Source organism: Pyrgilauda ruficollis, unplaced genomic scaffold, assembly GCF_017590135.1.
Source record: "Pyrgilauda ruficollis isolate IOZ18807 unplaced genomic scaffold, ASM1759013v1 scaffold51, whole genome shotgun sequence".
NCBI lineage: Eukaryota > Metazoa > Chordata > Aves > Passeriformes > Passeridae > Pyrgilauda > Pyrgilauda ruficollis.
The window spans coordinates 3,912,290-3,984,378 of NW_024526711.1; the positions used below are offsets into that span (position 1 = coordinate 3,912,290).

The 72,089-nt window shown below is 41.9% G+C and overlaps 2 protein-coding genes across 5 annotated transcripts in view; both read right to left on the reverse strand.

Moving 5' to 3' along the window:
* Positions 1 to 28,832: 28,832 nt before the first annotated feature.
* On the reverse strand, positions 28,833 to 59,660 carry LOC121360504 (gamma-aminobutyric acid receptor subunit rho-2). The gene is made up of 9 exons (XM_041480371.1): positions 59,533 to 59,660; positions 51,275 to 51,381; positions 43,334 to 43,401; positions 39,468 to 39,691; positions 35,824 to 35,906; positions 34,466 to 34,606; positions 34,078 to 34,230; positions 33,254 to 33,450; positions 28,833 to 29,141 (listed from the first exon to the last, which is right to left on the reverse strand). The coding sequence occupies exons 1-9, from the start codon at positions 59,643 to 59,645 to the stop codon at positions 28,833 to 28,835; spliced, it is 1,395 nt and encodes a 464-aa protein (XP_041336305.1). The 5' UTR covers positions 59,646 to 59,660.
* Positions 59,661 to 61,709: 2,049 nt separating this feature from the next.
* UBE2J1 (ubiquitin conjugating enzyme E2 J1) overlaps positions 61,710 to 72,089 on the reverse strand; it is a 24,295-nt gene continuing 13,915 nt past the window's right edge. For all 4 annotated transcript variants that reach the window (XM_041480374.1, XM_041480375.1, XM_041480376.1 and 1 more), the window contains exons 6-8: positions 72,084 to 72,089; positions 68,234 to 68,365; positions 61,710 to 62,850 (exon numbers count right to left, since the gene is read on the reverse strand). The exon at positions 72,084 to 72,089 is cut by the window's right edge and continues 124 nt beyond it. In XM_041480374.1, the coding sequence (XP_041336308.1) occupies positions 62,578 to 62,850; positions 68,234 to 68,365; positions 72,084 to 72,089 (411 nt within the window). In that variant the 3' untranslated portion in view covers positions 61,710 to 62,577. The remainder of the gene's footprint in view (positions 62,851 to 68,233; positions 68,366 to 72,083) is intronic.

The window sequence follows — 72,089 nt, forward strand, 5'->3', positions numbered from 1 at the left end:
GGTGCTGAAAACTGCAGATCCAGTGATGAGTTTTAATTTGAAAGCAGAGTTCAGTGCAAGTGAGTCTCCTTGGCAGAAACTGACACACCATCCAAAGAAACAAGCTAAAAGCCTATGTATTCCTCCATCAGCTGCACCATGACAATCAGGAGCAAAGCTGGACACGTCTGTCAGGGACAGCAGGAAGCTGGTAACCCACCCCACGTGGCAGGTCTTTACAGCAGGTGTCTTGCCGTGTGCCAACACCAGTGGCTGGCGCTGAGCCCTGCTACTAGGGCAAGAGGATGATCTTGTTGTTCTGTAGAGATTCTGGAGTTTAGGGAGGTCATGGGTGCATATCAAGCCATCCTGAGCATCCTGTGATGGTGTGGAGACAGTCTTTTCCACATCACATAGATTTTCTCATCAATCTTCACTGAGGTCTGTGTCTTTCTTCAGAAAGAAAAGGCTACAGTGAAGGGATGGATTTCCATCCTGGTCCTTACCACAAGCCTTATGGAGCAAGAGATAAGAGTGTTCAGAGAGGAGTAAAGAGGTCAATTATTCTAACTTCTCCTCCTGCATACAGGCTGTTCAGAGCTGGATGTTGAAGGGAGGGGGAAACAGAATCAAATCCAAAATGTTCAGAAGCAATGTTCTCTGCAAGTTTTTCTGATGTGATTTACCATCCTCTGTTGCTCCAGAGATTGTTACCATCCTCTGGATCCTTTTGAATCCAGGATCTAACTCTGTGATGGAAAAAGGCATGGACTTTGATTGAAGTGCCAAGGAGCCATGCCTACTTCAAAACTCTTTTATATAACCAACATCTTAACATATAAGAGACCACCCCATGAGAGCAAAGAGGTTTGGCTGAACCTCTGAGATGAGGTGTTCTGCCATACACAGATGCCTGGTAGTGTTGGACAGGCATGATCTTCCACTGGGAGATCCTGACAGCAGTCCCAGAAGGTCAGGGGGATTACCTCTGCATACAGCAACTGCTGGAGGGCTGTACAAATACTGTCCCTATTCCTGATGTCAATCCTGAAAAAGCAGTGAAGGGACAGAGGAAAGCAAACAAATGGCTGGATCAAAGCTTGGGAAACATTCCACACTGAGAAATGCAAGAAGACTTATCTCCTGAATGTATGCAAGCAGAGATGAATGGAAGCTTGGTCCTTCTGCAAATACCTCGATGCAGAGGAGACCAGATAGCACAGAACAGGACCAAATACATGGAAGCCAGAGTTAAAAAATACTTGCAATCCTGTTCTGAATTAGACATTGAAGGTTAGGGGTTTGTTACAGAAGGGTCTGTTGTTTGTGCTTAGCAGGAAATCCTAAGGTCCTATGGTCATCCTATGGATGGCCATAATCACCTTTTTTTACCTTACATGGGTGTCTCACAGGCTGTGCCATCACAGGACAAAGTGGGTACTGTGCTGGGCACCACGCTGCTGATGGAAAACCAACCCTACAGCCACAGGCCAGCTTTGTTCCTCTCTCCCCATCAGCTCTTCTCAGCATCATTGTGCCCTACTGAGGAAAAAATAGGCGAGAAATGCCCTCCCAGGCCAGTGTGGGCATGCTGGGAGGGCAGTGGAGCCAATTCTCCAGAGCCACACCACCTCAGGGCTTTCTGATGGGCCTACCCTGGAACAACTACACCTCATATGCAAAGTATAGGCGAAGAGGCAGCTCCCACATTTAGTGAATAAGTATTTATTTTCCATTTTCAGATATTTTTAACACTTTTCTGCTTTGATTTGTTATATTGTCACTTCATTGCACTGACACTCTTAAACATTTAGTGCAAATAGAGCTTTCCTTAAAGATGACAAGCAAGAAAATGGCTGTGTGTGCACATTCCTCTCATCTGGATGCTTCCCAGCTCACACGGTGGTACCTTGCTTTTCACCCCCTTCATCTGCTGCAGCCAACACATCACCTCTGCTGTCATTGTCATGAAGCCCCACCAAAAAAGTGATTTTGTGCCTGTCTTGTACCCACACTGCCTCTGGTAATACATCCCCTGGGGGCTGGTCGTGAAGAGAGCACTGCATCCATTTTGCCAGTTATACCTCCATGGAGGTGGTGTCACTGCTAAAGCCACGTCCTGCATATAAAATGGTTCATGGATGCCCAAGTACCAACCAGGACACTGCAGTCACTCTGTACTACAAGGGACTGTAGGAAAATAAGCACTTTCCATCCCTTCCACCTTTCAGCTGATTTTTTCTGAAGGCTAATAAGAGTGGTTTCAATTCCTCAGGACTGTGACATTCCTGCATTTCCATCCCTATACACTTTACAGTACTGATGATGATACGGAGTCTTTACAGAACAGCGCTATAGTAAAGCAGAGAACAACACAGGTTCAGTCTGTCACAAGCAACAGTACACAGCATTTAAACAAAATTAAATGGGTCACCTATATTCTTACATTAAAAAAAAAAAAATTGTTCCAGGTGTAACTTGTTTTGTGCCTGAGCATAAAAATCTTCACACAAAGTTCCAAATATTTCCCAAATAGAATATAAATAATCAGAACTCAGTTGTAGCAAAAACCCTTCCTCAATTTAAATCCTCCTAAAATGGCTGTCTACAAGATAGTGAGAGCAAAATATCACATAGTCTTTTTGTAAGAGAGAGATAGAGAGACAAAGAATAGACAATGTTTTAAATAATTTCAGCATATTAATACTATATACTGAATGCACTTTCTGTTTCTTCTGATAACTGACCATTGCCTTGCTGAGAGACTATTTTTTTTCCTTTTAAAAGGTCTATAAAACAAATTACATGGGAACAAAAAACCAAATTCTGAATGTTTTCATCTGAGATCTCAAGTCCATCTAATCTTTAGTGAATGCAACAATTCTCATGGACCTAAATTTCATTTTCACTTTTGTGTAAATATTCTATCACATTTTAACTCCCATAAATAGATATGCCTCTTTTTTGTACCCTTTCAAACTTTGAGACACTTCAGAAACCTATTTGTTTAAGGAAGCAGTGATTTTGACTGTAGAAAAATGCACTAAAACTTACTCATTGGCAAAATAAACGACAGAATATATTTTTGCCTGAGAGATCACAGTCCGCAAATGCAAGCTCAAATTATCTGTTAGTCATTTTATCATCACCCAAAACATTAAATTTATCCAAACTGTGGTTACTTGAATATAAAAATATGAGACTCACCTGCCTTTTTTGTATACCTCATGTATTTCTTTTCCTTGTCGGTGGGTTCTGCATTCAGTGGATAAAATCCATCCCCACAGCAGGAGGAAGATGCTAAAATGCATTTTATGGACAGTCAACATGTTACCTGAAGGTCCTGTATCCAGAAATAGTCCATACAAGAAAAAGAAAATCTAAATGTAGATCCTGTTTCTCTTTTTAAGACATTATCGGTCTGATCGTTATTGGAAGGATGTTTACTCATACAAAAAATCATCCTGCAGTATTTAATCTGGACAGTGGGGAAAGCAATTTCCACTAAACCTATAAATCCTTCTACGTCAGATGGCAGGGATTTTCTAGCGCTGTTGAATTCACGTATTCTCAGACAACAATTATTTTTAGTCCAAACAGGCTATTTTATTAATTGGTTTAAATTGAACCCTGTTCAAATACCTGTGGCACATATATATATTTCTACCTTGTTAAGTGAAGTAGTGCATTTGTTCAGGTAGATATCATTGGTGATTCTTTAATCACAAAACTTATCTGTGTAGCAGTAATGTTTGTTACAAACATTGTAATAAATTAAAAGTATTAATAAACATATATCAATTTACAGGAAAAAAAATTTATTTGGCTGTACAAGCAGCATTTGATCCTGTGTTTTCTTCTACATTGCTTTAGTATCCAGTGGTACTGTGGCCAGAGTGGTTGGTGCTTTCACAACTTGTGCTCTGCTGAGCACCATGTCTGGAAAGTATCCAGTGCTCAGAGGAACAGGGAAGGACAGAATGGGGGAGATGGCTGTGCCCTCTGCACAGGGTTGTTGGAGCTATCCTGCCGAAATTGAGCAGCAAACACTCACCAAGCTGCAGGAGAACTTGGGGGCCTGGTGTGTCAGATCTCGTGGCTGGCAAGATCCTCACCTGTGGTAAAGAGAATAAAATGGTGTGGGCAGAAATAGGTCTGGTCAGCCAGCCCCACTGCACATCACCTTGCAGCTCACACCCTCTCTCACAACCCTGAGCTCCGTGTTCACCCTCCTTCTCCTCTGTGTCTCCCCCCAAGGCCTCACAGCTCTGGTTCCTGCTTGTGCCTTCTCATGGAGACCTCACCTGCGTCCTGCTGACACCACCAGCCTTGTTCCGCCCCTTTTCTGACAAGGCTCTTCTTCCTCTGCCTGTTACCCATGGATTTCTATTTCAGAGCAGTCTGACAGGTCACCCATCTCTTTCTACAAACCCTGGGGAGCAGATCTCTACCTGGCCTAAGATGCTGTGGCTTCACTGACTTTGGTGAGCATTTACACTGCCCTGGGATCCATGAGAGGCACTAACAGTTCATTCAATCAACAAAGATTCAACTTCATGATTTGTGGGGATAAAACATTTTCTACACAGATTCACTCAGGCTTCAAGAGATGGGCAATCAGTCACCAGCAGTTTGTTGTGATGATTGATCAATGCTACTGTTCAACAAGTTGTACTCATTTAACTTTGAAAATCACCTGCATTCCATTTACACTGATTCACGTATTCTTCTCAAGGAGAATAAAAAGCATTTTAATAACTGTTATTTTCACCAGTGGGGGTGTTAGATATACTCTTCTCAGTCTCAATAACCCATGTAAATGTATTTTTGCTTTATATGTATTTAAAACATACTAGTCCCTGTCTTATGCACCAGAGGAGCAATGGGGATTGACAAGCAATGGATAGCTATGAATTCACTTAGCTGGAGGTGCCTTGGTACACATGAGAGGAGGGAAACAATTATTCTCTCACTAACAGATGGAATTTGCCAAAGGAATATATCAAGAAGGCAAAAAACATGTTCAGTTTCCCTTTTTTTGGATTGTTGTTCATAGAAAAGTTCAAATATGAGCAATTCCTAGAAAAATCCCAGAACAAATCATCAGACAACTTCTAAATTTCTTAAAGAAAATGTCTAGATGAAGAATAGATGTGGGCTCATGAAGAATAAAAATGTGGAAGAAACTTCTTTCCCTGACAGGCCAACAGGCTTCACAGCAGGAGGAGAAGCAGCAGATTTAGATAAGCTTTCAACACCATCTCACACAGACGAGAAGCATGGTCTTGCTGAAATGCCTGCAGGAGTGATGCAAAACATTTGCAAGCTTTAGCTCAGTTTACCTTGCTGTACCTCAAGAGCAGCCATCCATGACTTGCCCCTGGCCTGCAAGGTGTAACAAATATGTTTTGCAAATGACATGCAAGGAAGCTGCAAACCACCTGGGGGGTAACCCAAAAAAGGGAGGCCTGGGAAGGGTAGGAGTGGCACAGTGTATGCCTCCAGGTGCGTAAAGTCACTTCAAACAGAAAAATACTCTGCTCCAAATGGCCACGAGATACAGAACAAAAAGGTAACTGAGAGATTAGTACCTCAAAAATGAGGTAAAAATGAAGTTAGATACTAGATTTGATACTAGGAATATTTTCTAACAATAGGGACAGGGAAGCATTACAGCAGATTACATGGAAAGAGTTTGCAATTGCAAATAATTAGAAATAATTAAGACAGCTATACTGGGTCTTGTCTTAGGACCAAAGGTTAGACTACATTACTTCCCAAGGTCACCTCCAGCACTATTTCTTTCTGGTTTTCCCAGAGGAAAAATGATGTAAAGTTTCCATATCAGAATTAGAAAAAATGTAAAAATTCAAACATCCAGGAACAAGAAGAGAGATGACCAGGTGCCTTGTATGTGAAATATAAAACAGAAAAATTGAACAAAAGAACTTTCAAAAAGTTTGTCCTCCAATTTTGCTTAATATTGATCTTGAGCAGATGGACAATTGATTTTGCCTGCTTTCTCCATGAGAATTTCTAGAGATTAAAGATGTAGCACTATTTTCATTCAGTAGGTAAAACCCTCTGGATACCAAATATGAAAAGACTGAATAATTTGCAGTGAACAGTATTTTTAACAAGTTCATCTGTTTCTACATTTTGTGGGCTAGCTGTGAGCTGATTGCAGTCTCTTCAAATGACTTTATTATTTATCTTATCAGCTGTTAGATTTGGTGGGAATATCCCAGAGATATGCGTCAAAAGTATTTGCATTTTGATTTATTATTTAGTTTTATTTGATTTGGTAGTCCCTTGGCATTTTTTTTCTTGTTGACCCATCAAATGAGTGTTCAAAAATACAAAATCTAACACGCACTCTGCTTTCCAGATACTCAACTAGTAATAGAATAAGTACTAACTTTCCACCTGCATTTGATGCTTACAAGATCTCAGAGCAAATTTTGAAATGGAAAAGCAACAATAATGTTGACTTTCCTAACTTTAGTACCAGCTCTATGGATAAGAGACAGCCATTTGAATGTGAAATGATTGGGTCAAAACCCTCAAAGCCAGACAGCAGCTGATCCAAGAACAGACCAAGAAGCGGGGATGGACTGTAGCCATGAAGTCAACTGAGCAATGTTGAGTTTTGCAGTAGGAAAGGCCAGTTATTTCCTTTTTATAGCAGAAGCCATCTTTGCTGGAATGCTTTTGTGCTTGAAGCCAGACACCAGGCTTAGAGCAGGAGCTGAATGCAACTGATAATCCACAACAAAAATATAAAAGCATCTCAGAGAGATGAAACAAATTATTCTGAAAAGGAAAGGTGAAAGAAATCAGAGTTCTTGAGTAAGTAGCAATGAATAAGGTTTGAAGTTGGAGGGCAGTCCCCAGCAGCTGCCCTCACTTAGAGCAGCTTGATCTCCCCTCAGGATTGCCACCCCCAGCTCCTGCTCAGCTCAGTCCTGCTCAGCTCCTGCCAGCTGGTGATGCTTTCCTGGCTTGAGGATTTTATCACTTTGATCACTATGTTCCTCAGAGGAGTTCAACAGGGTCTTGGGTTTCTGCTTAGTTACTGAGGCAGTAAATGCAGATTTCCCAGACTGTTCAGGACTTTAATCCTGAATTTCCTGGATGTTCATTAACAAAGTGTGATAAGAAATGTCACAAAAATAAACTTTTCATTCAATTTGGTGCAACCAAATTATTATAATTTGTTAATGATACACTTTTTCCATTTGATTCCAGAAGAGTAAACTATTTATCCAGTTCTATTTATAACCTATCCATCTCCAAAATGAGAACAGAAGAAGTCAGAAGAATAAATTGAGACACATTGTTTTGCCTTTGAGTCAACAATATACAATATGAACTTGTCAGGAGCAGAAATCCAGTCTGGAGAACAGTCACACAAGCCACCAGACACCACAGGAACCCAGGAATATTTTCAGAGCATTCAGGGCAAGGCACAATGCAATGAAAGTGTCTGGCACAACAATAACTCCAGTCAAATCTCGACCCAGCCTTCTCTTATCTAACTAGCTATCCAACACTTCAAAAAGTGCAGGAACACACAGCACACTCTGTGTAAATATTCTTGGAGCTATAGTTAAGCTATAGCAGACACACATAAAAGAGAATTTAGATGTTCTAACCTCTTCCCAGCAGGCATCTGCCTTTAAGAGCTATTGATGGACAACTGTGGCACTGTATCTCTGTTGTGATTTAAGTTTGTGGGAGCTGGAGGAGCACAAGAGTTTCTGTGTAACAGATCGAGTTCTGCTTGGCTTCTGGAAAGTTATTTCCCCTCTGCATCTCTGTTTCTTTCAGAAATGGTACTCTGTGATCCAGGACACAATGGTCAGAGAACAGTTTTTTACTTCTTTAGTGTCTTCTATCATGAGTGTTGTAAGACACTTTAAAAATCTGGATTAATATGAAGTTAGTGGGGTTTCTTCATCCATTACTTGTGTCCTGTTTAAAAAGAATACTTCCATTCTTTGTAATATTTACAGGAGATCCATGTCACTTTGTGTAAGGTGAAATATGTCAGCTGGATCCCTCACATTTGTTGGGTTACAGGACCATATCCAAGGAGGATGTTGGTACAGATGAGGAATAGGGTTTGATCAACCTAGGGATAAGTGGCATTTCCACTGAGTTTCACTATGGTGGTGTCAGCAGAGCTGGTGGCTATTCCTAGCATTCCTAGCTCTCATAGCTCTGCTCTTTGTATGACTCGAAATCAAACTCCCCAGGAAGTAGAGAGGATGAGAGAAGTGTGAAGATATGCATTTACACTGGAATGGTTAAAACTAAAGAAATCCTCACAGAAAGGGAAAGAGGCAAGTGTTTCCTCTGGAGGCACAAGAGGCAAATACATCCTTTTCAGGCTGTAGCTAGATGTGCTGTGATAGTGGAGAGCAGAGGTCAGGAGCTACTGGTCAGAGTAGGGCAGAGAAAATGTCCAAACAGGAAGATTTTAGTTTTCAGTGTTAAAGGTCATTATATGATTTGGCATAAGTGTGGACCAGGATGGGAATCACGTCACTTTATGCTGGCCAAGGTTTTCACCGCAAATAGCCTTTGCACTTTGTTATCACTTTTTTTTTTCATGCCCCTGCTCCTCTCTGGTGTCTCTTGCAGCCCTTGCTTATAACTTCACATCAGAGCAGATTCACATGCTTTCTGTGGCAAATCCTGGAACTTCTCCAAGCAGCAATGAGGACATCAGGGGACCTTCAAGAAATCATGAACACTAATGAATAATTAGATTTCTGTGCAACTTGAATGGCAAGGAGGTGCAAGTGCCAGTGAACCCATGACCCCAAGCCTTCTTATCGCAGAATAAAAATCAGATAGAGACAAGGCAGCGTACATGGGCCTCTAAGCCGCTATAAATCCCTAAATGGATTGTGCACTGCATGAAAGAAAAGGGAAATAGGCCAAGCCTGCACTGAGCAGAAACCTGAATGGCTACAGCAAACAATATGCCTGAGTGAATTGCACTGCTTGGGGGCTAATGCACCGAGCTGCTGTTCCTCACTGCTGAAACGAATAGCAATGCCACAACACCCCAGCGAGGCACATCTTTAGTACCTTTCTCCTTTCATTCATTAGAGCTCTTCCCTCAGGGATGTCTTTCTCCACCAAATGTGTCTTTGCTCCCTATCGAAGCAAGGGCGACCCCGACATTGGTGAGGGAGAGAGAAGGATGCATCTGACTCCAGCTTATCAGAAGGCTAATTAATTACTTTATTCTACTATACTATATACACTGCATCTAAAGTGAACCTGTCTTGCACTCACTCTGCTCACAACTGCACAGCACTGCATTCATCTCCTGATTCTCCTGTGACTGTCCTGTGACAGTCCAACACACACACTCTCTTGGCCCTAATAGGCCAAGGAAACAAAACACCTCACCTCACAACAGTCTCCATACTGCATTCTACTTTGGCACAACACAGGCACAGCAAGTGATAAGAATTGTGTTTTCCCTTTCTCTGATGTTCAGAGAGAACGTGAAAGCCAGAAACATTCCCGGAAAGAATTGTGCCTTGCTCTTCTCTATGAAGAGAATGTGGTAACAGCTCCCCGTGTGATGTGTCTCTGTGCCCATGTACACATATTTGAGTCTGCAAGTTGCCCTGCACTCTGAGAGATTATGCACGTTGCGTGCTGAGCTGTGTCCTTTTGTTTCTGCCCCTCCTGCAATTCCCCGGAGCTGCCTTAGCTGGATTAGGCGGCTTTGTGTGTTCTTGGCCATGGGGAACCTGACCTTTTGCATGGAGGTTCTGCTACTAAAACTGAAGAAAAAATACCAAAAGAAGAATATAAGATAAATGAGAGATAAAAGCACGCTTTTAGAAGTATACTTTGCTGTTAGCAGTTTAACAGGGTTGAATTAAAATATTGAAACTACATACATGCCTAGTGCAGCCTGGTGTAAAGGATTTTTGCCTGCTACTAGCAGATATACTAGGGGAGGCAGACTTGGGATACTACGGATGCCAAGGGTTCCCCTGATGCTCCCCAGTGTGTCCTAATCCCCACAGTACACAACTAGCAGGGATGGCTCCCTTAAGGGACTGCTGTTGGAAGATCCAGAACTAAAAGATTTGAAAGCATAGATCAAAGACTGGATCAAAGTTATACCCTGGACATTGCAGACTAATTTCATTCCAGCTACTAGATTCTGGTCCTTAGTCCCTCTATCCAGCCCATGCCATTCTGCTTTTTCTGCAACAAGTACAATTCTTATAATACAATGCTAGCTTAAAAAGGGTTTCCCATCTTCCTCTACTGTTCTCACAGTTCACTTGCAGCATCCCATGGGGAATTTCATCATCAACATGCTAAGGACCTCTGCCTATCAACGAAAAAATTGTTCCACATGTCAAAAAACAGCAACAAAATGGAAGAAAAAAAGAAAGGTGATGAGTCTGAAATTCTTACACACAAACACTGACATTTCAGCAGGGCCATCTCAAGGCAAAAGCTGACACGGGTATGAGTAACATCTACAGAACTGTCAATAGCAATTCAGCAAAGGCAGCAGTGCTTAATAAGAGAGTTGTCCTGCCAATATTCAGAGGGGATTAAAGGAACAACTGGACTAATTACAGCCCTCAGCCTGACAAAATATTGGAAAGGCTGATATGGCACTCAATAAATGAAGAGTTAGTAATTTGATTAATGTCAATTAGCATGGCTTTAAAAGAAAAATAGATCTTTCCAAGTTAATCCTTTTTTGATTAATTTAAAATGTGTTTGCCAGAGGAAATGGAGCTGTGTGATATGCTTCTGTGAGGCGTTTAATGTTGCACCACATGGCATTTTTATTAAGGAACTGTTACAATGCAGTACCAAGATAAAATAAGGAAAATATTAAAATATTTTAAAACTGGATAAACTCCCCCATATTGCATATGACTGCAAATGGCAAGTCTTCACCAGGTAATGCAATTATCTCCCCAAAGATGCTGGTTCTTTATCCTGTGTGGTTCTTGACAAAAAGCAGGAATTAAATGCAGACTGCTTCCTGAATAAGCGTGCAATGGCATGAAGCAGACCAAAAACTGAAGGACCACTGACAAGGAGTAAATGGAATATCATAGGGAAAGGCCCAGGAACTAGTGGCATTTGAACACAGCTTACTACAAAACTGTCCTCTTTGTAGATACTAGACTGTATTGAACAGTCAAGAATGTGGCTCATAATTTTAGGATAAGGAGGGCACCAAAAAAAATCTGGGCACCAATGGAGAGTTAAAAAAAGGATATTAAATAAATAGCATGGACAAAAATTGCTAGCTTTAGCACTTAAAAAGATGAATATTTTAAGAGTATGAAGCATGAAGGTTATATTTCCTCTTTATGTGTTGATGCAAACTGGGCAAGTTTTGAAAATGAGTTCTCCTCTATCCATCAAGCTAAAGATTTATTAAAATAGCTTTATTAATTTTGTTACAAGATCCAGTGCCTGGAAGACCAGCAAACAAAAATTTGAAATAGATTTTTTCTTTTTACAATAGTAATGAAGTTTGTTTCACTCTGCATGTATTTATTGACTGAAGATAAAATGATTTTCTGAAGGCTTTGGACTAGTTCTCAGGCAGGGATCAATTTGGAGAAGTCCAATACTAGGGCCATAACAAAGAGATGATTACATCATCAGATATTCAGTGAGCCAAGCTGAGAACCATCCACTATTGGCACCAGAAAAGTGATAAATTTGAACAGTGCTTTTAAACTCAAATATGTTTGCATGTGGCAACCTTTGCTGAATTTGGCAGTGAAGTAACTTCGGAGGACAGGATGTTGTAACACTGAAGTTTTACAAAATTGGCCAAAAAGACTTTCCTAAACAAATAATAGGCTATAACAGTTTGCATTTTTTTAAAATAAAGACAAAAAAGTCAATCAATCTGCCTCGACAGACGTAATCTGAGGCACACATTGATTGTCTTTTAGCTCCTTCTTGGAGTCACCCCCTTTCATGGGTGTCCATCTGGTGGACCTATCTGCCAGTGCCAAATGGTGTCTGGCCATTGCACACAGGACTGACATAGTTCATTTGTGGCTGCAGAGGCAATGATGTGATCAGTGGCAGCAGGTCTCACCTTTCTAGTCTTGCTTCATTCTGATGGAGCCTTGTATATGGAATGCCCATGGGCAACCCATCACAATGGCTTCCTACATATTTCCCCTCACTGGAGCCACTGCAACCTTTTAGTTTTGGCACAAAGAAATCCAGTAGCTTTTGTTTTCCTCTGTGAATATGCTGCAGAATCTCCAGCTCTGTCAATTCGGCGATATTTCAGTTTTGCACTAACACTGGATCGTGACTGCAGATTGGGTCTACCCTAACAGCAACATTCCTTGAATTTCTGTGTGGAAAAAACATTAGCTGGCATTTGGATATACTGAAGCACTGTGAATTATACATGGTCATTTGGAAAACTACTGGTTGGGTCCTTTTCTTCTGCTACTGATCATCACTGTAACAATGATGCCTCAAAGCAGCAGTAAAAACCAAACTGAGCTCCACTGAAACACACCAGGAAGAGAACAACAAACAGGAGCCATAAATCTGTCACATGAAATTCTGGCTTCAGTGGCAATCTCTAAAAGCTGCTAGGTGGTTATCACAAACAAACCTGCCTGACACAGCTTCACCAGCATGGCTGGTGCTGTTCACTGCCTCTGGATCTCAGACTCCTGCAGCCCTTCCAGGTCTTCACATCTGTGATGAAACAGAAATGCCTCCACAGACATTTCTCATGGTGTCTCCCTTTAGCCCATTACTCACAAGCATAACTCCACTAATGCTTAGTTGCTCTGTCCTCCATATTTACAGAGATGAACTGGAGTTATTTTAGATCATTTTCCCAACCAGTGAATTCCTGTCAAAATTTTTAGTATGGAATACAGCTACTATTTGCACATTTAAAAAATTTTATTGTAATTGAAACAATTGACTTTTTTATTGTCTCACAGGATCTCAATGTAGCAAAATATTGATTTGTTCAATTTGTCTTACTGGTGTTGTCAGTGTCTTTATAGAAATAGTGGGCTGAAATGCTTTGTGTTTCTCCACCAGATTAGCTTCTGCCTCTTGTCTGCAGATACCATATGGTGTTATATGGGAAGAGACAAGACTATAATTAGTAGACCATTAGTCTGATTGCAATATTTAACTGAAATAAAATGCTATTAAGAGGTCTTGTTCTGCAGACATTGACTGGAATTGTACAGGAATCCACAGAAGATTGCGTAGCATAGAAATCACTGCCACTGGCAAATAACCAAGCTTAGTATGTAAAGATTCTTTAGTGTCAGAACATCCTGCTTATCCCTCTGCAGAATGAGGGAGTTCATGACTTTTAATCCTGTCATTTCTCAGGCTGCATGGTCAGTAGCAACTATTATTTGTCAAGTCTTAGTGGCATAATAGATTTATGTTTCGAATAGAGTTTTTGTTAATTTTGGTCTTCATATAATTTAAAATCTTTGACTGGAATAATTTTGAGGCTCCTTTTGCAGCACAAATTATCATTGATCTCTTGAGATGTAATTGAAAGTTTTGATAGGTTCTTTTCACATGAGTCCTAAAGCAATTTTAGTTCATTGGATGTGAAAACATCAGCCTTGGTTTCTGGTTTCTTGCTATAGCAAGAAATTGTCTGGGATTCAGATTTATTATTAACACAACCACTGTCTGGAGATGATGTATTTATCCCATGCCATGGGTTTAATTTTTCCTTTTGGTTTGCAAGAATATTTGAATTTAGTGTTTATTGTTCAATATGAACAGAGCCTTAAGAGGAAGTCCTGATGTTAATGTTTCTTTTCCAATGACCATACACTAGTGAACAGGCCTATTTTCCTGTACAAGCTGCTAAAAAGTTTTGGTGGTACTTCAACCTGAGAGATCCAACTAGACCAGCCTTCTCAGGATCCTGTACAGTTGAATTTTTCACACCTCCAAGGGTGAAGTTTCCACAGCCTCCCTAAACAGCTTCCTCCTTGTATCTTGCTGCAGCTTGTCACTATTGCCACTTGCCTTCCGCCGAGCACCACTGAGAACAGAAAGCACCTCACAGCACACCTCACAGAAAGCAGATCAGCCCCCAGCCTGTACCCATGCACAGGGTTATCCTTCTCTATGTGCAGGACCCTGCATTTACCTTGGATGAATTTCAGAAGGTTCCCCTCTGCTCATCCCTCTAAACAGTTCTGAAGGGCTGCACAGCTCTTTGGGGTTTCGGCCACTCCTCTAGCTTTGTGTCATCAGTGAGCTTGGTGAGGGGGCCTCTGCACCTCCACTCAAGTCATTGATGAACAAGCTAACTCAGCAGGGTCAGAGATGCCTTGACCTGCTGTGAAGCAGAAGTTGCATGGGAAAAACAGAGTGCCAGATATTGAAAATGAAGGTGTGCAATGTTGGGCTTGTAACATGTTGGGTGAACTGTGCTACAGAAAAAAACCAGCTTTTTTATTTTTTAACCTTTTCTACATCATTTCACCATGGTTTCTTCTTTCCCCCTTCCAAACCAGGTCAGTGACAATTGTATGAATCCATGCATGTACTACTAAAGCCATCATGTGGAGGCCATTGAAAAGAGTCACTGAACTATATGAGCAAGCACAAGGCAGATCACCGGGGGGACTGAGGCACAAAAGGTCTATCAGAAAGGTCTCAGCAGCTCACTGAGGTGGAATAGATGGAAGAGGCAGTCTTTACCTTACATGGTTTTATTTCCAGATAAAATAGAGAAAACTGGATGTACACTCTGTTGCATGCACGCTAGCAGACGGCAGAGTTTAAAAAGTATTAGATAGACCATAGAAGAGGAAAGCCTTGTCAAAAACACAAACATAATTAATACAGCTTTTGCTATGATCATTTTGGTTTCTCACATCATTGATTTCTGCACATATTTCTTCTTCCACACATTTATCCTCTTTAGCCTCTCACAGCCAGCACATTCCCTAGTTCAACCTCTTGCTCACATTCCATGGCACATCCAAGCCAGAGTAAGCAGAAGTGAACAACTTGCAGCAGCAGCAGGACGGCACGGCCCTGAGCAGCTGCCTGTCCCCAGGACTTGTGTCCACATCAGAGCTGCCCCACTTCTGCCACCAGTGCCATTTGCTTGTGTCCCCCCTGGGGACTGACCTCGGGGATCAGGCAGGATGGGAGTGGGCCTTACGGCCAGCACTGCACAGACAGATCAAATCCTGGAATGGCAGCCAGGGAAACAGAATCATCTGCAATTTTTCTTTCTATTGGAGTCCAGAGACATGAAGGTTAAGGAAAAGAAAGGAGGAAATTTTGCTGCCATTCATTCTATTTTTTCATGTGCTTTTCCATCTGGAATACCAGCTTGGTATTTTTTCTTTGCCAGAGCCTCAAACACTGCAATAGGCAGCTGCATTAGGAAGCTACACCAACCGAGACTAGGTCTCTGCCTCTTGGAGCATAACGTGGGCAGTGGGGCTGGCAGGGACATGGGAAGCAGTGGGGACAGAGTGACAGTCAAGTAGGCAGTGGCTGAGGCTGTGGTGCTGAGTGCTGGAGCACAAAACCAGGCAGCAGCAGTGCAGGCAGCAGCAGCGCAGGCAGGCAGCATCGGTGCAGGCAGGCAGCATCGGTGCAGGCAGGCAGCAGCAGTGCAGGCAGGCAGCATCGGTGCAGGCAGGCTTCCACCTGCTGGCCACAAGCAGTTCCACAGCCGCTTGTCCGAGCTGCCCGGTCCCACCCCAGCAGATGGGGACCCCGCAGGAGTGACCACACTGTGATGCCCCGGGGCCAGGGTGGGTCACAGGGAAGGTCTTTGTCCTGCAGTTTGGTTTTTGCAGTTTGGGAGTTTACCCCAGCATGAAAGAGACTATAAACGGATGTTGTGTGTGTGTCTGGAAGGAAATACATCTTGCTGATAGCCTCTGGGGCGAGGCAGAGGATTGCAAAAGGATGCTTACTGCCCAGGGTGGGGGAAGTGTGAAATAAGATTCAGACTGCTATAGTCCGCACTACCACTTTGGGTGGTAAAACTCACCCAAAGATGCAAAAAAACCCCAAAATAAAATATATCAATCCCCTCTTCCTCACTCCCTCTTCAAAAGGCATCACTCTCTAGCTATGGAAAGCTGCCTAGCATTAATGGCTTTGGTTTAAATGGCAGTTTTTCTTTCCTTCATTGAACTCTCAGGCACCAGAAAATGGGCTCTGATTTCTTAGGCTAAATCCTTCCTACTCTGTCTTTGGCAACTGTGAATTTGTTGTCAGAGGTTTGATACTAATAGCATTTGAGTGGTTTATGTTTGAAGGAAAATAATGTCATTATTTCAGAGAGAAATCCAGAGCTAATAGAAGGGGAGATAGTGGCTTAAGATGCTCCGGGCAAGGACCCAAAAAGCAGACTATTAGCATGGGTAGTAGCAAGTTTATGGCTTTGCAACACAGCATGCTGATGTCAACCCAGAAACAGTCCAGGAAAATCAGGAATCTTCTCCAGAAATTCAGTCTGTGGTATGTAGGAGAACAATGGATGACGTTTGTGCTGAACACATAAAGCATAACAGGTATGGAAGCACAACATGCCCTTTCCATGACTGTTATCAGTGGTCAGTGCTGGGTGTCCTCTGCTACCACCCAGAGTTGAGCTCTGAGAATGCTGTTTCGCCAACATAAAAAAAAAAAAAAAAAAAAGCAGCAAGCAGCATGTTTCAAGACAGAAAATGCTGGTGAACTTTTCTTTAAGACTTCTTTCTTTAAAATTACAAAACTCAAGATTATGTTGAGATTTCTAAAATAGGTTGTCTGGGGTTTTTTTGTCTTTTTCTAATGCTGGAGGTTGTTATTAATTTGTACATGCTTTTTGCATATGGTTTCTGTAGCTCCTTATGAGAGCTTATCTCTCCATTTGACATTAAAGACATTGTCCAGTGTGCCAGAGCCAAAAAAGCTATTAACTATCTTCAGACTGGCATCCCTTTAACAGTAACTTCTTTCATAGCCCAGACAAAGTATTAGAAAACATTCAGCATTTTTGAGAGATGATTAAGATGATCTAATGGGGCTGTTTCATCTCTGATGTCAATAATTTGATGTTTTCATCTCATTGCTCACTTTGTATTGGTGTCACCAATTTTCTCTTGGCTATAAATGTGGCCTGTAATTTCCATCATAGCATATGCAGAGTTGTCCATGAGTAAAACATAGTTGGATTTTGCTTTGTGCTGAGAAACACAAAGATGCTCTTGGACATTACTGGTAAAAAACAGCATGTGAAAAAGGCTCAGAGAGGGGCTGTTGACCACTTTATCTGCTCACATTAGTACCCAAGGCAGCCTGCTGGGAAGCCTCCTTGGCACACCCAGGTACTGTCAGCTGACAGACCTTTGGTTGTTAGGGACTTCTGGCCATGTATTCCCTGGGCAGCAGCCCCATGGCATTTCTTTCCCCCTCTGATCTGCACAGTGTGTAGTTTAAGCTGCAGAGCAGTCTGGGGGTGCTGCTGGCTGGGCTGTTGCACTGGAAGTATAGTTGGTGGTGCCCCTGTCCTCCCATCCTCAGCAGCGGGGGAGATGGCCTCAGGGGCAACATCATGCTCCCAGACATGAGAACAGGACTCTTCCAGGTCCCCTTAGCACCAGTGTACATAAATGACAAAATCTCCAAGGAGCTGTTTAAATAGAAACCTGCAGAGTTCAGCCTCACTCACACGTACCTCGCTCCAGCCACGCTGCTCAGCTGCACATTCAATCACCTGCTGAGCCTCTTTTGAAGTGCCTGCCTGTGATGGTATCTCTGCCACCAGCCTTTCTCCCTGTTTGAAGTCCTTTGCCTGCACAGAGCTTACTTTGTTCTCTCACTTCTTACAGATTTAATCTGCTTTCCGCAGCTTGGCATCACTGCAGGAACGCAAGGTGAAACGGAAAAGAGATGAAAGAAAACCCCAGGATCTGAGAGATCCCATTTTACCTGCTGAGCATCCCTGCTGCTCAGGAGATATGGGTCTCCTTTGCCTTCTTCTGTTCATGTGTCACAAGCTGTGGAGCTTCTCCTGCTTTATGCACATTTATTTTGTGTAAATCAGTGTTCCATAAAAGATAAGATGCTCAAGTAAAATGGAATAATTCTTGCTTTAAGATATTATTGTAAAATACCTCAGAACATCAGTAAATTAGTAGGAAGATTCTTATCAGATAATGAATAAAACTAGATGTAGTAAAAAAAAAGACCTCTCAAATACAAATTACCTTCCTGCATGTGAAGCAGTATTATTGTATCCATGTCCTTAGGTCACAGGGTAGACGATAGTGATTTTGCTTTTTAACTGGTAATTATTGACACTATTTCTTAGTATTCCAGGGCATTTAGCTTTTCAGTGAGTTTAGCTTTTGGTCCCATGACTTTGGCAGAATATCTCAGACCCTCTGCTGGGGTGGGTGCAAGCATCTCTGCAAGTTCCCTCTGCAAGGGTGACACTGGTACAGCTTGGAGAGAAGGTGACACCTGAGGAGTAGCCCAGGAGCCAGCACTTAAGGCGTCATCTCAGGGAATGTCTTAAGGGAGGGAGAGGAAAATCTGTGAGTCAGTGGAGTGCCTTGCTTCGTTGCAAGTGGAAATAAAGGTCCTGGGAGCCTCCCGAAGGCTGCAAGGGTGACATCTCTGTGTGCGCATCCACCCCAGCATGGGCTGCCTGGATCAGAGTGGCTGCACTGTCCCCTGCCAAAACCCCTGCTGCCTGCGCTGCCTTTGACCTCCTGCTTTTCACAGCCCATCTCACAGCCCGGTTCAGCTGCACCTTCCCAGGGAGACTCCTTTGACACAAACCCATCGGACAGCCCCAAACCCCCGTGGCTGAGGTCAGGGGGTCGGCACCATCCCTCCAGCTGCGAGAACCTTGGTGTGCCCCCACACATCTTCTGCATTCCCAGGGCACAAGGCTCACACAGTGCCCTTCTCCTGCCTCACACCACCTCTCCTGCCACATCTGCATCACCAGGCCATGGTGTAACATATTGTACTCTTTAGGAAACAAGCTCAGCGCTCCTGGAATTAGAATCTGAGTGACGTTGGCTGAATCATAACCTTTAAAAAATAGCAGGGTTTGGTTTTTTTTGTCTATTTTTCCCACAGAGGAACAAAGCCGGATTTAAAGGTCTGCTGTGGGTGGATGATTGCAACCCTTGATCCCCAGCCAGAAGCATTACATTACATAAAGAGTTTTTTTCTTCATTAAGAATTAATCTGTGCTAACCAACTGTCAGCTGCTGGTAACGACCCTTTATTAACATGCTGCCCTTTCTGGACTAGGGGCATTTAACTGACTTATTACATTAGATGTAATATGAAAATGCACTTATCCATATCCCAGGCATTCACGTGGCCCAGCTTTCCTCCTGTCTGCCCACGCGTGCGCTGGTGCAGGGGAGTGAGGGCAGCCGGGCAGGGCAGGGCAGGGCCTCAGCCGTCCTCCTGCCTCCCTGCTGCCTGGCTGCAGGGTGTAACCTCAGCTCACCAGCAGTCCAGCTGATAAAAGAGGTCTGTCTGTAAAAAGTCCTGCTTTGGATTTTACTTGGGGGCACTATTTTCCTCCATGGCAGGAACCACAGTTTGCAGAAATGCTGTAGGCATGGAAAAGCCCTTCTCTGCATTTATGGAATGCATGAGTTCATTGATGGTCAGGCCATTGGTTTATTCTGCCTGGTGGGAGTTTTTAAGATGTGCAAAATAATTTCCTTCTGGGCTGCCAGGTAATCTTAACAGGTGTTATGGAAATGCCAGGACTGTTGTTCATTAAAGAGTTACCACCTCTCTGCAGTATACTTAAACATTTAATGAAATAGATGAAAAACATATACACAAAAAAAAAAAAAAAAAGCCAAAAAACAAAAACCAAAAAAACAAAACCCAAAAAACAAGCAAACCAAAAAAACCCAACCAAGAAAAAAGCAAAATTCCAATCTCAAATCATGCTACTCTTCTGCAGAAGGAAATGGTGGATGCAAGCAGGGCTTGTATAGCTTGATGTCAATAGGACAAGGGGAAACAGTTTTAAATGGAGAGATGGTGGGTTTAGATCAGACATTAGGAAGAAATTCTTTACTGTGATGCTGGTGAGTCACTGGAGCAGGCTGCCCAGAGAAATTGTGGATGCCCCAGCCCTGTAGATGTTCAAGGCCAGGCTGGAGGGAACTTGAGTGACCTGGTCTACTGGAAGGTCCCTGCCCATGGCAGAGGAGTTGGAACAAGATGGTCTTTAAGATCCCTTCCAACCCAAACCATTCTGTGATTGAAGTAAGGCTGTTGTGAGATTTTTCTGTAAACAAACTGAGGAACTCTGAGGATGATCTCAAAGACAAAGAGGAGGCCACTTAGTCTTGGGAAGTGAAGACCAGGGGAAACATGAGATGTACCTGCACAAATTTAAGTACATAAACTGTAAGTAAGCTTCATACCCACAGGAATTAACATATCCAGCAAGGGAGATTCAGCTGGGTTACCAGTGAACACTTCCTAGTTTTAAGGCTGGTTAACCACTGGTAGAAGCTCCCTGGGGAGGCTGTGGCACTGCAGGTTTTTAAGAGCAGTCTGCACAAGCACCTGCCAGAAATGGTTTAAATGTGGCCAATGATGCCTTCAGGCACAGGAGCCTTGGCTGCCTGGTTCCCCCCAGCCCTTTTTGGACTGACTGTAGTGGCAGCACTTGGCAAGGCAGCCTTGTCCTGGTGGTGGGGACATGCCCCAAGACTATCATTCCTTGGCCAAAAAGGTGTTGGTGCTGGAGCTGTGTTGAGCCTCTGTGCTGTGCCTGAGACCTGGCACACACTGAGCCCTAGTGCCAAGGGTGTGTGCTCTACCCAATCACTCAGGGAACCCAGCTCAGCAGCCTCAGCCTCCTTGTTCTTCCTGATCACTGACAAACATTTTTCAGCCTCTTTCTCTCTTCAGCTTGTTTCTGGGTGACTCCTAATCTCCTGTCACAGCCTTATGGGGAGCAGAAACAAGGATCAGGGTAGACACCAGGAGACAGCTGTAGGAGTGTCTGTTTAACAGCAAGTGCACATGAAGCCTTTGACTCCATGAGCTGCTCTACAGACAGCAGAAGGTGGAGGCTGGGCTGGGAGATCGGTGAGGTGCTTGAGGGGTTGAACCTCCCAGGTTCAGGGAGGCAACTGGGAAGTGACACCAGGGCAGTTTAACACCACAGTGCTGAGTCTAGACAGCCTGGAGGCTCACGAGATAGTAACACTGAGGCATTCTGCTCCACACAGGCTGAGCCAGGGCCCAGACACGTGCCTTGGACTGGCCACAAAGCTTTGGGACAGCCTCCGTCCTGGAAATGGATGTGCCTGGAAGCAACTGTGAGTGTTTTATAGTTTAGGTGGCAGCTTAGCAGCGTGGGATAGAGTGATTGAGGAATGAAACTCTGGGTGTAAGGTTCATCCTGGGTGGCTGCTCCAGTCCTGGGTGCACTGGTTGTCCGCCTGTGGGCTGCCTCCTGCACCTACACCCACCATCCAGCCAGGCCATGACTCCTCTCACCATTGTGTGTTGCGCATCCACACAGCCTTGATTGAGACCTGAAGTGAAAGTAAGACTAGGACTTCTTTCTGAGGCTGCTTCCTCCTCTGTGAAATCAAAAAAAAATTTTTTTTTGTTATTTTTTCAAGGCTGTTTTACTTCTTCCCGATTAAATCGCTTCAACTAATTGGATTAACAAAGTAAGGAAACCTTACAGAGTTTGTATTTGTGAATCAGCCTCAATAGTTCCTTCCCTTGGCAGAGCACCAGCAAAAAGATTTTGCACTGGTGCTGTTACTCACTTATTTTCGTGACTTTTGTCACCAGCTGAGAAGTGGGAAGAATACTGACATTCTGTAATATTTACGTCAGCTGCCAGAGAACTGAGGAGAAAAAAGCATAAATGTTACAGCTGTGACTAAAGAAAAGCTGAAGAACTGAGGAGCAGCTAATGGCTTGGCAAAATACTGCCTTTAACACAGTCACAAAAATACTTACTTTCATTTGGCGGGGAGGACTTTTTTCCTCTTCTTGCATCTTTCCCTACTTTTGCTTCTTTTTAAAAGGAAGCCATGTTCTGCTAAGCACTGTATAGCTGCATCTGCAGGAGGGTGGCTAAGAGAAGGGGAGAGCCCTTCCATGGGAGACTGAGCATGGGGAAGGGGAAGCTGATGGGCAGCATTGTTCCTGGGCAGCATCACTGCTGGTACCATCACCACCAGACAGGCATTCCTGGACAGGTTAATGAGGTGCAGAACCACACACACAGAGCTCCTGCACCAGCCTTACTCTGTGTGAGCAGTGGTGAAGGCTCATGGCAGCTCAGCAAATGCCATTTCCATTTAGCTCAAAATTGAATTGCATCTTTGTCATTTAGGGCACACAGTGCCCAAGAGCCTGGGACAGATCATTTGACCTCAAGTAATCAGCAGAGCCTCCCATTTCATTTGATTTCTATTCATACACCAGCCCTTCTCCAAAACAAAGGAACCCTTCGAAGCAAGATCTCCTCCTCCTCTTCCTCTCCTAGGTCACCACTGGGATGAAAGGAAGGTCTGATGTGGCAGGAATCTGACAGGAAGGTCCTGCAAACAGACAGCACCTTTTCAGACTGAGCACCAACTTCCCTCATGGATGGAACACACAGAGAGAGCTCCCACCTCAGCCTCAGAGTAAGAGAAACTCTTTCAGTGTGCCACCCTGGGAGCACCTCAGAGACTTTCGGGGCAAGGGGACAGTGACCCCATAAAGAAATTGCACAGCACTTGGACCAAGCCCTGAGGAAACACCCTTTGTCACCTTCCCCAGGGTGGCAGTTTGTATCCATGGTGCCGTCATGGATGGGGGCTGTGGTTAGGGTGATGACTGCCTAGGTGGTTAGTGCCTCCATGTCTGGCCAAGCAGGAGTTTCCTTTTCTTTCCTCTTCAGAGAGTCTTACAAAGTCCCCCCCAGCACCACACCAGAGCATCCAGCAATATGTGTTAAATGTCAAGGCCTCTATCTGGTGCAAATGATAGGATCTTTCTCCTGGGCAGCTCCTTGGAGAGAATCTTGTGTCCCTGCCCAACAGGTGAAGAACTCTGCCTTTCCTGTTTTGTGGAATGACAGCTCTCCTGAAGCTCTAGATGCAAAATGAGCAGTATTTTTACTTGGAGGCTGCTGCAATTACAGTCCGTGGAGAGCACTGAAGGTCTCCTCCCATCTGTAGCAATAAAAATGTTGTCATTATGCACCTTAATAAGAAAGGTTTAAAATTTCATGGGTGAAATTAATTTGGACCCTATTAAAAATCCAGATAAAATGGGAAGAGCCAGGAGGCTAGAGAGTTTTACAGCTCTAATGTTCTGTCCCATTTCCCAAAATATATTTGTTCAAGTAATTCAAACTGTCGTTACAATTAACTTGTCCTTTCATTTCCTGCTCTGAATTCCCTCTAAGCTAAACACACAATTTTCTTCTATAAATCTGCATGACAAGTAGAGCAGTAAAATCTTTCCTTCTCTTTTTCCACATAATTTATATGCATTTTGCATGGGTTGAGTTGCCAGGCATTTCTCCTAAGCTAATTTCTATGGTCGCAAGTGCACAAATACATACTCAGGGACCCCTAAAATACTTGTGAAAGTAGTCAAATTTGGACAACTGGCCAAAAAGAGTCTTCAGAATTTTCTCAAAGAGAGGAAATATTAAAAATCTGGTGTCAAATTATCTGTTAAGGGCTTAGCTTCTAGCTGTGGGTGTGTGGGCAGTGCAGGACTGTCCTTATCTTTGGCTGCCTTGCAAAAGGAAGGCTGGGGCACACATTCCATGCCATGCCATCCCCATCTCTTCAGTGCTGCAGGATAAGCTGAGAGGTGGGCTCCTGTGTGAAACCCTGGCCAAGGAGCAGCTGATGACACACATGGCCAGAACTGAGCCCAAACCTCTGGCCAAAATGGCCACACCACCTGCACCACACCACCTCTCATGACTGCCTTACTGCTGCTGGGGTCCCACCCCTTCTGGCAGAGGATTGTTGCCACATTTCTCTTCACAGAGAAAAGCAATTTTCAAGGATTCCCAAGGATTCTTCCCAAGGATTTCTGAGATTCACATTCTCTGAACCCCAGAGAAAGGGAAAACACAATGCTTATCTCTTGCTGTGCCTGTGTTGTGCCAAAGTAGAATGCAATATGGAGATTGTTTATCCAGAGTGAGGATGTTTTGTTTCCTTGGCCTGTCAGTGCCAAGAGTGTGTGTTGGACTGTCACGAGACAGTCATGAGAGTCACGAGATGAGTGCAGTCTGTGCAGCTCTGTGCATGGTGAGTGCGTGGCAGATTCAGTTTAGATGCAATGTATATAGTATAATAAAGTAATTAATTAGCCTTCTGATAAGCTGGAGTCAGATGCATCATTCTCTCCCTTCGTCTGGGGCACCCTTGCTTCGATAGAGGATAACTTTTTGTGCCCAAATCAAGGAGTGCCACATGGTGATGTGTGAATCCCAGGCACTGAGTACCTTGGGAAAGTTGGTTCCCCTCACCCTTGCCTCCACAGCAGGCCCTGCTCACCCTGGCCATCGCTCCTGCCCTTCCACAAGAGCTGGATGCCAAGAGCGGCACCTTTTCCGTGCTTGTGCGCAATTTCACTTCTCTCTCATCTGAAATGATAATTCCTCTGACCAGGAAAGTAATGACCCTGATACATTATTTCAAATGTCATTTGTGCAAAGAAATTAATCAGCTTAACGTGAGACTGGATTACATTTTAATTTTAATAGTGCTAAATTCTTGCTGCTTTTTAAATAAATTTTCCTGCTCTTTTACATTTCAGTTAGGCTGTACCTTGCTGTAATCTCTCCACTGTGGAAATCTGACAGACAAAACCCATTATTCAGTGGTTCAGGCATCAGCCTCAGCCATGCACATTTATTTTAGTTCCATAAGTCTGCATTAGGGATAATAGCTGAGATCTGGCAACTGGGACCTTGGAGCAGTTTTATCTTCCATTGGGCAGTGTGGAGACAATGTTTTCAAAGGCACAAAGCAGGAATTAAATGACAAGTTCTCATTTGTAGTCAGATGGAGATTGAGATACCTACCTGCCACTTGCTCTTTTGAAAATGCGCCATTAACTGTAAAGCAATTATTAAACTTTCTTCAGTTGTGGGTTGCAGTTTTCACAAAAGGTCTCCATAGCTTATAACTGTGATTAACAGCTCCATTTCTCAAAGAGCTTTGCATACTTCAAAGTACTCACATGCTTCCACTACAGTTCTTCCACCTTTTGAAATGTTTTTTTACTTGAAATCAATTACAAATGAGGTGTTTATTCAAATCCTTTGCCCCTGGGTATCAGCTTATAGGTAACAGATTTCCAAACAGAATTAAAATCACATTTTAAAGTTCACACCATGAAATTGACTCTTTTCCACCCTTTCCATCTGTTATTTTATTACCAGGTCTGATTACAGCAATCAGCATAGTGGGTAGTACCCACTGAGCAAGTTTAGCATCAGCATTGCTTGTATCCTTCTCAACAGCTCCTTTTTTCAGAAAAATAATGTAAGAGAACCCATATTTTTGCCAATACCTCATTTCTTGGCCCTTGACTGACAATAAGAGCCTTTATTCCATTCAACACAGTAAGTTTTCTGGGCATAATAAATGGTAATTTACATACAATATGTTACAATTTCGCATATGGACACTATTTAACATAGGTATACATCCCAGTGTCTTCCTTTGTTATACATTATGCTTGCACACACATTATACATCTGTGCACATATCTATATAGTTACTTTTTCTCAAAGACATGATTTGGTTAGAAGTAAAATTACAATGGAGCCAGACCTAGAATGAGCAGAGCTGACATTTTCTCTCTTTGCAATTGGACCAAGTTGTCCAGAGAAGGCATTTTCATCAGTGACCTCAATTTGCCCAAATCTCCTGTGCACTTCCGAAAATCCTCTCCTTCAGTAGGTTCATTGTCCATCTGCTCAGTGCTTCAGAGAATTGGGTTGTATCCATCAAACAGCATTCAGAGCCCAGCTCCAGGCACTCTCTCTCAAAACACTGGTTTTGGGATCTGGCAACTGGAAGTTAGACAATGCTCATGGAGTCCCTTGTAATCCAGGGGAAATCAAAGGTGAAAAACATTGTCAATACCACGCTTCAAATATCTGTTCTAACTTCATGCCTAGCCACTGCCCTCTGAACAGACAGAAAAATACAATTCATAATGCTGACTGAAGGAGAAGACTTGGCTTTATTTGCATCTGTACTTTTAATTTGCTGTTTCAATTAATAATGAACTTAAGTAATGCCTAAGATAGAGGAGGCATTTTTTTTCGATTTAGTGGAAAAATACCCTCTTGAGGGTTTCATAAGCTGACAAAAGCAGACATCAATTTCCATCAGTTATGTACACATGCAAATAAAATAACAGTAAGGTATCCTCTCCAAAATATGCCTATTAGATATTAAAACTATTGGGAATGCTAGTACAAAGATGATAGGACCTGAAGGACATCTTTGCCATCACCTAACTTCTAAGGGAACAGGAGGTGTAGTAAAAAGAAATGGCAAAGCAAAGCACTAAGGCTACCTGGGTTTTGCATGCCAGGAGACATTATTCATCAACAGTGCTCACTTTTGGGCTGTTTGCCTGCACTTATCCCTGATTTAATATCATTGCAATGCAGGGGAGCTGTAACAGCATCATAAGGCAGGAGAGATACCTGCTTCCTTCCAGCTGGCCTGGTTCAGAGGATGCATGTGAAGAACTCACGGGTAACTAATACAAAATTGGATTGCCACTGGGTGACCTGCTCAGAAATCACAGGCATGCCCCACACACGTGCTACCCAAGCCTGCTGAGCCCCTCGGCACCTTGTGAGGTAGGTGAATCCTCGTGCTCCTCACTTTCTAGATGGAGGAGCTGAGGCACTGCGAGGCTAAATGGCACGTGCCGTGGGTAATGCCGAAAGCCTGGCAAAACAGGGGGGCACAGGAACCAAGTTTCTCACTCCCTGAACTCTCATGGTGGCTTCATGGTGTAGCTGTGCTGCCTTTCCCCAGCAAAGGTCCCTTTGCTGCAGCTGTCCTGCTGCCAGCTGGGACATTGGCTCCTGTTTTACACTCAAAACAACTAATGCTGAAGAATGCACTGTTATGCCCAGGCTTTAACATCTCAGTGGTCTATTTCTTTAATATTTTTGTGTCTTTCTTGTAGTGATCTCCACCTGTCAATGTGAGAAGTATCCAGGTTTCATCTCCATGAGCAATGAGTGGTAAATGCACTCTCTGGTGGCTCAGGAGACAAGTGGCAGACTACGCAATCCTGCCCCTCAGACACCATCATTCCTCTTCTTGCCAGCAATTTCAGGGCTGTGGTTTCTTACTTTTATGACCAGACAGAACTCCATTCACGTCAGTTATTAACATGGCTGATTAAAGGGGAACATAGTTGTTCATTTAACTTCTCTCATCAATTTTATTTACACTAAATCGGTGCCGTCATCAGTTTGACTTAGGCATTTATATTTATGGGGCACAAGGCAAAACAAGGGTATTGTTGACAGCCAAGAGTTGACATTTCTCTGCTACTTTCTACATCCCCTGAAATTTAGGATGTAAGAATTCCTGCTATGTAAGCAGAAAATTTAATGTGCTGACAAATAATTATGATTACATCAGTATTTTTTGTTTGCTTTTTCTTTATTCTAACCTCAGTCCTGGCTCTTCACACTTCAAGATCTGCCCCCACTGCTCAGCTTCGTAAACCAGTGTTTCGATGTACATAATCTCCACAACAGCCAAAAATTCATGGTATTTTCTTAAAATAAGGAGCACACAAACCTGAGCATCACTGTCTTGTTGCTATCGTGTTTCTACATTTGGGTTTTGCTGTCAGTGTTGTTAGCAGAGGAAAGGGAGATATCATAGGATAGGAAAAGAACTGCCAAGCACATAAGCATGTTACAATGCTGTGCAGCAGCCTCAAAGGACTTACATCGACCTTAGACCCACAGTATTATCCTTGGCCATTTAATCTCTGACATGCCTCTGTTTCTGCAGAGAGGTTCTGGCAGACATGTATCCCTTGTGATCCCAAATTCCTGAACAGAAGGGCATTGTGTTGACTGGGAGAGGCACATTGGGATATACAGTTTGTCTGTGGGCTGCACTTTGTAATCTAGAAAAAACCCCTGCTGACTCAAAGATACCACCTGTGCTCTGTAACCAGCCCAGCTGATCCTGGCCAGCCAGCTGTCCTAATGGTACTGATGGAGGTCCTGTCCAGACAGAAAGCAGAATCTGTACCCTTAAAGGAGGAGTTCTTCACAAAACAATGGAAAAAGCTTATGTTTATATACCAAAGAAAAAACAAAACCATTTTCTCAAAAGTAAAGGAAGAAGTACTGTCCAGACCTCCCTGCACAAGTTGCATTTATTTAATTCCTTACGGCTCACATGAGCGTTGTCTTTGGTTGTCCATTGCACAGCAGGCACCACCAGTGTGGCCAGCCCCAAAGGAGCATCCAGCACCTTCTGGCTGTATGGTGGACACGTATTTTCAAGTATGAGAAATGGCATGTGTCACAAAGCACACGGGAGCAGGAGTGTGGGCTGGAAACCAACCAGCACAGCAAGTTCCTCCATGAGGCCTGCACATGGAATTGCCTCCTGGGGGATGTGTCCTCACATTTACACTTCAAAGAAGCAATACAATAATCAGGTTTCTAGCTTTGCGTCCAGATTAGACAAAAAAAGTACCAACAAAAGAGTGTTTTGTAGATATCTTCTGATTCAGAAGCGCCAGCATGCTTAGCTAAAGACAGACCAATATATCAAATTAAAAAATATATAGGTGCCTGGGAATATTAACCTTGAATATTTATCAATTGCATGAGTGTTCTGGATGATGTGCAAGCCCACGTGGCCCTTCAGGCCTCTCTTCCTTGATGAATTAGATTCATTGCTCATAGCTAAATGCACAACCATCTTTTCTGGTTTTTCCTCTTCTGGTACCATCTGGTTTCTTGTATACCCTGCCAGGCTGTTGGCATCAGATTCGCTGTAGTTTCCATCCAGCATCATAGTTTTTGAGTGAGGTATTCCACACGAACATGAAAACTAGAGACATAAACAAGAAATATAGCTGAATATTGGAAACACATGTAAGCAACCAAAATTATGCCTTTCTCTTAACAGACAGCTTGTAAACAGTTGAGTTCAAAATTTTGATTGAGATATTTTAAGTTTCTCTTTGAGCAAAAATTTCTTTTTTTTTTTTTTTTTTTTATGTTTTCAAAAGGAAGAAACAGGGTTTATCTCCACTGCTTGGACAAACAGCTTCAGAAAATATTAGAAAAAATGTTTTAGCAGACATATAGTCTAAGCAAAATGTTTTCTTAGGCAGCTGTTGTTCAGCCTTGCTGTCTTAAGGTTCCTTATTATTCATTCTTTGTGTTTATAAATATTCATGGACAAGATGCAGTTTAATCTGTGGAAATGGCTTATCCAGTACGTGTTACAGGAAGAAAAGGGCCAAGTTCTGGTTTTACAGATACACAGGCTTTTTTCATAAATCTGATTTTAAACCAAGCAGAGGGCCAGCTAAAAGCATGATGTCAAATCCCAGCTCTGTTGGAGCTAATAGCAAAACTTGTATTGACTTCAGCAGCACCAGCATGCATCCCAGAAGTCTAAAAAAATCCAATGCATACAGATAGAATTTTGAATAGGAAATGCAGTTTTTGACCATTCAAAACCTTCAGTTTTCCTGTCTCAGCAATATGGACTACGTATTTGCAATGAAAATGCAATGAAAATGGACTCCAAAACATCCTTTCTGTTAGGAATTCTTGTCTCTGATTTCCCACAGACCAATTTCCTTACCCAATAATACTCCACCAACTTTGATGTGTGGGTTTTCCGAGAGCTTGTTTTCAAGGATATGTTCAGCTAAAACAAATGTATATATCTGAATACATATACATGTAAAAATTTATATAAAATCAATATGTAATATTCAGGATGCCATTGGAAAACCTTGCAGTCAAGGTTTTCCTTCAAATTATTTAAACAACAGATCACATTGCTTATTGAAAACCTTAAAACCAACTTAAGGATTGTTTTCTGTGTTCTTGGCATAACCAAAAGATTTGGTATCAGCAGGTTATGTTCAGAAAAACATGACAAGTTGTAGCCTTCTTTCTTTACTTTTTTTGATCACTCCATGAGTACAACTGAATATCAATTGGGTTTTAAGACATGTTTTATTCTAAGCAGGCATACTTTGAAAAACCCACAGCCCAAAACTAACAAAACCAAACCAAAACAGAAAAAAAAAACAGAGTGCAGCTCCCCAAAAAGGACTACTGTGATTTAACTGCAGCTGACAAATAAGCATCATGCAGTTGCTCGCTCAATCCGCCTTCACCACTGAACTCCGGAGGGTTGTGGAGAACAATCAAATGTAAAACTTGTAGATTGAGATAAGAATAGCTCAATAACTGAAATGTGTTCTATGGTGTGGAATATCCCTTTGGCACCTTTGTGTCACCTGTCCTGGTCATGTTCCCTCCCAACCTTTGTAGTTTACCTCCTCACTGGCAGAGCATGAGACACAAAAACATCCTTGACTCAGGATAAACACAATTTAGCAACAACATCAATGTGTTACAACATTATTCTCACACTGAATTCAAAACACAGCACTGTACCAGCTACTGAAAAGAAACTAACTCTATGGCAGCCCAAACCAGAGTAATACCAAACAACAAAAAAAACCACAGGGGAGAATTACACATCAGGCTCTTTATCATGAACTGACAGGTCCAGGAGATGGTGGCTGCATGTGAGGGACAGCAGTTACAATAATAAGCTCATTGCTGCAGGACTCAGCTCAGAAAGCAATTCTGCAGATTTACTGTCAGCCCCCAGGTCCAATTAGAGTTCCCATAGCTTCATGAACGTGTGATGACAGCCACCTCTACAGACAAGAGAGCCTGACGTGCTAGAAACCCACCTCCACAGAGCCTAAAATTACACTCGTCCTCACATGGGCACGTAAATGCAGTGGTGCACTACGTCATTTCACCCTGCAGGACTTTTATCCTGTGTCTACAATAATAATTCAAAGACTGCCAAAGAGCCTCCTTGGACATGGGAAAGCAGCTGACAGTACTATTAAAGCGTCAGAAAGGTCTCTGGCCTCTGTCAGCCCAGCAAGCACTGAAAAGTTCCCAGGTATGGGTAGGGAGCAAGCATGGGGCCACAGACCTTTTGCCACAGGCATTTCCCAGCAGCTCCTGTGATCTTCAGGGAGAGAAGATTTAGTTTTAGATGCTGCATGTCTTTGTCCCTGGCACATTTAATTTCTTAATGTAGGCATAACATAGAGCTCTCTTCTGGGCAGCCTTACATGTTCATACTACAGCTTTTGGGGTCATTCACAGGGGAGCAGCACTGGCTGACAAGATCTACATTTACTGTGAGAAATGTCTCAAATAATGCTTCTTCCTCAAATAATACTATTTATCATTTCTGTTCCTGTTTCCCCTACTGAAGAATAATATTGTCACACGTTGAAGAGTGGGCACAATATTTTCTCCTGTGCAGTAAAAAGGCATTTGCTGAATATAGAATTCAGTGTACAAGACTCAATAGAGGTCAGATTTATGATATAAATAATAAGTTACACCATCACTAGATGTGGCAAAACATTCCAGAAAACTTAGCAGAAAATTAAAAACCCTCTTAAGTTCATTTCATCCCTCCAGTATAGTTAAAAATAAAGGAGGAGAGTTTTCATCTTAAAAAAACCCCACAGGTTTGTTCTAGGCAAGTCAAACTTGACAAGGATGTTTCTTGTTGCTTTCCATGACCTGCCAAGATGCCATATTCTTTGGACATGGGATGCCTGAGCAGGGCTGGCTAAAATGCCACAGACCACTGCTCACATGCAGCAAGTCAGACACACTGGAGTCACTGTGCTTGCACAGAGCATCTCTGCCTTGGGCTGCAGAGAACTGCTGGGCCCAGGTGGGGACTAGGAGGGCCATAGATAAATTAAGACACTCAGGACCTGTTTAAGCAGCTTTCCAGAATCATAATGCTGTTGAGAAGGCCTTGAAGAGAGGTAAAATTTCATCCCAGAAGTCTGGTAAATTTATCCAACTAGTTTTTTTAATTCATCTAATTACATTTTTTACAGTATGCCAACTGCAAAAGGTGCTGGGCTGTTATGGGGCTTGTGCTGCTCTTCAAGAAAGTCATAGAGAGAAAAGGAAGGGAAAGAGAAGGACATGCAAAACCAAAAGAGTTGTTCATGGAGGGAAATAGCTTAAATTGTATGAAAGATGATGTCTGCATTGGCATTTCCAACAAGCTTATACAAATTTCTCCAGGAATCAAAGATAGTAGGTTACCAGTATTACCAGTAGACTACTGTGGTGAGTTCCTACCAGGAAGAAAGAAACTGTAAAACATGGTGATGTCCTGAGTGTATGGACAAAACTGAGCACAAAGAAATGAAAAAACTGAAAAACTGTGACTGAAAAAAACAGTGACTGAAAAAATTTGGTTCCAATCCTTAGTGTTCAAAAGGCAATGGTGCTTTGTTAACCACAAAGAAGGGCCTAGAGGTCTGTAAGATACTTCAGGCTGGAAAGGACTTCAGGGCATCTCTAGTCCTGTGTCCTGCTCATAGCAGGGCCAAGATGGTCAGGATGTATCAGGTCTTGAAACACTCCAGGGATGCAGGATAAGATCATTTATAGCACATTAAGAAGTACAAGCACAAACTGCTGTTTGTGCTTGGAGATGGGGAACACCTCCACTATTACATCTGTTAAATCCAGTTTCCAGAGTAATGTTGCCTACAGAGGGAGGAAACTAATTTGCACCAAATAAGACCTTTAGCATACTAAACAAGAATTGTGGCAGCTGCAGCGAAGTATCAGATTTTATACTTTCCCCTCCTGCCATTCCCTCACATTTCCAGGTTGCACTCTTTCCCAGTTCAGATCACACTCTCTCCTCTGATGTTTCTATGAAGATCCATGAGATCCAATCCTGTTTTTCTGTGCCAGCAATTCAGCCTGAGGTGAAGTGGTTTAAACAGACCCAATTACACACATGGTTATCAATGTTTTCCCATGAACAGACAGTCAATAGAAAGACCAGATCAGCTGTAAGGGGGAAAACAAAAGGAATAAGTGGCCAACAAAAGTGTTTCTCACCCTCTCCCGCAGTTTCCTCTCCTTCCGCTCTTGCACCGTTGTCAGGTAATTCACAGCTGCGTATTCCAGCACCGAGAGGAAGACAAACACAAAACTGACCCACAGGTAAATGTCCACTGCTTTGATGTAGGAAACACGAGGCATGGAGGCGTTTACCCCAGTGATGATTGTGGACATGGTCAGCACAGTGGTTATCCCTGGAAAGAACCAAGAGAAAGAAATGTTATTGAATTATACAGTCCACATGTTCTGTTTTGTCTCTACAAAAACAGAAATTATGGCCTACATGATGCTCTGAAAGATGTTCAGTATGAGATAAATATGTGTAAAGTATCTCTTCTGCTAATGCAGAATTGTTCCCCTGCCTACATTTTTGTGTTCATGATGGGTTGAGTTTTGAGGAGCAATGGAGCAGTCAACATTTTGCATTTAACCAACAGCATTTAACTCCCTCCTTAAACTGCAGGGTTTAAACACAATGCTGTTATAACATATTTTTAAACACCTAATCCTAAGATCAGGTCTGCTAAGACCAGTGGTGACAAGGACTCCTGTTTCCTAGCTGTACCATTCTGTGTTACAGCTTCATTTTTAAGACCACACCACTTTCTGTTCTGAGTTACATATAAGTGAGGAAGACTGCTAAATGAAGAAGGACTTAAGACAAAGTTATATGCAAGTTATACATTGTATTAATAATCAGATAAAACCACCATTTGCTTGCACAATGTCTTCAACCATCAAAATGAACAGTCCCCTTTCCTGACAAAGCCTTCATATTCAAAGCTTTTCACACAGCCATGGCGTGTTGCAGTGGCTCTCACCCAAAGAGACCCTGGCAGGAACAGCTCGTCGGTCGATCCAGAAGGACACCCAGGACAGCATGACCATAAGAGTGGCAGGGAAGTAGGTTTGGAGCAGGAAGAAGAAGATGTGTCGGCGTAATGTGAAGTTTATATAGAGGCGATTGTACCAGCCTTTGAGAGAGGAGGAAAGCCAGAATCAGTGAGAACAGCCTGCACCGCAGGTACAGAGAGACAAGATCTTTCTATGGATCTTTTATTTCTAAGACTAGTAAAACAAGAAACTGAGTTTTCAAACAGACTGTGGAGACTCCACTTCAGTGACATCATCCCAAGGCCCCCCTCAAAAGCAGTTAATACAGTATTAACTGCATTAACGTACATGTATGACATCAGAAAAGGTCAATACCTGTGCTACTGTAGAAAGCCAGTCTTGATGTGGTGTGGAATTTTTGTATCAAAAACTGAGACAAAGAAATTTTTTCATCAGTTTTTAGAGATTCATTTCCATTTTTCCAATACAGCATCAGATCTTCATCAGTGTAAGCATCTTAGGGAAAGAAGAAATACAATGCGATGAGACTTTAGCTTAGAGGTTCAAAAAAAGTTAATTCCTCCAGTCTTTGGCACAAACTAATGCCACAAATAAGTTTGCCAATAACAAAGGAGTTCAAAAGATCTTGTCATATAATATACTGTGACAGCAACAAAAGTCTGGATTCAAGATTCAAAAAAACAAATCCTCTTTTTACTTCACATTGAAATGACAGTTAGAATGGTACTCTTCTGAGCATCACAGACTAAAAAGAGATAATAGCTCAGGAAATAATCATGGGTAAAACACCTTAATTTAGAGGAAGGAGGAAGTGTGGACACTTCAATTTATCTTAGAATGATAAAAGCAAAAGGGACAGGTGAGAAGCAAAAGAAATAAGTTAAAATTATAAATGAAGAACATATTGTTCACTAAGTAACAGGAACGGGAAATGAGAAGAGGGTTATCAAGATCATCAGGGACGGGAGCACATGGCTCAGGGACAAGAGCTTGGGGAAACAGGGCTTGTTCATCTGGGAGAAGAGCAGTCTGTGGTGGGGTCCAGCTGCTGCACTGCTGACCCTCATGGAGAAGGTGGCAGCAGCCTTTTCCCAGATGGTTTGACAAAATGGAGAATGAAAGGACAAGAGGCAAAGGCTGCAAGTCTCAGCAAAGGATTGTTCCCAAGCAGATAAAAGGAAACATTTTCAGGATCAAGTCTGTCAAATATTTGAGCATGTTGCAGAGAAATGTTGTGGAGCCTGAATTGCCCTGCTCAAAACCCAAATGGACACAGCCCCAAGTAGCCCATCATGAAGAACTCCCTGCTCTCAGCAGGGTATTGGAGCAGCTGACCTCAATGTCAGTGAAAATTATCCTCTGATTCTGTTTTTTGCAGAGGAAAATTCAGTTAAATAGCTGAGAGGACCTCAAAACAACCAGATGTTAGTCCTGCCATACACTGGAGAAAGTCTACAAAAAATTCTACTGTTCACATTGCTTTCTCCACCAAAGAAGCTGAATGTTTGTAGGATCAGTATTATGTCAGAGGATGTTTGTCCTGCAGCACAAGGACTAGATATGCAATAATGCTGAGTCAACAGAACTCCTGGTAACTCTGATAAATTATTTTTTCAGGCTCTAAAATAGACAGTATTCTGCAACGTGTTCAGTGAAATGTTTGTGCAGCCAGCCATGGAGAACATCTAGCTAGAAACATGGATCCAACGTACAGCTTTCCAGCTCCAGAGAACATGTCTGAGAGTCCAGGGGGAAGTGGCTGAAGTCCATGTTGCACATTGCTGTCACTGTGACCCTAGAAATCAAAAATGAGAAAAGCTGGTTTCTATGAGGAGCAATCAAGAGAGAATATTATCACAGGTAATTATTCTGCAGCTTTTAAGACAGAAATATTGTGTCATGTTTGCAAAAAAATCCACAGGAAAATGCCTACTAATTCTCCATGTTCAAGCTAGATGGATTATACACAGAAACTCCAAAAATGCAATTTCAATATCAAGGAACTAAAGCACTATCTTGGATGTTACTGTTATACTAATGTCAGTAAAGATATTACCACTGTGTTTTATATCCAACTATTTGTCCACCAGAAATACTGCGTCACGTTTGCAAAAAATCCACAGGAAAATGTCTACTAATACTCCATGTTCAAGCTAGATGGATTATACACAGAAACTCCAAAAATGCAATTTCAATATCAAGGAACTAAAGCACTATCTTGGATGTTACTGTTATACTAATGTCAGTAAAGATATTACCACTGTGTTTTATATCCAACTATTTGTCCACAAGACTACAATGTAAAGTAACTTCAAGATTTACATTTGGATATTCCCTTACGTGCAGTTTAATTAAAGTTTCCACATTTTCCTCACTGCCCAGTTCCCTCCATAGTCACCCCCAGAACGACCCAAGCCTGAGGAATATGACCATCCTTGTTGCAAGCCAAAAAATTCCTTCAGTGCATACATTATTAAGGCAAAAGCAGTTTCTTACATCTCTCAATAAACCCTTTTAATCTGAGGGGTGTTTTTCTGGGGCAGGGTCTGTAAAATGGGTGCAGCTGGTTTTCACCAAGTGAGATTTGTTTCTGATAAGTTTTTGTCTTAGCTAAAAAGCTTCAGCAATCACGGCTCCAGTTTTTAAACTAGTCCAGTTGTGTACAACGTTACATAAGAAATTTTCCAGTGGGTCAGTGAACATTCCCTTGCAGATGGATTTGCCGTGGAGCTCCCGATTTAGGAGGGGCAAATCAGCTGTGACTCATCGTTTCAGAGGCCAACTTACGTTGCTTGTGACCATTTTCTAGATGCATTGCAGATGGTGATAAAGGACTTTTCCTCTGTTCCAGGGATTGTGATCCAAATCCTACCCTGACCTACGCACTCATCATCCCTGAAAGGTACATGCTGTTCATTTTGACTATAAACTACAGCAAAATCTCGCCATTTGAGCTAAATTTAAAGAATGTTTTTGGGGATGTGCTCCAGAAGGTATCCTGCCATGATGGCCTCCCCTAACTGTGCGTAGCATTTAAGCATTGTATAGCTCAGTCTCATTAAAGGGTGTTATTTTCTTTCTCCAGCATCACCTGAACTGTGGCACAACCTGTGGTCGATAACAGTTTGTTAGTCAGGGGCAGAACAGAACCTTGGCTCATCAGTATGATATTCCTCAATTAGAGTGCAGTGTTCAGGTGGCTTTGAAAGCCCAAGGCCCAAAACAGAATGAAATGTTCCCCAGTCCACTGCCAATCCGACATAGACATTTCAAGATATCTGAGGGCATTCCCAGCGCCACTGGACACCCATGCTTTTTCAGCTGGATACTGCTCTGAGTGTTCTAAACACCACCAGGCCCAAATGCCATGGAGATTTTCTTTCTCCTTGGATTTTATGTATCAAATTATCAGTTTAACAATTGTGCAGCCAGCTGTGGTTAACTCACAGACTTCTCTCTTGTGGATAACATTAGAAAGTCACATCACCTCCTCAAGAGACCACAGAAGCAAACTTAACAGAAAACCTTTCCAAGTTTTTGAAAATCATTCTACCATAGCTAAAGTGAATAAGTTCCAGAAAGATCCTAGAACAGAAATCCTTGGCTACAAAATATTCAAAGGTCACTGTACACTCAGAGCATGTTTTCTGTCCTGGGGAAATATCCATTTTTTTGGGCTCTTGAGCTTTTCTCCTCTAGCAGTGTGTTTTTCTTTTCTTCTCTTTTTTCATTCTTCTGAAGGAAATTAAATCTGCTGGGATTCTGATGTGAGCAGTCATAAAGGTAGGCTGGTTAGAAGGAGAAGCTACTGAGCAAAAAACTGTCAGATGAAAAATAAGGACAGAGAAAGGCTTGCCAGCCTGGGAACAAGGCAAATCCTTGAGAAGCACAGCTGGCCTCTTTGACATGCAGATAGGGTACCCAGAAACTGGAGACATCCTGAAATACCATCAATAACTGCCAAAAAAAAGTGCTTTAATAGGCATTTTATTGTAAGAAAAGGTAGGAAATTATCTTGAAAGAAGAAAGGGTCTGAGAGAACACAAAACATCATTATCTATTGGCCGTTACAGGTGAAAAATAAAAATTACCAGCATCTATTGCCTATTCAAAGTGGTGGCATCCTTCACCCTCTTAAGTCTCTGGATATAAGGATGCCATAATTTGTATCCAAAATGAAGCCTTCCTCAGAGACCTTTCCATGCTGCACACACTTTTCTGCTCCCTAGAAGGTTGAATTCAGTGCATGAACTTTCTACCAGCTCTTGGACACCCACCAAGGACTCCTGGCTGACTCCACACCCTGTGACTCAGAGCATCTCTGAAACAAAACACTGTTGTCTCACTGGTCCCCTCTGAGCCCACTTTGGAGGCTGTTTCAGTTTGTCCTTCCATCTGTTGGCTGATTTGGATCGCTTGATGGTGGTATCACTTGATACCACTACTGTGCACCCACACAAGCAACCTGTCCCAAGTGTACCTGAGGGCATATTGTGGATGAATTGCTCCACCAATATAAAGTAACCTGTAACAGGAAATACCCTGGTTCATAATTGGCTGTTGACACATGATTGATAGATGCTAAATTATTGATTGCTGACAGCAATTTGCAATAGAGTGATATGGATATACAGTCACTTTATTAATCATGGGTATAGTTGCCAGTGGTGATTTTGCAGTAGTTTACTTGCTAGAGGTGATTTTTTTGGTATTTTTGATAATCTGTAAAAAGGTAGAGAAGTTTAGAGGATTAAGCCTCCATGTCCTTGTGTATTACAGAATCCTGCAAACCCACAGTCACGATCCGTGTACACCCGCCGGATGGATAACCCTCCAGGTCATGAGAGGCATCGCTCAGGATTCTTCCAGCCAACAAATCTAGAAAACCAGGATGTCTTTAATACTGCCATTTCAGCTTCAGTAAACCTAAGCATTTACATCAACAGGAAAGCAGAACAACTGAAAAAAAATTCTAGACAAACAAGAAGGAAAATAGGATAATTATAGAGGTCACCATCTGGTATATCAGCAGCTTCCAGTTTAATCACACACTGACCCTGGGATGAACATTCCTGCTTGACTAAGCCCTCCACTGACTGAAAAGAGTTGGGGGCATGCTTCCCCAGGAGGAATTACCCTGTTACTGCCCACAGCATGGTTTCTCAGAGTTTTCTGCAAAGCATTTTGTACTGGACACACATTTTTGTCCCTTTTATTCTGGAAACGGGGCTCTGCATCAGCAGCAAGAGTAGCAGGATTGGCAGTAGCAATCCTGATGATCACCAAAGTCAAGCCTAGAGCAAAACTGGCAGCAAAGCCCCAGGGATGCACAGGGGAAGCAGGGCTGCTCTGTTACCTCATGCTGTAGAGGACATGCCCATCGGGGAACACTCGCAGCATGATGTTGTCTGTGGTGGTATCATGAATGAAGGACCTCTTGGAATGCACGAAAAAGACATCAGGGACCCAGATCTTCTTCACCAGCCTGCCATCAAAGGTCATGCTCTTGTTGTTGGTGCTGGGAAACGAGAGACGCTCATCCTTCCAGTAGTGCCTTAAGTACAAGGTCATAGTGAAATCCTTCAAAATAGGGAAGAGAACCAATAAAGGAAGAGAGTTCTGTCAGTGCTGCACTCTACAACTAGGGCACACCAGAAAGAAAACACACTCCCACTGGATAGATGAGATCTCTCCACTCTCAACTCCTGATCATTTCCTAGGTCAATGCTCTCTGTCAGTAGATTTTCCCGACAAAATAATTTCAGCCAAAAAAAAAAGCATAGCCAACTAATGAATTTATTACAGTATCCAGTAATGTTCAGTCCCAAACAGGATATAAATATGCCCCAAGAGAAGCAACGCCATGCAGAAATGATTCTTCAGTTCTGGCAAAATTATCTTACAGGACTATGGTAGCAGTAGGATGATCAAGAGGAAAAACAGAAAGTTAGATTAATGGTCAGGCTAAACACTAAGGAATTTATCCCCAAAAGGACTAAACCAGACCACAGTGATAATCAGTTACCCTGAGTCTCTGCTTCAAAGGGTTGTCTCACAACAGCCATGCATTGCCAGTAGGTTTTTCATTAATTTGTCAGAGAAGGCTCTGGTGCCAGTCCTCACCTTGCTGCCCAGCACAGTACGGAGCTGGCCAGACCTTTCTGACCATGGCAGAGACTGGCCAGGGGACACTTCTGCTCACCCACCTGCAAGTCCCCACCTTATCAGACTGGTCCCAGGCTCCCTCACTGCTCATCCCAGGGATGCTGCCAGTTCCTGTTCCCTACTGGACACTGGCCACCTTCCCCTTACATCTACAGTCCCAAAGAAACACTTCCAGGAACTACTGCCACTGGCAGAGCTTAGGTTGCATCCCAGCTAGGAGAGTTAGCCTCAGGGGCCAGACATCCAGCTCATCAGTTTGACCAGAGCTGGGAAAAAGGGAACCAAGGAAGAGGCACAATTGCTTTCTTAGGAGTCAGTGCAAGTCATAGAAATCAAAAAAAGGAGTAAAAAAGAACCTGGCAATTCAGGGTTGCCAGTTGCCTGGCCATGACATGAGATAGAGGGACATAGGGCTGCAGGAGAGGAGGACCATTCTCATGGTTTAACTCCAGCCAGCAGCTCAGTACAACACAGACACTTGCTCACTCCTCTCTCCCACCACCTCCAGCCAATCTTATGGGGAGTAGACTTAGAAGAAGCTGTGTTGAGATAAAAACAGTTTAGAAATCGAAATAAATAGTAATAAGAAGAATAATGAAAAGGAAGATGAAAAGATATAGAGAGGCAAAGCTCCAGAGAAACAAGTGATGCACAATACAGTTGCTGACAGATACCCAACACGTCCTCCAGCAGCGATCAGCCCCTCCCAGCCAACTTCTTCCAGTTTATATACTGGACATGATGTTCTGTAGTGTGGAATATCCCTTTGGCCAGTTCAGGTCAGCTGTCCTGGCCGTGCTCCCTCCTGGCTTCTTGTGCCCCTCCTCAGGAGCAGAGCAGGAGACACTGAAAAGTCCTTGACCCGGGGTAAGCACTGCTGAGCCACAACCAAAGCACTGTGTTATCAGTATCATTCTCATACTAAATCCAAAACACAGCATTGTACCAGCTACTAAGAAGAAAATTAGCTCTATCCAGGCAAAACCAGGACAGCCTAAGGCTGTGGCTGCAAAATGCCTCTGGGCAGCTCCATCATCAGAGCATAGGGGAATGGGGACCAGGCAGGCACCCTCAGCATTGCTTACAACCATTGTAGAGGAGGGGGAAGAGACTGTCTGAAGGCACAGCACATGAGGGAACTCACTGCTTTCCAGGCCACCCCTCTCCTTGTCCTACCAGACTTGAGCTTCTCATCTTTCACCTTCAGCCCCTTTCTCTCTCCAAAGAGCCAACACAGTGGCCCCTGCAATGGCCAACTCTCCCCTCTCTCCAGTAGCCAACACGGTGCACCAAATGCTGCCAACACAAAGTGGCAGCTGACAACAGCTTCTAAGTATAAAATCCAACTTAAGGAGGCTTTGTCATGGCATGATTCAAAAGAGGCAGTGTGCTGACGGCTTGTTCCTTTCTGACCAGCACACACACTATTTACAAGCAAGAAAAGGGGTTTATTTTAGCACCAACAAAGAGGAAAGTCCCTTGGAAAACAAGGTTTTACAGCAAACTGGGAGAATGATAGTACCTGCCAGAGGCACAGCCAATGAGTCTACACAAGTACCTCAATTTTGGCAGCCTATTTCATGTTTGTTCCAAGCTCCAGGCAGCCTCAAGAGCATGTCCTGCCACTGCACACAGCAGCAGCCCATCCACATCAACCAGACAGGCACCGGTTTTAAACCCACATGCCTTTAGACAGCCCCTGGCTGCTCTCACTGTCATGCACAGCCTTGCAGATACAGTGGGTTGGGGCTGGTGATGCTTCAGTCTGGTCTGTCTTTGGGGCACCAGGTGCCTGCTCAAGCAGTGACAGGTAAGGCCTGCCCAGCCCAGGGTACCTGATTTTCAGAGCAGTTTGAAACAAGCCCTGCCTGCAATGAGGAGACAAGGAGGGCACCCTGCTGCAGGCACAGCCAGCCCCAGTCCCCTGGCCATGCAGAGAGCTTGCTGCCCACTCCCCTCCCTGCAAACACCCAAGCTGGGACAGTCTGGAAGAACCAACATCAAGGCTCAACTGGGAAAACATTCTTCCACTCCAAATATATGTCAGCAACTGCTGTAGAAAGTACTTGTCATGAGCTGGGAAAATAGGAACTATTGACAGCCAAGGGAGAGAACTGACCTCCAAGAATTCTGACAGGCAAGATTTTCATTGAATCCTGACAGAAAGCACTGTGAGTTGTTTACTTGCACTAATTAGGCCTCTTTACTGCTCTAACATTATCCTGACATATTAGAGCCCCAGTTCTTCTCCTGGCAGCCATTCCCCGTGCTCCCCTCCCACACACCTCACTGCATGCACAGCCCCAAACCCTCTCTTTCAATATCCAGACAGGCAAGCTGTGTGGTTTTAATCACAGAACATAGAATATTTTGGTTGGAAAAGACCTTTAAAGGTCATCTAAACCACCACCTCCAAAATGGCATGAAGATGTAACTGCACCATACTAAAAAACACTCAACATAAAACTCTTCCTTTGTCTTTATGTTTTGTCTAGACCACAAAAGGTGCACAAGAACAGGGAGGAAAAGGCAGAAAGGGGAAGGACCCCAGAAGCTTCCTCTTTTCCTCTGTGTTCCCCTTTCCACTTCTCTTTCAAGTGTTTTTATTCAATTTCCTGCAATTAAAAATAAAAAAAACCCCATGAAACAACCCCAAACCGAACAGTAAAATGTGTGTGACACTCATGTGAATTGAATGGTTCCCTAAGGAAGAAAACTCCTGCAGCAAGCACAGCCTATGTGAATTTTACCATATAGCTTCAATCCTTCATATGCAGCTGCTTATATTTTTAGTTGTGATAGATCTTTCACAGCACTGATTACTCTCCAATTCAAGGTCCTTTTTCTCTTCATGCTTTTAATCTTTATGTGGAGGTAGAGAGGCAAGACTTTGATCATCTGGTTTTATCAAGTCTTTGGTTCTGATTATCACCCTTTTTGAATTTTGGAGATGCTGCCATTTCTTTCATCTGACCAATGATTACAAGCCCACAGGTTTCAAGTCAGAAGGTCCTTTTATGACTAGAATTAACTGAAGCTTAGAAGAGGATTACGTACCATGTCAACCTCAGAAATACTGTCCAAGCTTTCAACTTGCACATCCACCCCAACAGGAATGGCAGGGCCTGAAAGAGAATGAGATTTAGATATGTAAATAAATGTTCTTTCATACCATCTGCATTGAATTAGCCCTCCTAAGGTGACATGCAAACATTTCTGAGCTTATGTTGTACATTTCTGTCAATGGTTCTTCAGGAAGGGGCTGGGGAATGAGTTAGTGAATAACCATGTAAGGGCCCTTTTGAAACACTGAATTATCTTCCCCTTGGCATATGCTGCAATGTTGACACTTTGCCAGTTAGTCCAGAGCTTGGATGAAACATTTGCCTATGTTTTTAAAAACTGAGCCATCCCATCTTAAATCGTGGGCCTTTTTGAACAAATTTAGCCCCAAGGACAGGGTACTGAGATGAAGACATGGCAAGCAATGAGCTCTTCCTGGGAGGTTTCTCCTTTTTATCAACCACATTAATCTCTCAAGAGATTAATGATGAGATTAATGATGATTAATTGATGGGCTCTCTCATGAGCCTATCACCATCTTGATTCATATTACTCACCGGTGATATTGCTAGTTTTCCACAGTAGTTTTAAAACCAGCAATCAGAGAGTTCACAAAGAGCAAATAAGCAGAAAACATCCCATAATAAATGTACACTCCTCTATGACTAGAAACCCTGTATCAAAACTTCACTGTAGACTGCTGCTCATTAATGACCAGGACCTGCTCAAGGTCCCCATAGCACGCTCTCATGCAGTTTTTCCCAAATTCTGGTGATAAGTGCCTACTGAGACAAGCACAGCAAGCATGACCCAGCAGGCTAGCTCAGCAGGAACTGCTGGGGAGCAGTCCAGGTGGATCCAGTGCTGCCTGGTGCTCCCAGTGTGTGGCAGTGGGACTCACAGGGCTCACACTGATGACCCTGTGCCTCCAGCCCGGGCACTGTCGGTGAGACAGACCATGCCAAAGGAAGCAGAAGCTCTGCACACATGCCTGAGACTTGTCCAGCAGAATTTAATTTTCTAAGGACCACAGTGACCCCCATGAAGATTTGCAAAGACCTTTAGCTCCTAGATTTCGAACCTGATCAGCAGCCAGATAATATGTAAGGTGCACCACAATCCCTTTGTGGACTCAGACCCATATTCGCAGTGCCACAAACAGCAGGACCTGTTTACATACATTTAGCTGGAGTAGCATCTTTCTTGAGACCACATGAAAGCTCTGAATACACCACAAGTCTAACCAGAGAGCAGAAATGTTGCTGAGAGAGCAGCACATTTTGCAAGCTGCTATCCATCGTGCTCCTTCCTGTACCTGCAGCAGCATGTACACTCTCCCACACATCTTCAGGGCTTTTGAACACAGCTTATGTTTGCTTCTGCTGGAGAAGAAAGAGGCACCAGCTCAGCCTCAGCAGGGAAAGGCTGATGCCCATGCCCATGAGACAAGCTGTGACCAGCCCCAGTGCAGGTTTGCCAGGGCTTAGGTAAGCCAGCTTCACCTGGTTACTGCAGAGCACACTGATGGTGGCCCTGTCCCCTTCCCACACGCACAGATCCAGCTTGTTTTGCCCACGGTGTTTGTCAGCAGCAGTGCAGGGAGCAGGCACCTTGAACAAGCCCTGTGGAGCGGGACCAGGCTCCTCAGAACCACCAATTCCAGTTTAAGTGGCTGTTGCCCCCAGCAGTGAAGATCAAACGAGGCTAACCCAGCACTTTGAGGCGACTCCCAGATCTTACAAACACCTACATGTCACATTCAGACACACTGCACACTTCAAAAAAATTGCCAGCAATCATTTGCAACGGAGAGAAAGAATTTTTCTGTGAATTTCTCCTGCTCAATAAAACATGATTTGGTTTGTTGGGTACTTAACAAGGTAGCAAAAAGCACTGTATCTGTGGTGACAAGAGACACTTTGATGTGCAGTACAATCAACAGAGAAGCAGTTCAAGCTGAGGGCTGTGTGCCCAACACATGCTGGGCAGCCCCCCACAACTTCCAGACTGCAAGAGAGACTCTCTGTGTATGAATCCTTAATTTAGCCTTGATTCAGGAAATCAACACCCACACAAAGTCTATTTACTGTGATTTCTATGCTTCTCTGAACACTAATCACAGATTAAAAACCCCCAAAAAACAACAACAAACAACTAAAAACCAAACCCATAAACATAAGAGCACTGGCAAGCTGATATCTGTCCCGCTCTCCTATTCCTTCCCTATCTGCCCTTGAAAATAAAATACCATGTTCTTTTCTTTGTTCATGTTCCTGCATCAAACACTCAATAACCAGCAGTTATCTCATTGCAAGGACAAAGCCTAGGGTTCAGTCTGGAGCTGACACAAAGCCTTATTAAATCCAAAATAAAGGGTGTTCCACATTAAGCTCTATGGTCTGGAAAGTTCTTGAGAGAAGAGGTCCAAGGCTGGATAAGATGTCTTTTCTCCAGTTATTCACAAATTTCTGGGATGATAAAACAGTGATTGTAACAGAAAGAGGGAGAAATTATTTGAACACTGGACTCAAATATTTAGTGCTTAATAGAGAAACGTAAATATGAGTCTGTAAAACCAATTTATCAGCAGAAATATTTACTCTGCCTTTTTTGAGCAAACTCCTACTACAATCAGTAGGAGTAATCACTGCTTTTTCCTTCTCCCTGCTCCTCACTCATCACCTGGGGCTGAGGCAATGAGAGAGCACACAGAAAAGCGAATGAGGATTCGCTGAGACACAAAGACACTTTGGAGGATGTTTAGACAAGAAGCTGGACTGAGCAGGCAAGGATGAGTGAAAGGACAGTGCAAAAGTTGCTTGTGAGGTAACAACAGGAATCAAATGATCACCAAGTGCTGCTCTTGGCAATGAGCATAATTGACAATGATAATTGTAAATTCACTCTGCCCATCACTCTACAAAACATCAAGTTAAGATGCAGTTTTGTAGAGGTACTTGATGCAAACAACACTGAAGTGCATGCAGCTTCTGAAGCAAAGCAGAAGCCCTGTCTAGAAATGACCTCTTTAAACCACAGAAACAAACCCTGGGTTTCCTTGAAGGTCATGTTAGCTGCAGCACATGCCATTGAATTAAATGGCTGTTGATCACCCAGAGAGAAATGTCAGGAGAGCTTTGATCTCACTGACCCATGGAGTCAATTAGGAACTGCTAGCTTTTTAACCCCGTCCCTCTGGCAACTGAACAGTTGAACCACAGAGGCTCAGGGTGTTTCGCCACATTCCTCATCAAATGCCACTAGGGATGAGCAAAAAGAAAAAAAACCCTCTGTACTGAGAGGGAGCAGAGTATGATGAGGGTGTGAATGTGAGGGAACAAGAATAGCTCAGATGGTAAATGACAAACTGAACTGGTAGACAGAACAATTAACTTTGGTTACAGCATTAGATGCAAAAAAGACCTCATCAACCAGGCTTTCTTTGTCTTAAACAATGTTTTATCAATATTCACATTTTCTTCAGAAAGAGAAAATATAGAAGGATCATCCTAGAGAATTATAAGCAACAAAAGACTTGAACACGTTAACACTGGAGAGATCTCAAAGTTCAGGCTCCTCTCTAGGATGCTCACTGCTGGACAGGAAGCTAAATGGATTCATGTGAAAGCTGGGGATACGGCTGATAAAAGGAAGCAGTGCTGCTTTGCTCAGAGCCTGCAATCCAGCAGAGTTTTTCAGATCACACTTTACAGTCTCTGAAAAGTATCAGCCAAATTAATGGAATTTTGGGTTGTTTCTGACACAAAGAGGACTTTGTGGCTTGTTTCATTTTGCAAAAACTCCAGTTTGAGTATCAAACTCTGCCCCAGATTGAATGGGATGTCTAGCCTTGGATTAACCTCTCCAGGGAGCCCAGGAGGCTTCCACGAGTCGGTGCAGGAATGACTTCAGAAGGAGTCCAACATTAAAGCCTGTTACATCCCAGTGTGTCTCCACACCAAAAACCACCAACCAGTGAGCAGCATGAAAGCTTCAAAGTGTGAGTCAGTCATCCCCAGTCAGAACTGGGCACAAACGTGTTTTTTATTTCTGAACACTGGAGCAGACTTTGGAAGAGAAGGAAGAGTGTGCTGCCATGAAGATGCCCGGAGTCAGCTTCCCACTGCACCTCTGAGACTAAAGCTTTGTGACATCTCTTTAATTTTTCTCTTTGGCAGTGCTTTCCAAGGCTTGCTGTTTCTCTCTGAGACAGTGTCCACTCACCTATCTTTGGAGGAAGGAGGCAGATGAAGGCCTCGAGATAAAAACATGTACATGAGAAACGAGTGGGTTTGAGATTTCCTTACTGACAGCTATCTCGTGCACACCCAGAGAGACTGCAAACCACTGTGGGACCTCTGAGGTGTGGGCAGCTCCCAGGCAGGCAGCACCAGGACATGCTCATCACCCTCCTCATGACTGCAGGGCTTCGTCCCTCTGCGTCTCAGGGACGGCTGCTCATCAGCAGAGAAGCAAGCTCTATTCCAGCCCTTGTCACTAACACTCAGTGCACTGCTGGTGCTTTATTCATCCCACTGTTCATCCACCCTGGCAAAAGCACTGCCCAGAAAGGGCAGCAAGGACCAGCTGACGTTAGGCTACTCGGCTGTGAGCAAATATAATAGAAGTAAAGCATTAGGCTGGTCCTCAATAAAGAAGATACAGCTATTTTAAGTATCAACTAAAGCTGCTTATTCACAGGCTCCCTGTAAAATATGAGATGTCATAAATGAAATGCTTAAAATGGGTGTTTAAGGAAGGCAGCAAAACAAACATTTACATAATCTTTAAATATTAATAATAGTAAATAATACCTGAACATCTGCTACCTAGAACAAGGTCACTGACATGGAGATAACTCCCTAAGGGTCAAAAACCCCGCAGTCTCTTTTAGCTTATGGATGCTCTTTGACCATCATCAAAGCAAAAACTCTGTCATTGCCTCTGTACCCTATTGCCTGTCTCTAATGGGCTGAGGGCAGGCAAGAGAGCCATGCTTATTGGGCTGTTAATAACACAGCTTACACAACATTTGTTTGCTCACTTGCTCTTTACAAAGATACTTTTTCTTGAAAAACCCTTCACCTTTCTCTAATACTGGGATTTTTTCCATTTCACCTTGCATAACCCCAGCCTGCTCTGCCCAGTGGTCACAGCTGTGTTGGGCTGGCAGCTTGCTGGCTGTCCTCTGCAGACCACCAAGTGTCACTGTGGCCACCATAAAACAGCTCATACCCCATCCCCTTTTTAGCTAAAGGTGGAATTGTAGGCTGGCCCACCAAACTTGGGAACCATCAACAGTACTGGGTTTCTTTTAGTCTTAAGGCCACTCACCATTTACTTATGGTATTGTTTTAATTTTGCAGAAGTGAGGTGCCTTTCCCACCTGCGAGGTAACATCACAGGCCCGATGCAATGCCATAGAGCTGGAATCTCAATTAGACGAGAGAGGGTCTTAGGGCAGTGACAAGTTACAGCCACATGTATCCCACAGGCTCCTCCTCTCCACTTCAGCAGCACTAAAGCCTTTTTATCCTCCCCAGGTCAGACCACATCAGCTGGAATGGCACTGCCACAGCCAGAAGCTGGAAGGACTCACGGTGCGTAGCAAATCACTGCGACTGCCTGAGGAATAGCATTACAGACAAAACTATGAGGATCGCCTCTTGCCAGACTTTTGTTCCCTTTCCTTTATGTTTTCTTCCACTAGGCTTAACATCTGTCACTAAAAACACACCGTGCAATTCTGCAGCTGAGCAAGAGCCTGTAGCACCTGCTTTCTCTGTGCTCTGTCTCAGGGCTTTCCAAGGCTGCAGCCTCAACAAAGCTGTTTCCATGCTTTGTTCCTCATCACATGCAATTTCAGTTTGCTAATACCACACCTTTGTCCCAAGAATCTCTGCAAGTTAAGGAGGTCTTAAGCAAAAATTTTAAAAATGCATAATGTTTCTCCTTTATAAAAAAAGGAATCTTCTCAGCAAAGGCACTTAGGGTATTTCTCAGTTTTATAAATGTTATTCCAAATTTTGGCTCTAGAAGAATCTTGATGCCGTGATAGGAGGTAGCATGGGAAAACAAGGCAAAAGGGAGACTAAAATGCAGTTCCCATTAACACTAGAAGAGTGTCTGTGTAATTACATGTGTCTGTTTGGTGTGACCTGTGCTCAAATGTGTTCTTCAAGGACTGTGTAACACTGATGAAAATAGTTTAATTCAGATCTGTTTCCAGAAATATTCTGTATTCCAGAAATACAGTGCAGTGGTTCCACTGGGTGCCAAACCATGAGCACAACAGAACAAAACCCTGCAGCTTTCCCCCAAAACAGGCATGATGCCCTGACATACATCCAGTTAGGGGGAAAAAAGTTAAAAAATCACCATGGCTCCCAAGCTGCCTCCAACTGAGTCAAGGTAGGGAGTCCAAATATCCTCCCAGAGAAGTTCTATCATCTCACCCATCAGACCAGCAGGTCTTTTGTCCAGAGGACAGATCAGCTGCAGAGAGGACAGATCAGCACCTTCAGTTTGTCTGTATCAGGCACTCAAAAGTCAACAGCCAAGCTCCAAAAATTGAGGTTGGCTAAAAAATAAAAAAAAAAATTAAAAAAAAAAAAAAAAAAGTATCAGAAAACCTAAGACAGCATCCTCTGACCTTATAGCAGGGGAGGGCATACCTGGCATTTAGGAGGCATGTGCACTTTGGTGAATTCACATTTTTACAGCTGTTTCATAAGGAAGCCTAATTCCTCCACAGCCAGCTCCCAGACCTCATCCTTGATCCTCAGCTGCACCCAGGGCTCAGTGTGTTCCCACCAGCCCCAGGGAGATCTACCTATGCTCCACCCAGAGGGCAATTTAAGGCAAACTCTTCAACCCTAGAAGTAGCAGACCAAGTCAATGCTGATTACGAAAAAGGTTACCTCCAATATTTAGATTGGACTACAACTTGCTGGTAAATAACATTGCAGGGGCAGGAAACATTGGTTATGACAGGTTTTGAACTCTGGAGCTTGAAAATATATACATATAAATTATGAGCAGAGGTCAACACTGTGCTCTCAGAACAGCACACCTGCACTGAGGGGCAAGAAACACCTTTTGAGCCACACCAGGAACAGGCAGATCTGAGAAGCTCTGTTCCATGGACGAGGTGCAAAGGGCACAACACTGTGTTCCACTGGGCAGGCAGAGGTAGCCCTTCACCCTGGATGGCAAATTGACAAAGGATGCAGCGTTAGTCATTCAGTGAAAACTGCAGAAAACTCTGCCCTTAGCTCTGGAAGGATTTGGTTCTTGATGTAATCAGAAGAGGGATTGCCATACAGGTATTCCAGCAGGTTTTATTCAGGTACCCTCTTATCTCTGCAGCAGTGAGTCTAGAAAGGTCAGGCAAGCACATTCCTGTAACTGGGTGTGACCAAAGGCAGAAGTGAAGTTGGCAGAGGTCTCCCCTCCCACTCTTTTATTTGCTTATAAGAGTTTGAGGCAAGTTTTTCTGGACAAAAGTATTCCGCTTTCTCCTAGTAATGGTGGGCTGTGATCGACCCAATGAGTTCTTTACTTTCAATTTAATCACATCAGCTGAAAAGCTCATTGCAGCTTCACAACCATAGGTGAATATTAAAACCTGCAGCTTGTTCCTCTTCTCAACAGAGTGAAACACTTACTTCGAGGGTCCATCCTGAACTCTGGGGAATGCCAGCCAAAAACAGAGCCAACTGCAGCAGCAGGAAGGAATGTAGGAAATGTACGGAACACAGAGGGCAAGGAGGACGAACATAAGCCCTCTCGGAATTGGCACCAAGTCTTTTCCCTTCACACTGATGCATCTGGACAGAGGTTTGTTTGCTTGGTTTTTAATTAGATTGTTAATTGGATAATTAGATTGATCTTAATTAGATTAGCACGGAATCAAGAGAACCATTTTTTCCTCACCTCCAAAGGCCGGCCGCATGGTGAAGTCGTGTTCGTCGACTCTGAGAAGCTGCTCCGTCTTTCCTTTCCAGGCTTTGGTCAAGTCACGATTCCTCTTCAAGATGTGACTGCAAAAGACAGCAACAGCATTGATCCAATGTCTCTGTGCCCAACTGCCAGCCCAGTTTCAGAGCCACGGGAGCAGCAGCTTTGCAGGCACAGTCCCAGGGACTGTGGGAAGACTGCCAGCACCACAACATAGACACAGAGCTGCCTTTCCACAGCATCAGCTCAGACCTTTGTGCCCCACAGGCAGCCCTGCTTCCTCTGCCCCCTGCAAGGACATGGTTGTTCCTGTGCTCCAGACACCCCGGCTCCCAGGGAGGCACAGAGCACAGCATCTCTCAGGGGAGCTGGATGCAGTGAATGCCGCAGCATTCATTCCACGGCCGCAGCAGTGGAAGCAGCTGGGTGCCCCATGTTACCTGGCCAGGATTTGGCCAGGTACCAAGGCAACACTGTCATGAGAAAGATCTTTTCAATGCTGGTCACGCAATGTCATACACTACTTGGAAACTGCCCCATTAACTTCACCAATTCGGTGCCAGCAGTTTGTGTGGACAGAGGGTCTTCTGGCTTTCGGCAATAACAAAACTACCCCTTCCTCCCCACAACAGCAGGAAGAGAGGAGTTCTATCTAATGAAGCCTTCAGTCCCTCACTTTTCTGAACATTAAGGTAGGAAAAATTCTAACTTTTTATTTGAGATATTGTATGATAACAGTGGAACAAGGATGACAACAAACCCCTGAGAAAAGCGCAAGGTAGTCACTAAAATCCCATAAGGGGATAACTAACCAGCAGACAAACAAATTGCATGCACTTCTGGAAGAAAATCCAGATCAGCATCCCTGACTGTTCTGCAGTGGTGTGAGTGGAAGACTTGGAACATTAAGGTTCCTCAATCCCTTTGCTCTGGACATAAGAGCTGACGACGTTGTAAGTACCGCTGCAATTAGTTTCTGGTTTCCAGTAACTTACTAAAAATAATTATGATAAATAGAAAGAACTTTATATAAAAGGTTTAGGTTCCTTTTCCTGTATGGAAAAAATATAACTGAAAATAAAGAACAAAAAATCTTGGAGGAAAAATAGAGACTACTTAGGCTTAAATTCTTCCTCAAGAATTCAGAATCCACAAAACAATCACCCCATTCATAAATGTGGGTATAGAAAGGGATGTTCTTAGATTCATTAAAATATTAAGCACCATAAGTATGAGCCAAAGAGAGCATAAATCACAAATCAGAAATCAGAAGTATCATTTCCCATCAGAGCACTCAGTTCAATAAAAAAATTATGAAACCTAAAGGGTGTTGAGAGCTGCTGCTAACATCAATACCCCATTTCCTTACAATAAGGAGGTAAAAAGGAAGAAACAGAAATTAAAAATACTTGTATCAAATAGCTGTTTTGAAGGCATATAACCCCTTGTACCCTGGGGCACACGCTACATAGGAAGTTGGATCTCCCTCAGGTTATTTGGGCTCCTGTTTCACTTGGGATGCCAGAGCTTCTCTCCCTGCTGGCTGTGAGAAAGAGCCAGCCAGAGGAGCAAGCGCCCTCCAAGGGCTGCATTATTATGGTTCCCTAAAAGCAGGGGTGTAAAACCAAGCACAGCCATTAATAGGAATGGTTGGAGGCAAAAGCTTGGCTTTTAACTGCTTGCTGCAGGGGGGGAAGCTTTGTTTTGCTCAAAGTTAGGGCTGCTGCCAAAGCGTTCCACTTCACCATCCGCTGCACGGCCTCTGTGCCCGAAAAGCTGGAAGTGTGGAAAAGGGATCTTCCTGTGTCTGCTTGACTTTAATTATCAGGGAAAAGCCAAAGTACCAGGGAATGTTCAATCAAGTCTCTCTCCTCAAAAAGGGGGTAAAAAAGTCTAATCAAAAATCCAATAAAACATTGGATTGCATTGTACCAGGAATTAGTATGGAAAACCCTGGCAGTATTATCTTGTAAATCAATGGCTCAGCCTCACTGAAATGCTACATTTTGATCAATTATTTAAAAATCATCAAACAGCAAAGAGCACACAGGAGAGCTGCTGAAAGCAGTCTGTGGCTGCAGAGGTTTAGAGGGCTGGCTGGGGACACGGACACTGTCTTAGGAAGAAAAGAGGTTTTCAGGCACATCCTGAGCCAGGGGTTGCATTTAATAGCCATCATTTAATAATCAGTTCGTGCCCAATCCTTCAGGTATTATGACGGCCAATTCAGATTTTACAGAAAGAGCTCTGACAGTCCCTTTTAAATAAATTTAATCCATTTACAATGTTTTTGTATTGAAATATTTTTAATGACAGGAAGCCTATACAGCCTTTAAAATTTATTACTACTTTTGTCTGTTCAATCCAATTCAAGACCAAGTGTGTTTGAAAAAAAAAAATAATTCTTTATAATACATCAGCTGTGCTGTATCTTCTGTGCCTCTCTGGCAGTTCCCCATGCCAGCCCCACTGCTGTTTGGCATAGGGAGCACCTCATTACCTGCAGCAAAGGTGACACCAGCTGCCAGTGCTCTTGTGGAGCTGCAGGGTGCTCTGAACACTGCTGCCCACAGGGTGCCCTTACTGACAATCTGATCACCAGTATCTCATAAATCCTCCCTGATGTACTTATGGTCTTTAGCATTTCTGATTATAGATTTGTCAGGGTTTCTTTCAGCTTTATGTTCTTTCAGCAATTCACCACTATTCATTTAAATCCACCCATCTCCCTTTGTCTTTTTTTTGCCATGATTTTCATATATAATTTTATTGCTGCTTATATTTCATTCAAGGGGCATGAATTTGATAAATCTGACTTCTGTGAAGAGTTGTTTCTGTTTAAAGAGGAGAGGAGGGGTGACAGATAGCTCATTGAGCTTCTGTAAAGGCTTCTGTATTATTGCCCTAGTGTTTTAAAATCTATTTTCCTTTTCAGTCACTTTTACTCAGAATTGTCTCAATTGCATAAAATAGATGCTTTTTCTATTGCCAAATATATCAAAGAGAATTAATTCCTGATGGCATGAGAAATTACAGATAACAGCTCAGCAGGATTCAAAAAAGAGCAGGTGTCTATGCAGACATTCAGACCTTTCCAGAGCAAAATGAAGAACTTTCAGACTGGAAACAGTCCTCGTGCTGTAGGGCATGAGGCAATGGCTAAGTGGTGAGCCTGAAAGGAATGTGGTCTCCGTCCTGAGCATGGCACAGATGTTGGCAGCCAGAGTCTGGCAAGTTTCTGCACCTTCCCCTGGAGAATTCAGAATGGATTTTGGTCACAAGATGGTCCCATGGTGATGGGGCCTCGGTTCCAATTACATATTGGGATGCAGAGAAGTATTTCTACATATTAAGTGAAAGTGTTACAACTCTTCAACACATTCTCTGGGGAGGGAAAAAAATCCCAAAATGCATTAGGTGAAGGCATCATTATAACTTTGTGTAGCGGCCACAGCAAGCTTGAGGAGATGCACACGCAGCACCAGCACCAAGGAAGGTACAAGGCCTCCTGTTTTTCTAACCACCAAAGCATGTGACTGCTGCAACACAAAACCCTAGAAGCTAAACTGAAAAGAGAAGGTGCAAGAACAGTTTATGACTGCCATAATGATTAGCTCACTCCTAGATGAGAATTCCAAATTTATTATCCCCACTGTGTTATGTGTGTGTCTTTAATCATAATATGCATGGATCATATGGGATCAGATATGGTTGAGAAATTTCTGACAAACTGGGAACATCAAGATCCTCGATTTTGGTGAAGTCGCTTTCCAGTGCCTGTCAGGGCCACCAATTCAAGTGGGGCATTAGGAGCCCCACCTGCCCAGGAAGGAAGGCCTGGCCTGAGTTGGGTGGCCACACCAGTCTCTATTGCTTCCAGAGTCTCAGGAAAGAGGTACTCTGTTGCCCTACCTCCGGATGTAACATGCTTCACACTTACTCATCTGTGGGGTTATGCTGGGAGCAGGAAGGAAAGGAAAGTGACTTTCCTTGTCAGATTTCTAGAAAAACTAAATCTGACTCTGGAAAAAGATGGACACAAACTCAAAGGGTGTGCACAATCACTGTTGTCTTACACATTGTCTCCCTGGGGTTTTTTTTCCACATTGTTCTTTGGCCCTGGCTGATGATGCAGTGTTGGGAAAAAAGCTTCCGTAGACATCAACTCCTGCACCAGCAGTGCCCTGGACTCGAGCCCCAGGCTAGCCATACACCTATAAAAAAATGGTCATCACATTTCAATCACTGAAGCACTAACAAACTCCAAATTTTTTGAGAGACCGCTCATAGAGCAAAGAGGATCTGTGAGGGCTGGGAGGTACCACAGACTAGAGGATGTGTCTGCAGTATCCAGCTGAAAAATGGGAAAAAAATGCAGCTCCACAAGGCAACAGAGGGAAGTCGCTGCTGGCGGCAGCAGTTTCAGCAGGGATCATCATACTGCTTGCTCCAGTGGAATGCTGTTTGGAAAAAGTTTGTGTGCTGAGCCTTGTGCTGCTGTTTCCTGGTGATTGCCTTCTGCTTCTGGGTCCCAACCTAAGGCTGGCAAGTAGCATGCCCTGAAAATGGCATCTCTAATGAGATTCTCCAAAGGATTGACCACTTCCAAAAACCTTGGCAAGAAGTCCTTAGCTAAGAACAGGCCAAAAACACTTCTATATCAAAGGCAGATTTTCTGCTGTTGAAGCACGAGGCTTCACATGGCTGGTAGGAGAGAGGAACAGGCAGACTCAGAGTAGGGTGGGCACAGGTCACTGGAAACACGGCATTCACTGGCACAACAGAGACGGTAAATGTCTCCTGAGTTCTCAATTTATGCAGAGCAATAAACATTACCAGAAGCATTACCAGCAATTTTTATAGAGCAGTAAATGTTAAAAAATCACTAATTTTCAGAGTTTCTTTTTGTCTTTTGGAAATTCTGTCCAGCTGGATAATCTAACAGGATTGCCAGCATTTGTTTACCATTTCTTAGAGGCAGCGACTGCTGAGCTACTGAAGTGTACCTAAAACCATTTCAAAAACTCAGTGCTGGACATGCCAGCAGCACTTGCTTGGCACTCGAGGTGAGGCTGATGCTCTGAGGAAGATGCAAGCACAGCTAAATACACAGTATAGCCAGTACTACCCTCAGCAAGTCTGACCTGCCCTGGCAGCACAAGCCCAAACTGTGTACACTGCTCTCTGGAAAATCCCAGCTATCAACACAGCAACACAGACCCTCTGACGCACACACCTGCACCTTTCCACATTTACACTGCTTCCTTCAGCACCAGGCTGTTCTTCCTCTCTGTAAATTTATTCTCTGGTGTGCAGATAAGGCTGGAGCAAACATGCCCTGCCCAGCAGTCACCCAGGCGACTCCAACAAAACATTTTGCTTTGCAATTCATTCATCACTTGAATTCTCCAAACAAAATGAAGTGCAAAATTTTTTAACCAACAATGCTGTTCTGGAGCCCTCAGTTTCATGCACCATTCATACATCTTGCACATCAGCAAGAACACCCTCAACTTCATAAAAACCAGTATCACTGATATCCTTCAGTTTCTCAATCAGTATCACTGATATCCTTCAGTTTCTCAATATAAGTGGCAGAGACTGGACACCATGGAAAATGTGAAAAACTACTATCAAAGTATAAAAGGAGGAGCTGCTACTTGATGGGCACACACCAATTTCCGATGTAAAGCCTCCAGAGCATACCATGAGGCAGTCTCGGGCAGCAGTCAGGGCAGTGATGCACACAGGCAGTTGTTTCTTTGTTATACCTCAATCTGTAGGAGCAGAGATGTGTTATCAGTGCAGAGGGATGCAGGAGTAAGAGAAAATTAAATACAAGGCAGTTTCTAATCAAGGAAGGATTATCCATTCAGCATGCTGACCGAGGCACCGCTCATGGAAAAAAAAAATGCGTTACAATGTATTAAAACAAACACCCAGGAGTAATTAAGGATGCACAGGCAATTTAACCTGGCAGCTCTTAATTTGGCTTCCTAACCTGACTTTCCCCATGTTCCTTCCCCACTTAGGCAGAGGATCAACAGCTTCTCCACAGAATGGTGGCAGAGAGCTGTCCCAGAGCCTGCAGGATCAGACCCCCAAGTGCCCAGAGCTCCATGGGGAAGGACCTCTGCACCCCGGGAACCTGTTTGCAATGTCCGAGTGAGAAACTGCAGCGCTGAAGGAGTTCTGCACCTGCACAACCCCAGAGATATTCTTGAAGTTCATATAAAGATCTTCAGATCAGGCTGATTTATCACCTTAGTGGACACAAAATATCAACAGCAACTGCAGACTCCCCAATACAGGAAATATTTTCTTTAATAAGAAAAGTTCATTGTAAAATTTACTCTGTTTCTTGTGGCAAGTCAGCAAGAGAAATACTAAGCAGAAAATGTGATGAAATAATTTAAAAGATAATTCTTTCAATTTCTCTTACATTATTAGGAAACCAGCCTAGGAACTAGTTTTAGTTTCCTTTTACTGGAATAGTCCACTATGCCTTGTTGTTTTAGGGACAACTAAATTTTTTTCTACTTAATTTATTATGAATATTGAAATATAAAGATTGAAATATAATTGAATAGAAAATTAAAATAATGGCACTCCTTCATACACTTCTTTTTGTTGCAACATTGCATAATTCTCTGTATTTAAAATGTCATTCTCATTTGACAATCCTTAAAACCTGATTTCATACAATTTTAATGACTACATTGCATAGGAATCATATGTATGTATGTGTATATATATATGGCCTATAGAGCCTCAGATCCTACCTAGATGGAAAATTGTTCATTTAAATCATTACACCACAGAATACTAAATAGTATTGTTATTCTTTGTAGTGTATTTATAAAAATAATTTTAGCAGTGCTTTGACTGCGACTCTGTTACAACTCACGAAAATATCGGCACCGTAGAACTTTTCTCCAAGTTCAAATAAAGCACAAAACTTTTAAAGCAGGGAAACTTTTACTTCAGGGCAAATTGATATTTAAAGAAGGATTTACACTATTTTATTACTTCAAAGTACGTGATCTTTACTACACAGAAAGGCTTGCAAGGAAGTGCTACTGTTCAATCCCCACATTCCTCAGAATATAGACATTGGAATATTTTCAGAGTTCAATGGAAGTTCTCATTCAATAATTGAGATTCTGTGAACTTCAGTGGTAAAACTTCAGTTGACTATATGATTTCAGGATCAGGCCCTGGCTGTTTCAGCTTTTTAACATTTACGTCACTAAAAGCATATGCCACTGTATTTTTTCAATAAGTAGTGTAAATCTGATAGCATATTATGTTTTCTTTGCTTCCAATTTATCATGTTTCTTTTCAAAACATTCAAGTAACAACACTCCCTATAAGAGTGTTGAGTGATAAACCAAAAAGTCCACAAAAATAAATGAAAATTTGGAAGTTTACAGCCATAGTGAAACCATTTAATAAGATGGATTAACCCAATTTTATTTTTGAGCCCTTCAAACAATGAATAGTCTTGTAAGATATAACTGCCACTGGATGACATAACCACAAAGGATAACATACTTTGGACTGTCTGGCAGGTTTGGAAGATTATCTTTTCTAATGTAAACCTCTAGACAAATCTCAGCAGCGGTAAATCTAATAAACTTTTACTAAGACCTTTAACTCATGCTTGTGCTTTCACTTACAATACATTTTTTTACGCTTCCAGTATTTATTAAAAAATACTTTAAATTTTACAATCTCTGGCTAACTTCAAGAGTTGAATTTGTTATCAATTACCACAATGTGTGCTAACCAACATCCCCATCTCAAATTCAGAGCATAATGGGCAATTCCAAGTGAACACAAGTAACACGGACATTGCAGCAAGCAGGTGAACAACCTGCCCTGAAGCAGTGCTGAAACATTAAACAGTATGCACATTTGACCATCTCTGTTAACTGCAAATCCTCTGAATTCCCTCAGAAATTTGCATGTATGGTTAAGAATAATTTTGCCAAAGCGGTCAACTTCTCTGCAAAACCTGCCTCACTCACAGTTAATCAAGGTTAGCCACAGAATTGTCCACTTACCCATAAAACTAATTATACTACCAGAGACTGTTATAAAAACATTATCTGTAAAGCTATTTGCACACACAATATACATGAAGACATTGACAGAGTATGTTTTTATATCCCTGTAGTAATGCATTTGTAACACTGCAGGAAAAGACACAGACGGGATTTAGCAACCCTTACCTTGCCCTCTGCACATCCACGTGGGTTGACCACCTCCTCCTCCTGTGCTTTCTGCTTTCCACGAGAAGAACTAAGCAGAAGATTAATAAAAGGAGTTTTGTGAAATAAGGCATCTTGCTGGAAATGGGAGCCGGGCACTCTGCACTCCAGTGACTTCCTGCAGTACGAGTCCCCGTGGGCTTAAACATTGAATCAACTCTAATTCTGGCGCGTCGCCTTGGTCAGTGAGCAGCGGCAGGAACGCTGCGCTCCCGGCGTGATGCATCGGACAGGCTCTGGGCAGCTTCGCACTCAGCGCTTTTCCCTCATCACCGCTTAATGATTGGCCATTACTCACCAAGTTTGCCTCGCTGCACATCGCCACTGGGTCCTAAAGGATACTTGCTAAAGCCATTATATAAAAACCCGCAACTCTGCACGCCGGCTTTTTGCTCAAATCCTCTAATCTCAGTGCTATCCTCCTGCCAGACTGTAAAACCAGGCTGTCCCTTTTCATTAGGCTTTCTACATTTTTTCATCCTCTGTACGGCATCTTTTTCAACTGGTAACTGCTTGTGCCACGTTTCAGACGTGTATCCCATTGTAAAATGTACGTCTTTTAATGGACTTAGGGCAGTTGAGGCTTTGCCTGACTCTTCATGTTGTTGAAGACAGAATATGAGCTACTTCCTCTGAAAAAGCTGACTTTATTTACTGTTAACTTGAAAGGAAAATTAAAACAGTAACTCCAAATTCATGCAGGCAATTGCCTTTATATAAACCAAGTCACCATTAATTTTTTTTTCCAAAAGGCATTTGCATAATCAGGCATTTTAACTCCTATAAAAAGAGATCAAAATTAAAATTAAAAGCAGCTATTTCTTTAATCACAATGACAAGGCTGTTTCCAAAATCCATTCAAGGCTTATTTCCTCACAGCCCAGTCACAGGGCAATGCTGATTTGGCCTCTCTGCGCAGCACCGGGCTGTGTAACAACAGCCAGTGAGTGGTACAGGGGCAGAAGTCTGCTTGGCACAGCAGGGACTCTGCAGGACGAGAAAAGCACATTCAGAGCAGAGACTCCAGAGGAGCAAGCGACTCAAAATCCAGCAGAACGGTCCTGAGGGCCAGACCTCTTCCAGAACCCTCCTCTGTGAGCCCACGTTTGCAGTACTTCAACAGGGATTCAAGCACCACACCAACAAGGAGACACAGGGCTTCCATCTTAGAGGCTACAGGATCTGAGCAGGTTTTTAGCCTTTTGGTGTGGGTTTTTGGGGGGGCATTTGTGTATTGGTTTTTGCTTGTTTTTATTTAATTGCTAATGAAATAAGACAAATTAGGTAAAATATGTTAATTAATGTATTGACATCAAATTGGTCTGCAGCAGAAAGTCTAACTGCTGAACAAATACATACTTTTTTTTGTCTGAACTTCTTACGAAAGCTATTTTTTCACCTGTTTTCCATTATACCTGCAAACAAGGTTAACAATATAGAGAAATACTCAGATTTTGAGGGTTTTCTAAATTTACACATCTCCCTTAGACACAAAATGGGTTTTCCTTATTTTAGAAGTTGTTATAGCTACTTTAATGTTGCAATACCGTAATATATACTATAGCTGATAAAATTTAGGATTTAGGATTAGCTTGATAAATACTTGCTGAAAAACAGGATGAGAATCTCCTTAAGTCAGTGCTATTATGTTTGACAGCAACAAAATGAAAGCTAGCTAAACTTCCTTGTGTTTGAAATAAACATGCTGAACAGTAATTTGAACAATAATACAAGAGGGAAATTATCCCACTTCTTCTACTTCAGTATTTACATATTCAAAGACAAAACTTCTCAAAACCCTAACAACTGCAATCTACTGCTTGTATATGCCTTTTCACAGTATTCATGAATATTACCAGGGACATATAATAAGTAGATCTCTGGGTACAAAATACTGATTTTAGGTTTAAAAAAAAAAAAAGAGAGAACACATTAAACCCCCGCCCCCAAAAAAAAAAAATCAAAAGAAAAAACGCAACCAACCAACCAAAAGAAACCCCTTTACAAAAACCCAACCAAACAAAAAAACCCTCAGACAAGCAAGAAACAAACTGCTGTGTGAGACTTGAAACATATCCAAAGACTGGCTTGAAACTTTATTACTAGCAGGATTGTAATAAATACTTCTGTTAAGCATGTTCATATATATCAGAATTTAATTATAATAAGGTTTAAATTTTCTTCAGTAAATAAAACCACATACGAAACATTCAGTTCAACACATTATGTATATTTCTGGTATAATTAAAAGACAACAGCTCTGGGTAAATAATTATATTACATATTTATAACTATTGCAAGAATAGACATGTTTTGCATAATTTTCAAATTTTAAAAACAAGATATACAGTTTAAGAAGAGGACATTCAAATCTTTCAAAAGACTACCCAAGCCTTCTTCCAAAAAATAAAAGTCAAAATAATGCAAGTTGTTTTCTGGCACCTACTTTTCTCTCACAATCCTTTCTCCCTTCCACACACACAAAGCAGCATCACAAACAATTTGTATGTGTTTCTCCTCTGGAAATGTGTCATGGCAAATAAAAGTGGTCACAAAACTGTATTCCCTCTAAATTAGGAGTTCACCAGACACAAACACATAGCAGTGTTTCATTTTATAATCCCCTCTTCAATGTCAAATCTTATACTAACTTAGATGGGCTACTTATATGAGCATTTATGCCTCATAAAAAACTGAATCAACCATTTTTTAAAAATCGTCTTTTACTAGTTCATAAATTATTCAAATTTAGTCCCATCCCACATGCCTTAATGTTACTATTCCACTGCACTGTTTCTCCAGGTATCTAGTGGGCGCTCAATTAAAACTCATAGCTTACAGGTCCAGCTTTGCTTTTCCTACAAGTAATGTATCTGTAGGTACATTAACGTTCATAAGGATTTAAGCGTAAATACAAAAAGTAACCTTTGTAAACAGTTCTCATGTCATAGCCAATACAGAACGTTCAGTGAAGCACTCAAGTCACTGCTGTTAGGACAAACAACCTTATAACTCAAACACATACTCGTTAGCCAAACATATTCTACGGAATATGAGAGCTGCCAGCGCAAAGGTCAGCAGGACAATGAGCACGGTAGAGCCCGTGTGGTTGGTGTTGGCTCTGGGCTGCTGTGCCCGGTTGAAGTCGGCTGAAGCTGGGGCCCGTCGCTGGCTCTGCTGCTGCGCACGGCGCTGCCGAGGACTCAACGAGGTGGTGGTGCTGGACACAGCTGGAGCATGCTCCTGGCCAGCCACTGCACTGCTGTGCTGAGCTTCAGACTAAAAGAGAAAGGTTGAGAGCTGTCAGACAATGCAGCACATAAGATTAGCAAGAGATAAAATCATAAGGACTCAAATGTGCTCTTCAGATAACTGTTAATGCATGTCACTAATAATTACAGGATTGTTATAGCTGGCTTTTTTTGTCCATACACTATCCTGAGCAGAAGTATACTGCAAGTTGAAAATCAGCAGTTTTATAGACAAGAGAAGGCTGAAGGAAGTCTGCCAAACGGTGGTTGTGTTAGAGATTTCAAATATCTTTGTCTAGGATTTGTTTTAACTCTTTGCTGCTCAAGAAATCCTCTGGATAGTTATATCTCTGAGGATTTGCAATGTCACCTGTACTGAAGGGGAAACAAGATGGGGAAGCCAAAAGAAGGATGGAGAAAAGTCCAAGAACTGTAATTAAGCAATGCTGCAGTGCTTCCTGTGGACAGCTGGATCCAGAAGTCTGTTCTCATCACCACACCACCATCGAAAAAAACAAAACAAAAATCCTAGCCACAAACCACCTGATCCCAGCAGGAGTTCTGAGCACAGCACGTGTGCAGGCACTTGCCTATTGCCCTCTACTGGTCAAACTCGGTCTGACATTACAAGTACTAAAAAACACACTTTGGCAAATGATGTTCTGCTCATGAGAATTTTATGCTGAAGAAAACAAGTTTCAATCTTATGAACTAGAAAATATGACATCTGATCTCCCACCAAACTAATCCTGCTTGCAATACTAAAAAGGTCAAACTTACAACATTTAATACTAAAAATAGTGATAGAGCACAGTCATTAGAAATAAGTGTTTTGACCAGGTTCAGTTTAGAAGTGTTTAAAAAAAAAGAAAAGAAGCTCTGAGAAAAAACTGCAGGTTTTAAAAATTTTTAAGTCTCATTTTCAGTCCTCAGAAAACAAGGTTTTCTGGTATTCCTACTTAAACAAATTTATAGCTATTTTCCAGAGTTAACTTCCTCCCCCTTTCCTTCTAAAAGATTATCAGTACAGCAGGTAAAACTAGAATTCTGGACATTTTAGATATTTTTCCAAAGCCTTTTAATGGACACAATATCCATAACCTTAAGCACCACTTCAGCCATCAACTATACCCATAAAAGATAACCTTTCCATGTGACCGAATAGGGAATACCCTCAACTGCCTATCAGGTTTGACAATCCACAAGACAGTGGATAGCACTTGGTCTTGTGACTCTTCTGCGTGTGGACAAAGAACTCAAAATTTCCACCTAGTTGGCGATTTGTCTCACCATGGGAAGAGGCCTTCCATTCCTACCTCCCCATCATGAGTATTTCCCACTATTTATCACTGGCAAGGAATTACTCACCACATTTGCCAACTTGCCTGTTTACACAGGCGTCTTGCCTAAATAAGCAAAGCAACTTGGGTAGCTTCAAAGAAAAATGTGTTTAAAAGACATTTTATCAGCAGAGACAGCCAAGAACACCACAAGCAACCTGTCGTGATTTCCAGTGCACTGCAGAAGAAAGTAATTCTGCTTCTCACTTGAAAGCTCCTCATGCCAAGGAAAATAAAGATTTGGGGAAGCCAAGTCTTTGAATAATGAAGTTCCTAGATTCATCTACATTCCCATCATCCAAAAGGTGAGAGGGAGAGAAGTGAATTCAGGACAGAAGAACTACCAATTCAGTGAGCAATGGTTTTCTTCTTCAAACAGTTTTTAAAGATATAAAGAAGTTTAGAAATATTCCTAATCCTTCATCTTACTAACAAAAGTAACTAGCACTGGCTGTCATACACATCTTCTCAATACTGCAAAACTTAAATTTAAAAATAAAACAGAAAGACCCTGTTCTGAACAGAACAAACTGCCATACACTGACATGAACAGAGCTGTGATTTAAGAGAAATCGCACTGAAAATTTCAAGGCTTTAAGTTATTTTTCTGAGGAAATTATAGATGGATTGGGCCAGCAGCACACCAAAGGCTTCACCCAAAGCTTAGCTAATGCACCACCTTGGGATTCCCAACATAATCAATGGCTAGCTAATACCAGACACGCAGAAGAAAGCTAAGAAAAGAGTATTCATGATCCGATATAAATTCGGGTCCAGGTGCTACAGTATCTTAAATAATAGAGATGATAGATAGATAAGATAGATAGATAGGCAGATATAGATAGTTAGACAGATAGATAGATTTCTTTTTTATTTGTTTGAGGACTTAATTGTTAAGAATCCCAAAAATGGCAGATGGGCTGCACTATTTAGAAAAAAAAAATCACAATCATCTTGTCTTCAACTTAATGGCAAGTCTTTAAACTCTTCCTAAGCAAACATTACAAGATTTTTAGACTAATGCAACACCTCACATGACACAATTTCTATTGTTTCTGCCAAATAATGGTTTCTGCCAAACCATACTGGAAATGTGTATGAGGGCGTAACAGACTAAAAATAGAAATATTCAGTAATAGTTACATTATAGCCACCTTGAGCATATGATCTTTACAGACATTTAATACACACATGTCAGATTATTACATACTACTTATATTACTACATGTCACATTATTTCTGAAGCTTCTGAAACTGTTAGGACTGACAGAAAACTTTGCTCCAAGGACATCTGAACAATTATTTGATGAATAAGCTATTTCAGTAAAATATAATAGAACTAACAAAAACTTGTACCATCTAAAAAAATTAAAGTAAGGAAATTTATATCATGTTCAGTCTACTGAAAAATGGTAGAATTCATTTCATCCTTTATATCTCCAGGCCATTAAAAAAAAAATTATCAGAATACTAGAAGGATATTTAATCATCCTAGAAGGGATGTTTTACAAATACAGCAAACTCAGGAACTCAGAACCATATAAATCCTCCGGGTTACTAAAGCCTCTCTCACTTATATTAATAGTCTGGGGAGAGATGCAGAAATCAGGATAGGTGAAATACTTGTTTGTCTGTACAACTTCCAACTGAAGAAACATCAAAGTTTAACACAGACAGTGTTAAACACAGTTTAACACAGTTTGGCTTAATGGCTAATATGAAAAATGTCTGGTTTTTATTGAAACAAATCAAAGGGCAAGAATCTGTAAGACTGAAGTACTGAGTAACACAATGACAGCTGAAACATAAACAAACAGTTTCAAACTGAGTTTTGAAACCTGAAAAAGGTACGCTTAATGGAAATACTGTAAGACTTGGTACTTCTTTAGTCAGTGACGCTATAGTCCTTTCCCTAGGTGAAAGACGACAGAAGGGAGAGCTAATTAAAAATATCTCTTTTTCTGATGGAATGAAAAATTCTCTCTTCAGGAATAAGGCCCTGTGTGAAACAAAGAAATGGACACAAAGTGATGCTATGCCAGAGACCCATTTCAGAGTGCTATTCACACAAGAATTAAGTTAGCCCTGTCCCAGAAAGGACATTGCTGTGTTCACAAATATCTTGGCATTAACACATTTCAAAAATCTCTGGTCTTTCAAGAAACTTAAAGGTAAAAAAATCGTGGAACAGACAACTGTTGCTGGAAAGAACAAACTCAACCATGAAGCAGACCCACAGTTAAACAGTCTACAGATTTCTTCACCTTCACCTAGAGGTGACCCTTTCCTTAGCACCTATTTACCCATTGTGTCTTTCATGAATACTGGTTACAACTGTTCTAGGAGCAGAAGAAAGGTAACACTCCATTTTTTCTGCATGATTACTTTTAGTATTCACCTCTCTATTGTCTAGAAAGACAAAAGGTTCCATGGCTTCAGAGTGAGACATATTAATCTACTATATCAGAAGGAATTACACAAGTTAATACAAGAATTCAGCACTGGCCCGCAAAGAGAGTAAACCCGGCAAATTTTCTGGAATAGGTTTTAATCAAGTACACATTTGTAGAGTAAGTGGCAAACATTTTATCCACAGAGAGAATAATATGTTTTGGTGTTGCCCACATCTAACACAACTTAATAAGGCAGAATTAGGTCTTTACACAACAAGAACTCAATTAAACGGATTTTACACATGCAAGAAACCCAGGTGAGTAGAAAAGACCTGAGGTTTGCATGAGTATTCTTTCACACCTCTAAGCAGATCAAGGCCCAGAGTGCTCTACTTTGAAAAGACTTCTATTACCTTTCACATGAATAAGAACATAAAAATAGCAAGCTCAAATTCCTTAAAACAGTCTTTCCTGTTATACATTTCCTTCTTCCACTATGTGGCTATTTTCCACTACTGAATGGCTCCAGATAATTCCTAACACTCAAAACGTGACAGCTCAGAAACACAGGTCTTGGTTCAAATGAAAACTAACAATCCTGAATATTAGTTCCATTTCCTAAAACAGGAACCCACTTATCATTTACAGTTAATCACATATATGAATATTTTTACATACATTTATATGTTTAAAGGTCTCATTTCCCAGAGGACTGAACTTCTGAAAATTAAATTAATCATTAATGATCAAATCAGTATAATTGATAAAACTAGTTTTCTTAAAAATGTGATTAATTTTTAAAAAGTCTCTCTCCCTAAGAAAATGCCAGCAATGCCTTGGTGTGTCAGATCTTTCTACTATATTAGCCAGGATTTGTAATAAGAAGAATATAATAAAATGGTTTATTAAATCCTGAACAATCTGGAAGAATCCTTATTGTGGGGGGAAAAAGTTTGCTATTAGCATGTTTATATTTCTACATAGCTTGAAAACATGTTGCAAACACACAACAGATGTTATTGGACATGTCGTAGGATTTTTAACCAATCTGTAGCCCCATCCTCTCTAAAAAAGGCAGCTTAGCTGGGATTTGCCTGCAATTTATCAGTGAATTTAGATTGCATTTGCAACAGTTGTAACAGCAGCTGCCTTGGCCCTCCACCAGACCTCAGTCACTTCTGAAACCTTTATGTAAGCCCTACACCTAGCAGTATTAAAATATAAATGTCATATTTCAAATGGTAAGAATATTTTAGACTTACTTAAGAGGTTATAAAACCCAAGAAGATAGTATTGATTAATATTTAAAAGCTAAAGGTTAGCACTGAATCATTTTTTGCATGTGGCTAAGAATTCTGTAGAAAAAACATTATGCAGATAGTAAAATGCTTCAGACACCATAAAGTTTTAATGAACACTTAATGTAATTAAAGGAAACACTGGGAAGAACAACTGCTAAAAGAACATTATTTCTTGTTTTAAGAGAAGAAAGCGAAAGCAGAGGTTGCTATTTCTAAAAATGATTCAGCATACTATTTACTAACAGATTTTATATAAAAGTGTGCAGGAGTTCCAGCATAAATATGTGAACTACATACTTAATCAGTACTCCCATCAGCTTAAGAGGGCCAATTTCATATTCAGATGATGCCCAATAAAGCTCAAAGATGGACCATACCGTTGCACTTGTTGGATCTGGGAAGGCTCTAGCTGCACCATCCTGCTGGGGCTCACGTGAAGCAGCAGACTGGTTCACTCCTGATGTGTTTGAGGGCCCAGCATCAGATCTCCTGGATGAATTGACCTCTGCCTACAAGAAGCACACATGTACACTTCACAGACAAGATCAAAATTGCTCCAAAACTATTTGGCTTATTTTGGAACGTGTATTTCATTGTAGAGAATATGAGGCTTACCAAAATGTAATCACCAGGTGTGCCAGTGAAATGCATTTCAGTGACACAGCAACAAGTTTAAGAAATTTTCATTATTTAAAAATAAGACTGCAAATCTGCAAACAATGGTTTAAAAACCAATTTTGTTTGCACACAACAAATATAACGTTCAAAAAAGGCACAGATGTAGAGAGCAAAAAATTAAATTATTTAGAAGATGCAGGACATTATGCCAGAATAACACAATTTTTAAAACTTTTGTTTCGCGTGTCCTTAAGACAATGCTGGCTTACTGCTGATACAAGTGAAACAGCACAGCCTGTTCCCCTACAGGACCAAGGAGCCTCTTGTGAGTGCCAGTGTAATCTGGCTATACTGGTTTCAAAGTACCAAAGTTGCCTCAGAGACAGAGTGGGCATATATGCATACCACTACACTGGGTAGTATATGCATACCAGTGTCCAGTATTTAAATTTCAGCACAGATTAAAAGAAAAAATTCAAGTCTTGTAATACTGCTTTCATACACATTTACAAAATGTCTACTACACGTTATTTCCCAGAATTTAGGTTTCACGCTTAGGAAATCTGAGACAAGAGATCAGTAGGGACACGTGGAAGAACACAAACCCCAGTATATATGCCAGCAGTAATCTCTTGAGAATGGAAAGACATACCATCATAGTGCTGAATTGAAATACTTCTAAAATTTACACATCAAAAAAAAAGAAGTTGTGACCAGATCAATTTTTATCAGTAAGCAAGTCACCTCCCAAGTCATGTGTCTAGATCACAACTTATTACAAAGACGACAACTTCAAATCTAGTGACTGTCTTCAAATGCAGACATAGGTAGTGGTGGTAGTAGTAGCAAGAAATACAAACAGTGTATTAGAAAACAACCAGTTACGATGATAACAAACTGATAAGATCACAGTATAATAGTCTTTAATGATACTATTTAGTGTGAGGAAATTAAGTTCTCTGTTTCTTTATATGTATTACCTCAAGAGAGTCCAAAAAATATGTCACCAAAACAATCTGGAGATGGATTTAACATTTAAACACTTAGAATCTGCTAAGAACACTGCTTTCTCTTTGCACTTGACTATTATGAACTGTAATATTAGACAGGAAAAGTTATGATTCAAATAAGAATCATCAATAAAGCAACACAGAATTATGAAACATTTAGACTGGAATGGAACTCTAGATGTTCCTGGTCCAACTCTCTCCAGATTCATGTCCAGACAAGTTTTGAGCATCTCCAAAGCTGGGGGTTCCAGAGTCTCTCTGGGTAGTCTGCTCCAGCAACTGACAACACGTGGGGTGAATCTTTCTTTCCTATATCCAATCGTAAGTCCCCCAGAACCTGTGAGTACAGATTTTCATACTCTTGATTCTTTCAAGATGAGCTTATTTCATCTTTACTGTTAATCTCTACAAAGCACTACCAAAAGTGCATTTGATTTACTTTAGTTTATAAAAGTACTAAGTCTAGTATCTAGACTGAAGTCAGACTAACTTTTAGAAGATGACCAACATATTTAAACATAGTATGAGGCTGAGCAGAGAATGAATTTTACTGCAAAATATGCCTTGTGATGGCAACATGAAGGTAAACCATACTGTTTTACAGTGATAGATATGTTATTACTAATTTCTTTTTCTTTTTCCTTTTTTAAGGGATTTTCTGTTATGTAACACCTAAAATGCAGAAAACTATTTGGAAGCCAATATAAAACTGATACAAAATATAATTTACTATTAAACAGACAGGAACAAAAGTGGATGCTCACAGAAGTAGGAAAACCGTAATGAAAAGAAGAGTTGGGGTTTTTTCCCCCTCCTGAATTTCATACTCCTATCTCAATACCACTTTTTAAAAAGTTACCATTGTGTTTAAAGCTGGTAAGAAACACAGTAACCATGGGATCATCTACACATAGTTAGGACACCTCTTATTTAAGGATGAAGCTAGTATGTTTGCTAGTAGAGACTCTCTCAAACTACACATTCAATCAGCAATCTGATGTTAAATTGTATCCCGTAAATTGACATGAAATTTATCCATATTATTAAAAACGTCTTTATTTTCTGCTAGTAATTCATACTATTAGTTTATTACAAACACATCCATTGAACACCTCTGCCTAACAACAAACAGACAAGAAAGTCAAGCAAGGCAGAGAAGCAGGAAACTTAAAAAACCCCAACCCCTAAAATTTGATTTGAGAAGAGAAGAAAGGTGCAACCAGAGGACAGAACTGATTTACCTTATAAAAAAAAAAAAAAAAAAAAAAACCAAAAAAAAACCCACCACAATGGATTGTAAAAGGCTGTAGAAACCTAAAGCTTTTGTTCATTTTTTTTCCTGACAAGTGCTGCTTCTTAGGAGGTGGTGGTAAGCATATAGATACATTAAAAGCACCTGTATTCTTTAAAGACTGTTATCTCTAAGCCTTCAATTTTAAAATTGAAAAAGGTATGAAATGTAAGTTATGAGTTCTTTCTAACAAAAGAAAACTCCAAACAAAAACTCTGATATTTCTATAATTTCTTTGAAGTTTAGCAGTTCTTAAGTAAAAATCAACCCTACAAATTTAAATCCTTATATACTGTAAAAAAGCCAAGAAAAGGCAATCCATTGTTCCTCCAAGTAGCTCAGCTTTAAAACTCTGCCTCTGTTTTTCTCATCTGTGTAAAATATTTGGAGATTTTTTTTTTTTTGGTAAGTGTTATGGCACAGGAATATGCACGTCCTGCAAAACTGGCAGGAATGCTGAGAAGACAATCTTTACTTTCCTGGCACACACAAAAAAAGTAAAAAGTAGCCTTAAGGACACTATTAGAAGAACATGGGATATAAAAGGGGACATACTGGCAGCCCTGACCTTGGTGAGGATGCGTTCTGTACTAACGCCACATTGTCATAATGTAACTGTAGTTCCCTGCTCTCATACACAGTAGTCTTCCTTAGTGGCTGATTTAAGAGTTTAGTGGAAAACCCAGTGAAAAACAACACTGTGCATGCAAGACATGCAATTCTCTAAGGAATGTATTTGTCTAAACAAACCTTGCTTTCACTGAAACACATGCTAGAGAACACATTTTTCGGTCACAGCAACTTCCACACCAGAGTTCAACTTTCAGTATCTTCAGATAGTAGCAGAGTAGTTCAAAAGAATTTGCAACCATTTTTCAGTAGTAATATGTTTTATTCCTTCCATAAGCCAAAAGGAAAAAAAAACTACAAAGGTAAAAAATTTAGGTTAGCTTTGCCCAAAGTTTCATCACACTTTTATGATAAAACTAATTCTGGAGAATTTAATCAAGTTATTAGTGTCAGAAAATGTGGAACTAAAAGCAACATAGGCAGTTTTTTCCACAGTGGTCACCATTAAAATTAAAACTAGTACATCAATGCTTGAGATGCACAACTTATTAACTGGCAAATTTCAAGAGATCCATTCTTATTTTCTCTTTCAGACTATACTGAGAAAACAGGTTTCCACATAGCAATTGATGAAGGTTTTCTGAAATGATGAATGTTTCTGTGATTTACAAGTTTATCCTCACTATTTTCTTTTCTAATTCTATACAAGAGAGATAGAAGTTTTAACAGTGACTTTACCTTGAA

Excerpts from the sequence above, each read along its gene's own strand:
- LOC121360504 (XM_041480371.1), bottom strand. The coding sequence starts at position 59,645 with ATGCCTTATTTCACAAAACTCCTTTTATTAATCTTCTGCTTAGTTCTT. Across the intron at positions 51,382-59,532 it reads GTGGATGTGCAGAGGGCAAG|TCACATCTTGAAGAGGAATC; the intron begins GTAAGGGTTGCT and ends TGTCTTTTGCAG. Across the intron at positions 43,402-51,274 it reads CATGCGGCCGGCCTTTGGAG|GCCCTGCCATTCCTGTTGGG; the intron begins GTGAGGAAAAAA and ends ATTCTCTTTCAG.